General features: G+C 43.5%; 1 protein-coding gene across 2 annotated transcripts; it reads left to right on the top strand.

Moving 5' to 3' along the window:
- The first annotated feature begins 12,258 nt into the window (after positions 1 to 12,258).
- On the top strand, positions 12,259 to 27,320 carry ARL11 (ADP ribosylation factor like GTPase 11). 2 transcript variants are annotated; one of them, XM_040426027.1, is made up of 2 exons: positions 12,259 to 12,366; positions 25,261 to 27,320. In XM_040426027.1, exon 2 carries the CDS (start codon positions 25,270 to 25,272, stop codon positions 25,810 to 25,812), a length of 543 nt encoding a protein of 180 aa, XP_040281961.1. In that variant the 5' UTR covers positions 12,259 to 12,366; positions 25,261 to 25,269; the 3' UTR covers positions 25,813 to 27,320. The 2 variants fall into 2 exon arrangements, with proteins under 2 accessions (XP_040281961.1, XP_040281960.1); XM_040426026.1 differs by lacking the exon at positions 12,259 to 12,366 and adding an exon at positions 16,985 to 17,146.
- The last annotated feature ends 44,769 nt before the right edge of the window (positions 27,321 to 72,089 follow it).

Below are 72,089 nucleotides of genomic sequence, written 5' to 3' on the forward strand. Positions count from 1 at the left end.
TATAGAGCATTTGCTCCCAATTTTCAGACATGGATGCTGGAAATCCACATCAGTGGATGGGGTGAGGTAGCTGAAAGGCTAGCTGCCTCCCTGTGTAGGATCAGGCTTAGCAACTTCTGTCTACCACATTTTTTTGACATAATTTAGATAATTCCACAGTCATCTAATTTCTTAAAAGGCGTTATCATAGTTATGGTAATTATAAACCTCAATATTATCAGCATTACCTACGTGCGGAGGAGAATTTGTTTGAACCTATGAATAATGCCAACAGGTCTCAAGATGATGAGGTACAAAAATTTTGCCATCAGAGAATAAAGGGGATTTAAAGAGAAGAAACATTCGAAATAAAGTCACAGGTAGAAAAGACAAGAACCCCCCAGAAAATAAATCTTACAGAGGATGTAGAGGGGGGAATAAAAGAAAGGAACAGCCCAAGAAACAAGAAGGTAAAGGAGAACTAAAGGGGATTTATAATCTCAGTTTGTTTGTTTTGAGTGATTATGAAACTAAGGTTTTAATGAAGGGGTTAAAATATGCACCCACAAAACAACTTAACAAGTTTGAGACCTTTTTGGATATTCATAGGTTTATAAGAAAGCTCAATATAGCTAAATATGTTACCTCGAACCCTATAATGAAAAGTACAGATGCAGGTATTGGAGATATTATACATACCAACTTGCGAGATAAATAAAAAAAATTTACCCAGCCCAAAAATAGATTCTCAACCTGTTCATTATAATCTAACCCATGAAGAAAGGAAGGCGTTAAAATCGCTAGAGAAAAATGAACATATCGTGATCAAGCCGGCTTATAAGGGAGGGGGGTAGTGATCCTCGATAAAAAATAAATAGGAAGTCATGTATAAACTATTGCAGGATGAAACCACGTATAAGGGCTGTTTCACACGAGCGGATGCCGTGCGTGACATCCGCTCCGTGAATGACAGCCAAGACCCGATGCGAACTACAGAAGCACGGAGCATTAACATGACTGATAACGCTCCGTGCCTCTCTGTGATCTCTTTACTACGAAATCACAGTGACAACTTTATCTCACTGTGATTTCGTAGTAAAGAGATCACAGAGAGGCACGGAGCATTATCAGTCATGTTAATGCTCCATGCTTCTGCAGTCTGCATCGGGTCTTGGCTGTCATTCACGGAGCGGATGTCACGCACGGCATCCGCTCGTGTGAAACAGCCCTAAGAGATTGAGGAAGGATCCTACCCTGGAATATAAAAAACTATTGGATATATTATTGATGAAGGGTAAGGAAATGGGTATTTTGAATGTAAAAGAGTTTGAATTTCTTCAGATTAAATACCCAGTTATGCCAGTGATCTACTATCTGCCCAAAGTTCATAAAAATTTTATGGATTTCTCCCCTAGGCCTATTGTATCTGGGATCAATTCCCTGACTAGCCGGCTAACTGAATTTGTTGATTTTTTTCCTGCAAAAATATGTGAGCAAAATCCCTTCTTACCCTTCTTATATTAAAAATATAGGAGATGTGTTAAAACTTATAAAGGGTTTTGGCCAATATACAGACGATATTAAACTGGCCACTGTAGATGTTGCATCTCTGTATACTGTTATCCCCAAAGACAAGGGTATGAATGCTATTAAAGACTGTCTTGATAAAGATCAAGAAATTACAATTAAACAGGGGAGATTTATATTGGAATGTTTAGAATTTTGTTTATGTCACTTTTTTGGGGTTTGATGGTTGCTGGTACTTGCAGTGCACTGGGACGGCGATGGGGGCGAAATTCGCCCCCAGTTTCGCCAACCTGTTTATGGGTTCATGGGAAGAGGAATTTATAAAACCAAGGTTGGGTAAGAAAGATAGAAAAGGAGAATTTATTATGTGGAAAAGATATATTGACGATTGCCTGCTGATATGGAAAGGAAATTGTGAGGGATCAGAAGAATTTTTGTGTTATATCAATACAAATGAATGCAACTTGTGGTTTACAGGGAATGTGAGCCACAACTGTGTTGAGGACCTTTGTGGACCTTACCTTTTTTGTTGATGAAGGGAGATTAAAAACCAAAACATATTTTAAACCTCCAGATACAAATGCATATATTTCCACAACCAGTTGTCATTACAAACCCTGGATTAAGAATATCCCTAAGGGACAGTTTAAGAGAGTATATAGAAACTGCACTAATTTGCATGACTATGAGGAGCAGAGTAGCATGATAAAAAATAGTTTTTTGGAAAAAGGCTATAAGAAGGAAGAACTAGAGAGAGTTTCACAGATGGTGGTTGAGGAAAGTGTTAATTTGGAACAGGGTAAGATGCAGCAATTGAATAGAAGGAAGAAGGAAGAAAAAGACTTTCACTTGAGTTTTATTACATAATTCAACAGTAATGCATGGCAAATAAAGGAAGCTATGAGAAAGAATTGGTCTGTCCTTAAAAATGACCCCATATTAGGAGATATTCTCCCCAAAGATCCTACAGTTATTTTCAAAAAAGCACCCAATCTAAAGAATAAACTTGTACATAGTTTTATATTCACACAATCTGGTAACACTAATAAACATTGTTTTATATGGTGCAGTTTTTGCTTACGATTCATGTAAGAATCATCTGAAAGAAAATAAACAGTGCAAAAAAGAGACAGTGGTTTCTAGGAGCAACGGTACCACTCATAAAATAATGGGAGAACTCTCGGGTCAACATATGGGTGTTGTCTACATGCTGGAGTGTCCATGTGGCCTCCAGTAGGGAGGACGGACTACTAGGAAACTAAAATTCAGAATTCAAGAACATATACGAAATATAAAAAAGGATTAGATACACGCAGTGACTCTGCACATTTTTAAAAAGTACATAACAAAAACCCAGAAGGTTTGAGGTTTATTGGACTTGAACAGGTCCATAATAACTGGAGAGGGGGTGATCAATTGAATAGAATAAATAGAAAAGCTGTAAAATAGATCTATAAATTGGGGACTTTGTACCCTGATGGTTTGAATGTTGAATTTGACATAAAGGTCTGTATAATAGATAAAATATGGGTTTGCCATTGTTATGCAGCACATTCAAGAATTGTGAATCTGTGACTGTAAATATAAACCTTTGGCAACAATATGGGGAAGTTGGTGGGAAATGTTCTCACTTGCAAGACAGATATCATAATGTGGGTTATTTTATGTAATGAAAAAAGAAAATGGGGTTATGGGTACAGAAGGGGACAAGTGTAGCAAAATGTAAAAACTAAAGTCCATATTGACGCTGGTGTGGTGAACGATACGGGGAGTGTAGGAGAGAATAATGGAGTAGAAGATGAATGGGTGTAATCAACCATATGACTAAAAGAGGAGGAGACAGAGGTATTTTCATGGATTTTAAAGTTATGTCAGAGAAACAGTTTTTAAATGCAGTATTTGTTTTTTATGTATGTGAATATGATTGTATTGGAATTTTGTAACTGATGGGGAATCGGGAATTTTGCTATGTTATAATCATGTGAATCGAGGTTGTGGTAACGCCGGGTCGGGCGTTTGATGAGAGGACGTGCACATTTTATATCATTGTTGTTTTATGGATCTTGTGAGTAGAATAAATCCTTGTATTTAAACTCAGCTGGCAGTACTTCACTATGTCGGGGCATTTCTTCTGTTCTCTAGGAGATTAGCGCATCGACTTTTGTGATAATCCACGCAGGATAACGAGGAATAACATTGCATCCTTTTTTACTCCTAAATGTGAACTTATACCTATTCTGAGCAGCGCGGTTTTCTCTTTTTGTTTGGTTTTCAGTTAATTGTGAAAGGTGCCACCTCACAACAAAGACCGCAGCGCAAATAGTGAACATTGATTCAGGACTGCAATTTTGCTAGTTTGTCCTTTTGGTTTTTGTTTTGTATTTGTGTTTTTTTTATTTTTTATTCAGTCTTTCTTTTTGTTTATTTAGTTAGGATTGGGTATATTTGTTTATTTGTCACTGTATTTTAACACAGCATTATAAATCAGAACGGAGGATCTCGCTTACACACAAAGTGTGATTCCCGCAATGGACTCGCTTGTGTGAAACAGCCCTTAGGCTACTTTCACACCCGCGTTTTGTGTGGATCCGTTTACATAATACAACCATCTGCATCCGTTCAGAACGGATCCGTTTGTATTATCTTTACCATAACAAAGATGGATCCGTCTTGAACACCATTGAAAGTCAATAGGGGACGGATCCGTTTGTATGATCTGTAACATAGCCAAGACGGATCCGTTTTCTATTGTGCCACATTGTGTCAGTGATAACGGATCCGTCCCCATTGACTTACATTGTGTGCCAGGACGGATCCGTTTGGCTCAGTTTCATCAGACTGCAGGCAGTATTTTGGTGTCCGTCTCCAAAGCGGAATGGAGACTGAACTGATGCATTCTGAGCGGATCCTTTTCCATTCAGAATAAATTAGAATGCAAACTGATCCGTTTTGGACGCTTGTGAGAGCCCTGAACGGATCTCACAAACGGAAGGCCAAAACGCGAGTGTGAAAATAGACTTAGAGGGCAAAGCTTGTCTGTGCAGGTTGAGACATGTCTTGACATGTAACACACACAGTAACAATTCAGTCTAGGCTTAAAGACCTGGTTTGAGCATGGAAAAGTTGCAAACTTCGACACAAATAATCTTTGCACCACGATCTGCGACAGCTATACGCCAAAAAGTGGAGTATATCTTTTTGTAAATGACCCCCATAGTAAGGAATTTGGAGATTAGCTTAAATTCCTTACAAAGGAAGAAAAGAATCCTAAAGAAATCCATGAATGGATGATTGCTGTAAATGGTGATGATGCACCTTCCTACTGCCAAGTAAAATTTTGGGCCATGCAATTTAACCCCTTTCCCTACATCTTCTGTACATGTACGATGGATGCTGTGTCTTTAAAGCTGGCGCCTGTTCTGGAGCGGAGCGAGCACCAAAGCCGCCGGGTGCCTGCTGTTTCATACAGCAGCCAGCCACAGCTAATGTCCGAAGTTGGCGGTAATGCTGACCACAGACATTTAACCCCACAGTTGGCGTGTCAAATATGACCACAGCGTCCGAGAGTGCTAAAACATGGAAGCGCCTCCTTCGAAGGCAAGAACGCTTTTCCCTGGCGGAGATTGGGGAAAGCGTTGTATGCTGATAATGAGCGTGAGCCTGTACTAGGCATCTAGGCACATTACGTGTATATTACAGTTCAGGCCAGCAGGTGGCAATACTGAACTGTAATATACCTATTTCTATATGGAATAATGGAGCAAATTCCATTATGCTATACAAATTGCAATCTGATGATTGCAAGTTGGAGTCCACTTGGGGACATAAAAAAAGTTTAAAAAAAAACTTTTCAAAAATATAAGAATATAAAATTTCTAATCGCCCCCCCGCTGCGTGCGAAAACGTCCGTACTATTAAAATATAGTAAAAATAACGTATTCCATATGGTGAATAGTGTAACGGAAAAAGAAAAAAATGGCCGTTCTTTTATCACTTTACTTCCCAATTTTTTTTTATAAAAAGTGATAAAAAGCCATACACACCCCAAAATGGTATTAGCAAAAACTACAGATTGTCTCGCAAAAAATGAGCCCTACACATCTCCGTGGACATAACTATAAAAAATTTATGGGGATGGGGGTCAGAATACTGCGATAACAAGAAAAAAATATTTTCCAAACTTTTTACAGCATTAAAGCGCAAGAAAAATTATACAAATGTGTTATTGCCGTAATCGCACTGATCTGGAGAATGAAGAGCACAAGTCAGTTTTACGACATACTGAACGCTGTAATAACAAAACCCATGTGGCAGAATTGCATTATATTTTTTACTAATTCTACCCCATTTGAAATATTTTTCCAACTTCCCTCTACATTGTATGCCATGTAAGGCTACTTTCACACTAGCGGCACGGACCTCCGGCAGGCTGTTACGTCGGGTGAACAGCCTGTTGGATCCGTCCTGCCGCTAGTGACCGTGTGCCTCCGGACTGCCGCTCCGTCCCCATTGACTATAATGGGGGCGGGGGCGGAGTTCCGGTGAGGCACGGCAGCGCACGGTGAGAGGCTGCCGGAATAAAACTCTCGATGTGCCTCGCAGTAACTCCGCCCCCTCTCCATTATAGTCAATAGGGACAGAGCGGCAGTCCGGAGGCACACGGTCACTAGCGGCAGGACGGATCCGACAGGGTGTTCACCTGGCGGAACAGCCTGCCGGAGGTCCGTGCCACTAGTGTGAAAGTAGCCTAAATGGTGGCATTAGAAAGTGCAACTTGTCCCTCAAAAAACAAGCTTCATACGAATATGTCAATGAGAAAATAAAAAAGTTATGTCTTCAGGAAGGTAGGGAGCAAAAAACGAAAATGCAAAAATATATAAATTGCTGTCAGGAAGGGGTTTATATGGGGTAGGGAATCAGTTGAAGATGACCTCTGTTCAGGGTGATCTGTCGAAGCATCTTCAGAGGAAATGTGCCATAAAATGGAGGCCATGATTTTGGAAGATTCAGTTGGCACAGTTTCCAGTATCATTCATGATGCTTTGATGATGTCAAAGGTCAGTTCCCGGTGAGTGCCATGAATGTTAAAGGGATTCTGTCACCTGCTTTTACCATTTTAAGCTGGCACCATCGCTATGTTGACTAAAGTACCTTATTTCCAGCAGTCTTCTTTTTACTTTATTTCATTTTGTAGTTTTGATATAAAAGCGCTTTTTCTGTTTTGCTAATTAGGGTCCAAGGTGCCCAGAGGGGCGTTTTTTTCACTCTCCGGAGCCCAGTGACGCCCCCCTGCAGTGCCCAAGAACGCCTCCTGATCATCAAATAACCTCCCACACCCCGGCAAACGGTTCTGCCCCCTCCCCACGTCATAGTCTACCTTATAGAAATGCCCCGTCCTTCTTCCTGTCTGCGGCCAGAAAACTCGCGCAGGCGCAGTACTGCCAGCGGCCTGCGCCTGCGCGATCATCAACCTCCTGAGGGCAACAGCGCTCAGGTCACATCACTGGGCTCGGCGCATGCCCAGTGAGACTTTTGAGGCTGTTGCCCTCAGGACGTTGATGATCGCGCAGGCGCAGGCCGCTGGCAGTACTGCGCCTGCGCGAGTTTTCTGGCCGCAGACAGGAAGAAGGACGGGCATTTCTATAAGGTAGACTATGACGTGGGGAGGGGGCAGAACCGTTTGCCGGGGTGTGGGAGGTTATTTGATGATCAGGAGGCGTTCTTGGGCACTGCAGGGGGGCGTCACTGGGCTCCGGAGAGTGAAAAAAACGCCCCTCTGGGCACCTTGGACCCTAATTAGCAAAACAGAAAAAGCGCTTTTATATCAAAACTACAAAATGAAATAAAGTAAAAAGAAGACTGCTGGAAATAAGGTACTTTAGTCAACATAGCGATGGTGCCAGCTTAAAATGGTAAAAGCAGGTGACAGAATCCCTTTAACGCCTGAGCAAAAAACTTGTCGACAGCAATTTAGCCAAGAGAATTTAGACATGCTTAGAGAAAATCCAGGAGACTTCTATTCTCTGATTATTATGGGTGATTAAACATGGGTCCACCACCATGATCCTGAGACCAAACAAGAGTCCATGCAATGGAAGCAGAAGGGGTCAGCAACTTCAAATACATTTTGTGTGCAGCAGTCAGCGGGAAAGATCATAGCAAAAGGTTTTTGGGACACAGAAGGCATTTTATTACTAGGATTCATGCCACACAAGGCAACAATTACTGGAGACACCTGTGCTTCAACCAGAGGCGTATCTAGTGAAAATGGCGCCTATGGCAAGCACTGAAACTGCGCCCCTGTCAAAATATTTTAAACCCATCTTTCAGATAACCTTAACAAAAAAACAAAAACACGATAGCTCTTTTGTAGAACCCCCATAAAAACTTACAGTTACTTGACTTGGCCCTTGGGGATCTCGGACGCCACTTCAACACTTTGGTCGGGGGCTCGGCGGAGCTGATGTTGTGCTTTAACCTAATGAGAAAGATTTCATAATAAGGATTTGGAGAAAGGGCAGAGGGATAGCAGAGCAGGGAGAGGCTGGTGCTGCTACTAGGGGGTCATACCATGGGGGAGTAATAAAGCCCACCATAATGCCCCCCCAGTAGTAATAATTCTCCTTATAATATGCAAAACATTTGTAATGCCCCCAGTTGAGCTAATGTTCCCATAATGTGCCAATATAAAATACCCCTTCTCAGTGCCCCCGTAGATGACCCCCATAGTGCCCCCCCCCTTCCCCATAGTACCCACCATAATGTGTCCCAGTATAAAATGCCCCTATACAGAGCCCCCATATAAAATATCTTCTTTTTTAGCCTCAGTAGATGCCCCTATAGTGCCCCCCCAATAATCTGCAGTAAGATGTGCCCCCATAGATGCCCCCAATCATGTGCCAGTAATAAGAGCCCCCCCACCATCATGTGCCAGTAGCCAGAGCCCCCCCATATCATGTCAGTAGCCAGAGCCCCCCCATATCATGTGTCAGTAGCCAGAGCCCCCCATATCATGTGCCAGTAGCCAGAGTGCCCCCAATCATGTGCCAGAAATAAGAGCCCCCCCACCATCATGTGCCAGTAGCCAGAGCCCCCCATATCATATGCCAGTAGCCAGAGTGCCCCCAATCATGTGCCAGAAATAAGAGCCCCCCGACCATCATGTGCCAGTAGCCAGAGCCCCCCATATCATATGCCAGTAGCCAGAGCCCCCCCCATATCATGTGCCAGTAGCCCCCCTTATGTGCAGTAGCCCCCCTATGTGCCAGTAGCCCTCCTTATCATGTGCCAGTAGCCCCCCTTATCATGTGCCAGTAGCCCCCTTATCATGTGCCAGTAGCCCCCCTTATCATGTGCCAGTAGCCCCCCTTATCATGTGCCAGTAGCCCCCCATATCATGTGCCAGTAGCCAGAGCCCCCCCCCCATATCATGTGCCAGTAGCCAGAGCCCCCCCCCCCCCCACCATCATGTGCCAGTAGCCAGAGCCCCCCCATATCATGTGTCAGTAGCCAGAGCCCCCCATATCATGTGTCAGTAGCCAGAGTGCCCCCATATCATGTGCCAGTAGCCAGAGTGCCCCCATATCATGTGCCAGTAGCCCCCCATATCATGTGCCAGTAGCCCCCCTTATCATGTGCCAGCCCAGTAGTCCCCCCTTATCATGTGCCAGCCCAGTAGTCCCCCCTTATCATGTGCCAGCCCAGTAGTCCCCCCTTATCATGTGCCAGCCCAGTAGCCCCCCTTATCATGTGCCAGCCCAGTAGTCCCCCCTTATCATGTGCCAGCCCAGTAGTCCCCCCTTATCATGTGCCAGCCCAGTAGTCCCCCCTTATCATGTGCCAGCCCAGTAGCCCCCCTTATCATGTGCCAGCCCAGCCCAGTAGTCCCCCCTTATGTGCCAGCCCAGTAGCCCCCCTTATGTGCCAGCCCAGTAGCCCCCCTTATCATGTGCCAGCCCAGTATTGTACCTATATAAAAAAATAAAAAAAAATAATACACTTATACTTACCTCCAGCAATGCGATGCGATGCAGGCCACCTCTTCCGTCTGTGTGTCCCTCGCTATACGGCTCAGGCGACGCGATGACGTCATCGCGCCATCACCGGCCTCTGATAGGCTGCCAGCACTAAGCCGGCAGCCTATCAGAGGAACAGGAGGGGACACACCTCTCCCTCCTCTGCCGCAGCACAGACAGGCATCTGTATTGCCGTCCTGAGGACGGCAATACAGATGACTATGGAGATGAGCGCTTCCGCAATGGAGGCGCTCATCTCCTGCTCTGCCCTGCCGCCGGCCGCGGCCGCCCCCACTTGTCACCAGGGCCGCAGCACTGGGGTGCGGGGCCCGGGCACCCACTGCACCCCGTGTAGGATCGGCCCTGGTCCCCCCCCCCCCCGCTTGGCGCCTATGGCACTAGCCATGGCTGCCATAGCTTGGATACGCCACTGGCTTCAACAATGAAAGCATTACATGAGGCAATTAAAAATAAAAACTCCATGGGAAGTTGTCAGCAGGTAGGTTGCTGCTTCACAATGCACCTTCTCACAAGTCTTGCAAAAGCTGCTATCAGGGAATGCGGCTTAACCATCCACCTTAGGCCCCTTTCACACGGGCGAGTATTCCACGTGGATGCGATGCGTGAGGTGAACGCATTGTACCCGCACTGACCAATTCATTACTATGGGGCTGTGCACATGAGCGGTGATTTTCACGCATCACTTGTGCGTTGCGTGAAAATCGCAGCAAGCTCTATTTTGTGCGTTTTTCACACAACGCAGGCCCCATAGAAGTGAATGGGGCTGCGTGAAAATCGCAAGCATCCGCAAGCAAGTGCGGATGCGGTGCGATTTTCACGCACGGTTGCTAGGAGACGATCGGGATGGGGACCCGATCTTTATTATTTTCCCTTATAACATGGTTATAAGGGAAAATAATAGCATTCTTAATACAGAATGTATAGTACAATAGTGATGGAGGGGTTAAAAAAAAATATAATTAACTCACCAAGTTCACTTGATCGCGTAGTTGCGGATCTCTGTCTTCTTCTGTAATGTTGAGCTGCCGGCTAAGGACCTGTGGTGACGTCACATCACATGATCCAATCACATGGTCCCTCACCATGGTGATGAACCATGTGATTGGACCATGTGATGAGCACAGTGACGTCATCAAATGTCCTATTCCTGTGCACAGCAAAGAAGAAGACAGAAGAGAAGCCGGGCTGCGCGATCAAGTGGATTAAGGTGAGTTAAATTATTTTTTATTATTTTTAACCCCTCCAGCGCTATTGTACTATGCATTCTGTATTCAGAATTAAATTATTTTCCCTTATAACTATGTTATAAGGGAAAATAATACAATCTACAGAACACCGATCCCAAGCTTCTTCACAGAAGTTCGGGTTTGGGTACCAAACATGCCGATTTTTCTCACGCACGTGCAAAACGCATTACAATGTTTTGTACTCGCGCGGAAAAATCGTGCATGTTCCCGCAACGCACCCGCATCTTTTCCCGCAACGCCCGTGTGAAAGAGGCCTTACAGTCCAGATCTGGCTCCCAGTGATTACTTTCTTTTTTGGAACCTGAAGACATTTCTGTGTAGGCAACGATTTCCTGATGATAATGCAGTGAAAGACGCAGTAACAGGGTTCCTGCAGCAGCAAGAAGTCTCCTTCTATTCTGACGGCATCCGATCCCTGGAGGGCGAAGTGGAATAAGTGTATTGAATTCAAGGGGGATTACACTAAAAAGTAGTACGTTCAATTGTGTCCAAAAAAATTATTTTTATATTCAAGTAAATAACTTACTGAACACCCCTCTGAGTATCTCAAACTCGGGACCCACACCTATCAGCAGTTTGAGATGGCACTGCGGCTCGCAGTAGCGCCGCGGCCTTCTCCAGCTTTGCCTAGGCCATGTGACAACATATTCATTGGTCAGTTGGGCTAGGCGCAGCTCAGCCCCATTGAAGTCACCAAGCATAGCCGCTATACAATGCATGAAGCTGTGCTTTGTGAACAGAGAGAAGGCAGCAGCACTACTGTGAGCGCCGGTGCCTTCTCAAACAGCTGAGCGACGAGGGCGTCTCAGTTATCAGATCCACACCGATCAGATGCTGATGACCTATCCAGAGGATAGGTTATCAGTTAAAAAATCCTGGAAAACACCTTGCATCATGGGATAACCCCTTTTAAGATAACCCTTCAAAAGTAAAGCTTCTCTCTAAATATCTTAAAGTTAGAAAGCACAAAAAAAAGTACATATTATGTAAATGATATATTGATACATTTCATTTTGTAATTACTAGAACATTTCATGGTTAATGTGAATGGATAAATCATCCTCTTGGGAAACACATGATGAGCATGTGCTCAGTACTATGACAGGCTATAAAGATTGGCAGTTTCAGTGGAATGATAATGTAGACATGCTTCCGGTGTGATGGTGTCACGTGCAGAGAGGGAGTGATTCACAGGGTTGTTATTCTCCACACCTTTTTTTATAGAGGGATGTGGAAGGCCTTAACTTGTACCTACATTTTCCTTTCAGAAGACAGTAACAAGACAGTAAAACAGGAACTGCTAGCACGTGATATATCCATTAAATTACATCATGTAGATAAAGATCAAAGCTACAACTTACAGCAAGTGAAGCAACACATTTTTTCTAAAAAAAGAATGTCTTTATGTAAAATTCTCATTCACTGTACCTCCTGCCCATACCACCCACAGTGCCTCCCAGGCAGTGCCTGCTACAGTGCCCCAGGGCGGTAGCTAAAGTGGTTGGAGGCAACAGTCCCACCGTGCCCTGGAGCCTGAAATAGCCCAAAGACCCCTCTGCCACAAAACAGGGAACAAGGTAAGTGGAGGACGCTGTTACACATCAATCAAAATACTTACCTCCTCAATACTTATGCGCTGCTGTTCTCTACACTTACCTTCTCCATTGTGATCCTCGAGTCTACCGGCTACATATGAGTGGCAAATCAGCCAGAGATTGCCACAGGATAGCTCAGTACTGGTTGTGATGCCATGTAGAAGGATGTGCTAATCCTTAAATACATAGGCTGTATGCTGTATCACTACTGGCACTTTTGTGAGACATGAGTGCAACTTGATTGCAGTACAGGGAGCTTACTGGCAGGTGAAGCCTTTTGCACTCCTTAAAATATTTCTCTAAGTGATGGACGTTGCAGGGAATAGTACAAGATCTACATAAATAGTATAGACCTAAAACTTTATCTGGGACACAACAGGTATTTGTATTTTTAAACACCATCTGACACTACAGGACTTCTTTTTTTATCATTTTTTATATCGTTTTTATTCCAGTTTTCAGTTTGCAATGTTAACCACACAGGCCTTTAAATCTAAAAATACAAAACAGTATACAGACAATAGTTACTTTTCAAACGCTTGTGTAAAAGTACAATTAGATTTCTTCTTTAACACAATACTTAGTAATTGTAAACTATTTCAGTTTTTGAAAAAAGGTGGCTACATGTTTATTTTTGCATTTATTCTGTATTTAATCTATATACAGTGCCTTGCAAAAGTATTCACCCCCCCCCTTGACTTTTTTCATATTTTGTTACATTACAGCCTTAAGTTCAATGTTTTGTTAATCTGAATTTTATGGGATGGATCAGAACACAATAGTCTAAGTTTTGTGAAGTGCAATGAGAAAAATATATAAATAAAACTATTTTTTATAAATAGAAAACAGAAAATTGCCATGTGCGTATGTATTCACCCCCTTTGTTAGGAAACCCATAAAAGCTCTGGTGCAACCAATTACCTTCAGATGTCACATAGTTAGTGAAATGATGTCCACCTGTGTGGCAATCTAAGTGTCACATGACTGTCATTACATATACACACCTTTTTTGAAAGGCCCCAGAGGCTGCAACACCTAAGCAGGAGGCATCACTAACAAAACACTGCCATGAGACCAGGAACTCTCAAAAAAGTAAGGGACAATGTTGTTTGAGAAGTACAAGTCAGGGTTAGGTTATACAAAAATATCCAAATCTTTGATGATCCCCAGGAGCACATCAAATCTATCATAACCAAATGGGAAAAACATGGCACAACAGCAAACCTGCCAAGAGACGGCGCCAACCAAAACTCACGGACGGGCAAGGAAGGCATTAATCAGAGAGGCAGCACAGAGACCTAAGGTAACCCTGGAGGAGCTGCAGAGCTCCACAGCAGAGACTGGAGTATCTGTACATAGGACGACAATAAGCCGTACGCTCCATAGAGTTGGGCTTTATGGCAGAGTGGCCAGAAGAAAGCCATTACTTTCAGATAAAAACAAAAAGGCACGTTGTGAGTTTGTGAAAAGACATGTGGGAGACTCCTAAAATGTATGGAGGAAGGTGCTCTGTCTGATGAGACTAAAATGAACTTTTCGGCATCAAAAGAAAACGCTAGTCTGGAGCAAACCCAACACATCACATCACCCAAAGAACACTATCCCAACAGTGAAACATGGTGGTGACAGCATCGTGCTGGGGGGATGGGACTGGGAAACTGGTCAGAGTTGAGGGAAAGATGGATGGTGCTAAATACAGGGATATTCTTGAGCAAAACCTGTACCACTCTGTGCGTGATTTGAGGCTAGGACGGAGGTCCACCTTCCAGCAGGACAATGACCCCAAACACACGGCTAAAGCAACACTTGAGTGGTTTAAGGGGAAACATGTAAATGTGTGGGAATGGCCTAGTCAAAGCCCAGATCTCAATCCAATAGAAAATCTGTGGTCAGACTTAAAGATTGCTGTTCACAAGAGCAAACCATCCAACTTGAAGGAGCTGGAGCCGTTTTGCGAGGAGGAATGGGCAAAACTCCCAGTGGTAAGATGTGGCAAGCTCATAGAGACTTATCCAAAGCGACTTGGAGCTGTGATTGCTGCGAAAGGTGTCTCTACAATGTATTTACTTTAGGGGGGTGAATAGTTATGCACATTGACATTTTCTGTTATTTTCTCCTATTTGTTTTTTGCTTCACAATAAAAATAAAAAAACATCTTCAAAGTTGTGGGCATGTTCTGTAAATTAAATTATGTAAATCCTCAAACAATCCATGTTAATTCCAGGTTGTGATTATATAATCCAAAACAGAAAGGGGGCACATCAAAATTAGGGTAAGAGTGCCGGCACACGGTATGAAAGACACTATATAAATGCAAAAGAAAAAAAGAATACCGAGATAAAAGCCGCACATCTATAAAAATATCAAATTTATTAGAGACAACAGACACAACAAAAGATTCAATAAAAACATTGTATACAATGAATCTGGGCCATGTAGGTGAATCATATAACATGCCCTACCTGACTCACCACACTAAAATGAGCAAACCCCCACACATATGAATGAATAGAAGCATATATTACATGTAATCCATCAACAATAAAATGAGTGGAAAGCTAAATACTTATCATGAAAGATGACATGGTGTATACGTGGTGGTCAGGAAACAAGCCCAAAGCGTATCGCCAGGCTCTGCTGGCTTCCTCAGGGGTGCCGCTGAGGAAGCCAGCAGAGCCTGGCGATACGCGTTGGGCTTGTTTCCTGACCTGTTTTATTGAATCTTTTGTTGTGTCTGTTGTCTCTAATAAATTTGATATTTTTATAGATGTGCGGCTTTTATCTCAGTATTCTTTTTTTCTTTTGCATTTATATAATTCCAGGTTGTGAGGCACCAAAACTGTACATTAGTTTATGCCCGTCTCAGCTTTTCATGGCCAAGATGGGAATAACCACAGTAAGCTCCGGCTGGAGGATGGAGAAGTTATGGAAATGGACAAGTAGCTGACGTTATGACATTTCTGTAACTCCCATAGCTGTGAATAGGAGCTATGCAAACAACATAGCACAGAAAGCTGCACTGCTTCTGTAACTCCTGGTCATGAAAGAGTGAGATAGGAATAAGTTGATATCATACGATGTGGTGGAGATGATGTGTTAAAACTACTGTTTAAAGAACTTATCTGACATATTAGAATTCCCCCCAAAGCCCCTAAATGTGGTAAAATAATAAAATCTGTGTTACTCACCACTCAATCCCCTGTGGTTTCCAGATTTTAGAAGGTTAGCTGTTCTTGTGAGAGTTGGTAAATCTTACGAGAACAGGCTATGTATGTCAGTACAGCAAGTACTATACTCGCTTACATATCCTGTTCTTGTGAGATTTACTAAATCTCACGAAAAGAGCTCACCTTCTCTCTGGCTGTGACGTGCTCCACTGAGATTGGGACGGCGTCACAGCCAGGGAGAAGGAGACGCCCACTGAGGAAACCAGATGTGTCCTCCTCCCTGTACTGATGGTCCGAATAAGCATATAGCGTGCCACAAACAGTGGAGTGGGGGGGATACTGCGGCAGAGGGGTATTTTTGAAAATAAAATAAAAGTGTTTGCATCTAAAGGGGCTGCACTATCTGGTTAGCATACCAGTTTGTGATACAACAAACCCATAAAAGGTCCTCTTTAAATCACGCTTTTAAATGTAACATTTTAAATATTTGATGTTATTTTTTATTTTCCATGTCAAATATTTATTTAAAAAAAAAAACCATAAAATCATACAGTCTTTGCTATGGCCACTAAGCCTAAGAATTGGTGCCACTTCTTGATCACTTTAGAGCAGTTATCTGCGCATCTGACATTCTAATCCTGACTGTAATGATATCACCTCTGTGTACAGATAAGACATGATCCACCATTCACAATAGGTGATTGTCAGAGCTTATCTATTCTTTCCTTGTACAATGACCTCTGCACAGGTCACAGAACATGCCTAGAAGACTCTCCCATAGAAGTCCATGAGGTCCCGCCCCCCCCCCGACCATTGTGTCTATGGACCATGGGGCTGCCGGAAAGCAGTTTTCTTAATGCTTTCCAAATGCTGTTAAGAACAGATCAGGCAAGATGGCCGCCCCCATAATCATGTTCAGGAAACGAAACAGAATACCAAAAAATCTGCAATCAGGAAATAAAAATAGATTAGAAAAAAACATATGTGTCACTATCTGGTTTTAACTGGAAGATAACATTTTTGGTGACACATTTCTTTTAATGACTATGGATATAAGAAAATAAAACTGACATGCGAGTCCTCTAACTCTAGTCACAAACTAATTCTGCTTCTTTATGAAGGACAATATACTTGTTCTCAACTTTGAAAATACCTTTCATTAGTTGTCAAAAAATGTGTCGAAAAATACAATCATAACCAAACAAAAAGATAAATCAGCTTGACTACGGCTACTTAGCTACCATGACTGACAAGCCAAACAGGGACATACCTGTCACCTTCCACCTAGAGACTGTTTGATTTTCCAAGTCGTTGTTATTTCATTTGAAAAACCTGTTTGGAGAAGTCTGACACACGAGTCTCTAACTCTGTGACACAACATGCAAATGATATAGCCAGTGACACAATATCATATCACTGGATGAGGAGGAGACCGCAGTTCCGGAGTGAAGCTGAATTACCTTATCCTACAGTTAGAGAACTTCTGCTTTGTGAGGAAATGCCAATTCTCACATCTGAAGTCGGATTAAGTGAAATAATGAGAAGACGCAAGCAGTTCGTCCCTTATCAGTAAACAGTCAGGCCCTGGAATTAAGGTACGCCATCATCTACAGTATATTCTTGAGTTTCAGTGTTATTTATGTAGTCGTCATTGTGAGTTTAGATGCTGTTTAATGATTGTGAAACTTTAACCTTTGATGTCTGAAGTTCTAGGAACTTGCTTGTTAATTTATACGTACTGAATACAGGGACTGGCATTGTGTGCTTACAAGCCCCAACACCTGTAGTTATAATGATTTATGTAATTGATTTATAGTCAAATGTTTAGGAACAAAATACCCCTGGAGATGAATACTTTAGACTTCAAAAAACTTTTATGTCATTGGGACATAGCAAAAGTTATGATCGGTGGTCTGAGTGCTGAGACCCCCAATCCCCAGAACAAGGGGTGAGAGGCACACATATTGTGTGCTCTCTCTCCTTGCTACACAAGACAGGTTCTTCAGAAGTCTATAGACCCATCTTGATTCCATTTTCAGGAGCGAGAAGAGAGAACCACCATATGCACATGCTTCTCTCCCCTCATTCTAGGGATCGGTGGAGGGTCTCCGTTCTCAAACGACCACCAATCTAAACTTTTATATGTCTTTGTGGCATATAAAAAATAATTTGAAAAGTTAGTGACCCTTTTAAAATAAAAGACTATACTCATTCCTATAATCCAATTACGTGGTCACACAGGCCCCTACTGAAGGAGTTGTCCCATTGAAACAACTTATCTCCTATTATATAAAAAAGAGTCTGATTGTTGGAACGACTTCTGGGGCCCCGCCAATCATAAGAACAGGGTCCATGCTTCCCAGTTTGAATGGAGTGATGGTCACGCATTCGCACTGCCCTCCATTAAGCTCTATGCGGCTGCAGGATAGCCAAACGCTCATATTCGACTGTGTCTGACAGTCCCAGGACCCTGTATTCATTCATCATAAAATCCTCTCCCCGATCACTTTCATCACACCCTTCACTATGTTTCTTGTGCCTGAGGCTAATGGGATTATTTGAGGTTCTTTTTATTTCTTGGGTTTAGACAACACCTTTTGTCGGCTCCACAATAAGCTGATGACAGGTTGTACAGCAAGAGGGGCCTCCAGAGTTCAGCTGTTATCTATGGGAGAACCTGGCATGGAGGGGGCACAGAGGTCTTTATTACTATGGAGGGAACACAGAGGTCTTTATTACTATGGAGGGGGCACAGAGGTCTTTATTACTATGGAGGGAACACAGATGACTTTATTACTATGGAGGGGGCACAGAGGTCTTTATTACTATGGAGGGGGCACAGAGGTCTTTATTACTATGGAGGGGGGTAAGAGGGAATTTCTACTATGGAGGGGGCACAGAGGGCATTACTAATGTAAAGGGGGAACAATGGGCATTTCTACTATGAAGGGGGCACAGAGCCAGAGGGCATTACTACAATAAAGGGGGCACAGTGGGCATTATTACTGTGAAGGGGCACAGTGGGCATTATTACTGTGAAGGGGGCACAATGGGGATTTATACTATGAAGGGGGCACAATGGGGATTTCTACTATGAAGGGGGCACAATGGGGATTATTACTATGAAGGGGACACAATGAGGATTATTACTATGAAGGGGGCACAATGGGGATTATTACTGTAAAGGGGGCACAGATAGGGTATTACAACTGTGAAAGGGGCACAGAGAGGGCATAACTACTGTGAGAGGGCACAATGTGGGCATAACTACTGTGAGTGGGAACACCTATGTACAAAACTAGTGTGAAGGTTGTACAACGAGGGCAATACTACTGTGAGGGGGTACAATTTTTATTGGGGGGGTTCCAGAAAAAGGACCCGCCCCAGGTGCCAAGCACCATAGGCACGCCACTGAAGCAGGGAACTATTTGCTCCGCTCTCCACCATTGAGCTGCCAGCGCTCCACAGCAGCAGCAGCACAATGTCCTCACACATCTGCTGATCTGTGTAGGAGAAGGAGCGGGGCAGGCTGGGAATCAGCCTCTGCTCCTCCTACACAGCAGCGCCATGTGTCACAGTATCCTGCTACTGCTGATGGGGAGCGCAGATCATGGGAGGAGCCAGGTGATTGAGGCGAGGAGTAATTATTGTTTGTTTTTTCACTTCCTGTGAAGGGGGCAAATCTGGGCATAATCACTGAGAAGGGGGTACTGGGCACATATCTTGGCATATCCACCGTAAGAGGGCACATATCTTGGCATATTTACTGTGAAGGGGGCACACATCTTGGCATATCAACTGTGGGGGGCACATATTTTGGCATATCTACTGTGAGGGGGCACATATCTTGGCATATCAACTGTGGGGGGGCACAAGGGGGCCCACTGAGACTTTATCGCCCAAGGGCCCACATGAACCTGAAGCCGGCCCTGCTAGGGAACCATACCTATTTAGCAGATATTTCTTAATAGAGCATTTTAATATTGGATTTTTTAATCATTCAATGGTTTTAGTCTTGATAAATACCTACAGGGAGTGCAGAATTATTAGGCAAGTTGTATTTTTGAGGATTAATTTTATTATTGAACAACAACCATGTTCTCAATGAACCCAAAAAAATCATTAATATCAAAGCTGAATATTTTTGGAAGTAGTTTTTAGTTTGTTTTTAGTTTTAGCTATTTTAGCTATTGTGTGTGCAGGTGACTATTACTGTGCATAATTATTAGGCAACTTAACAAAAAACAAATATATACCCATTTCAATTATTTATTTTTACCAGTGAAACCAATATAACATCTCAACATTCACGAATATACATTTCTGACATTCAAAAACAAAACAAAAACAAATCAGTGACCAATATAGCCACCTTTCTTTGCAAGGACACTCAAAAGCCTGCCATCCATGGATTCTGTCAGTGTTTTGATCTGTTCACCATCAACATTGTGTGCAGCAGCAACCACAGCCTCCCAGACACTGTTCAGAGAGGTGTACTGTTTTCCCTCCTTGTAAATCTCACATTTGATGATGGACCACAGGTTCTCAATGGGGTTCAGATCAGGTGAACAAGGAGACCATGTCATTAGATTTTCTTCTTTTATACCCTTTCTTGCCAGCCACGCTGTGGAGTACTTGGACGCGTGTGATGGAGAATTGTCCTGCAGGAAAATCATGTTTTTCTTGAAGGATGCAGACTTCTTCCTGTACCACTGCTTGAAGAAGGTGTCTTCCAGAAACTGGCAGTAGGACTGGGAGTTGAGCTTGACTCCATCCTCAACCCGAAAAGGCCCCACAAGCTCATCTTTGATGATACCAGCCCAAACCAGTACTCCACCTCCACCTTGCTGGCGTCTGAGTCGGACTGGAGCTCTCTGCCCTTTACCAATCCCATCCATCTGGCCCATCAAGACTCACTCACATTTCATCAGTCCATAAAACCTTAGAAAAATCAGTCTTGAGATATTTCTTGGCCCAGTCTTGACGTTTCAGCTTGTGTGTCTTGTTCAGTGGTGGTCGTCTTTCAGCCTTTCTTACCTTGGCCATGTCTCTGAGTATTGCACACCTTGTGCTTTTGGGCACTCCAGTGATGTTGCAGCTCTGAAATATGGCCAAACTGGTGGCAAGTGGCATCTTGGCAGCTGCACACTTGACTTTTCTCAGTTCATGGGCAGTTATTTTGCGCCTTGGTTTTTCCACACGCTTCTTACGACCCTGTTTTAGTATTTTGAATGAAACGCTTGATTGTTCGATGATCACGCTTCAGAAGCTTTGCAATTTAAAGAGTGCTGCATCCCTCTGCAAGATATCTCACTATTTTTGACTTTTCTGAGCCTGTCAAGTCCTTCTTTTGACCCATTTTGCCAAAGGAAAGGAAGTTGCCTAATAATTATGCACACCTAATATAGGGTGTTGATGTCATTAGACCACACCCCTTCTCATTACAGAGATGCACATCACCTAATATGCTTAATTGGTAGTAGGCTTTCGAGCCTATACAGCTTGGAGTAAGACAACATGCATAAAGAGGATGATGTGGTCAAAATACTCATTTGCCTAATAATTCTGCACGCAGTGTATAATAATAATCTTTATTTATAGAGCGCCAACAGATTCCGCAGGGCTTTACAATCAGACCTACTTGTGATTGTCATTTCTAGTAGTAATATAGCTGATCAGATAGAAAGAGCATATGAGACCTATGGACAGATTTTATAGGTAATACGTTCTTTGAATCCTGATGGAACAAATAATTGATGCCTTAACACTAACACTTATCATAGATAAAACTAAAGTTGAATTGAGACAGCTGAAAGGCCGAATAATGGTCGGAATAGTGTTTTTAGTAACAATATTTGCCTCCATGCCCTCAGGAACAGAACAGCAATATGAAAGGGATGTTGACAGGGTGATGGCTGGAAGATAAAGGGACAAGTACTAAGTAAAGCAGACAGAAGGTTATAAGGACAGGTCAAATGAGCTGGAAAATGCTAAATTACAGACTGGATTTGGATAGGTCAGTGAGAAGAGGCTGATGAGTCAATGCCACAACATCAATCTTCAGTGCATTTGAAGACCTTACAAAGACCTAGACATTGCTGTGGGTTTGTTATAGCTGATCATGGATGAGACAAGTCAGAATAAAAATGCTATATATACAAAGTTGCCAACCGTCCAGAAATTTCTGGCCAGTCCGTAAAAATAGGCGACATTTTTTTCCCTGTGTTTGTGATTTTTTTTTTGAGGCTTGTGGTACTTGACTAGATTATTTTGGTGGTAATTATCATCATTTTACAGAACACTGTGAATGCTGGTAATGATCTCCTATCAGAGTATTGACTTTTAGATATGTATTACTTATAATCTATAATTTATTATGGTTTTCTAATTTGTCTGTTAAAAATGTTTGTGCCTGTCTGCAATTTTGGGACAATTTCTCCAGATTTTTTTTTAAATTCTGGTTGGCAACCCTTTATTTTATGCTTAAAACTGCCCATACCATGCCCCTTTTTTAGACCTTGCGTGAGTGGTGAAAAGTCGCAGATTGCAGCGCAAATAACCTTTGCGCCACAAACTGCGACAGATATACATTAAAAAAACTGGTGTATATCAGTTTGTAAATGACCCCCATAATGCCTGGATCATAGGTCTCGGTAAGAACAACCCTGCACCTGTTACAGGTGTACACGATACTCCTGCTGCTGCCATGAGTCATGTTATTGCTGTTTGATTATCAAAGCCTTGAAATAAAGTTCTAGGAAGTACAAGGCTATGCCTGAAAACATTCCCAACTGATAAAGAAAATTGTGATAGTCCCATTTTACCTACAAAGGATTGGCATACCAGACTCAGTCTTAAATAACCCTTAACGCTGTAACCTGATAGATTTTTGAATGATATCTCAACCTTTTCACCCATTTGTATTGAAATAAAATAAAAATGCATCCTTGAAAATAGCCTTCATAAAAAATTTAAAAAAATGTGTATACAGCTCCTTTGCAGAGCTATGTGTCCCCATTGTTACAGACTATAAACAAAACACTATGGCCCTGATTCATCAAAACTGGTGTAAAGGAAAACTGACTTTGTTGCCCATAGCAACCAATCAGAATCCACCTTTCGTTTTTCAGAGCTCCTTTGGAAAATGAAAGGTGGATTGGTTGCTATGGGCAACAAAGTCAGTTTTCCTTTACACCAGTTTTGATGAATCTCCCCCTGTGCGTATTCTGATTCTTACCAACCCACCATGTGCTGAAAGGCCACTGTTTTGGTATATGATGGGTACATAGGGCCTAAGAATATCTTTGGAGTGTGGCCAGAACCTTTTCTTGCACATACTCCGAACATGAAATAAAAACACTTGTTATATATTGAAGAGAGATATCCAGTGAGGAACAGAAGTATTTGAACACCCTGCGATTTTCTCCCACTGGGGTCTGAAATTCACATTGTAGGTGCATTCCCACTCTGAGAGAATTTAAAAAAGAAATTCAGGAAATCACATTGTATGATTTTTAAAGAATTTGTTTGTCTTGCTCTGCTGAACATAAGTATTTGAACACCTGAGAAAATCAGTGTTAATATTTGGTACAGAAGCCTTTGTTTGCAATTACAGAGGTCAAACGTTTCCTGTAGTTCTTGACCAGGTTTGCACACATTGCAACAGGGATTTTGGCACACTCCTCCACACAGATCTCCTCTAGATCTGTCAGGTTTCGGGGCTGTCGCTGAGCAACGAGGACTTTCAGCTCCCTCCAAAGATGTTCTATTGGATTTAGGTCTAGGTCACTCCAGAACCTTGATATGCTTCTTACGGAGCCACTCCTTGGTTATCCTGGCTGTGTGATTCGGGTCGGGTCATGTTGGAAGACCCAGCCACGACCCATCTTCAATGCTCTGACTGACGGAAGGAGGTTGTTGTTCAAAATCTCACAATAAATGGCCCCATTCATCCTCTCCTTAATACAATGCAGTCGTCCTTTCCCCTTTGCAGAAAATCACCCCCAAAGCATGATGTTACCACCCCCATTCTTTAGAGTAGGGATGTGTTCTTGGGATGCAACTTATCCTTCTTTTTCCTCCAAACACAACGAGTGAAGTTTATACCAAAAAGTTCTACTTTGGTCTCATCTGACTACATGACTTTCTCCCATGCCTCCTCTGGATCATCCAGATGGTCATTGGCAAACTTCAGACGGGCTTAGACATGTGATGACTTGAGCAGGGGAACCTTCTGTGCAATGCATGATTTGAAACCATGACGGCATAGTGTTCTACCGACAGTGACCTTTGAAACTGTGGTCCCAGCTCTCTTCATGTCATTGACCAGCTCCTCCCTTGTAGTTCTGGGCTGATTCCTCACCTTTCTTATCATCAGTGATACCACACGAGGTGAGATCTTGCATGGAACCCCAGTCCGAGGGAGACTGACAGTCGTCTTTAGCCTCTTCCATTTTCTAACAATTGCTCCAACAGATGATCTATTTTCACCAAGCTGCTTGGCAATCGCCCCATAGCCTTTTCCAGCCTTGTGGAGGTCCACAATTCTCTCTCTGGTGTCTTTTGGTCTTGCCCATGGTAGTAGTTGACTGTGGGGTGGACATGTATCTTTGAAGAGCTCAGACAGGTGCTACTAAGTTAGATTAATGAGTGGAGCAGAGGTGGACTTTTTAAAGGCACAGAAACAGGTCTTTGAGAGCCAGAACTCTTGCTGTTTCTCAGGTGTTCAAATACTTATGTTCAGCAGTGCAAGACAAATAAATTCTTAAGAAATCATACAATGTGATTTCCTGAATTTTTATTTATTTATTCTGTCTCTCAGAGTGGGAATGCACCTACAATTTCATACCCCTCCATGATCTCTAAGTGGGAGAACTTGCAAAATCGCTGGATGTTCAAATACTTCTGTTCCTCACTGTAAATTAATTCTGCTGCTGCGGTCACTGTGCTACTGACAAACACATTGTGAAAAAAATAGGATAAATATAAGAATAGCGTTACTAAAAAAAAGTCTCTCAAATTCAAATTTAACAAAATTAATCTTATCTAGAATAAAAAGTATTTTATAGTTTTATCATTTAGGGGACTTCCAACAGCGCTGTCCTTGAAAGTCCCAGTGGACAACCACTGGTCAATAATACAATATTACAGCAAGAATTATTTAAAAAATTACCATGTCTTAAATAAAGCTATTAAAATTGGTCCTCATTTGTAATAGATGACAATCCAATTTAGTATCAGAAAGTCAAAAGAAAAGACCAGCACTTCACTCCTTGTTCAGAATGAGGTTGCTTTATTCAAGCATGAGGAGACACAGCGCAGAAGCGACACGTGTTTCGGCTTGAATGCGAGCCTTTTTCAAGCATGCTTGAAAAAAGCAACATCATTCTTAACAAGGAGTGAAGTGCCGCTCTTTTCTTTTGATATTTGAAGCGGGTTTTTCTTACCCTGGACGCGAGCACCACGATTCCTGAAGAGGAGTGCCGACTGTTTGCATTTTCATGGTATCAGAAAGTCATCATCACTGAGGGAAGCTGTGACCTGTGCTATACATTTCCATCTAGCGGAAATACAGTATTATGAGCGAGCCATTCAATGTAATACATAGGCAACTCCCTTACCATTCATATAGTAACATCAGTTTGGCTTCTTTCATCAAATAGATTATTTTCATCTGTCTTATTTTATTAAATTTTTCTTATTATTTCAGAACTTCACTATGGGAGCACAGAATTCTAAACCCATCCACAAGAAGCAGTCTCGGGTGGTTATGTTGGGTCTTGACTTTTCTGGAAAATCAACAATTCTTTATAAACTTAAAATAAATCAAACAGTAGAGACTTTTCCAACAGTTGGATTTAATGTAGAATCTCTAGAAATAGCCAAGAATGTTTTTGTAACAGTGTGGGATGTGGGAGGCCAAGACAAACTGAGATCAAACTGGAAAGAGTACCTAGAAGATACGGATGTCCTCATCTTTGTGGTTGACAGTACTGATAAATCCAGGATACAAGATGCTACGGCAGAGCTGCTGACAATATTGAACAATGAAAATATGGCTGGCGTTCCATTCCTGATTTTAGCCAACAAACAGGATGTACCTGAGGCCCTGTGCACCAAGGAACTAGTCAATGCTCTAAAACTAGAAAACTACGACGATAGAGCATGGGAAATACAAGGATGCAGTGCATACACTGGGGAAGGATTGGCTGAGATGGTGAATGCAGTGTTGCGTCTACTGAGGAAGACACGAGACCCATAATTTAATGTTTTAGGTTTTTGGTCCTTAATCTAAATTCAAAATGAACTACAGTGAAACCTGTATAAAAGACCACTTCTCTAAGAAGACCTTCTTTATCTAAACCAGACTGCGTGTGACAGTTTCAGGTTACATTATATACTGGCTATCATTGTTCAGAGAACCACTCCTCTAGAAAATCATTTTTCAATATAATTATGGGTGGTTGTTTCAAAGATGTTTCTACTGTATATTGTTTACACGTCAACTTGTTTAATTTAATTATAACTATTGATGAGTGAAGCAATTATTCTCATCCACCAGGGTTCTACATCTGTGAGGGAGTGTCCCCTTGCTGCTTGATTGACAGGGCCGAACATCTTGGCAGGCCCTGATAATTTCACGCCTCAGCGCTGAGGCTCTGCTTCTTCAGCAGCCACTGTTCATGCGCCGCTACCCAGAAGTGTAGTAGCATATGCACAGTCGCTGCTCCAGCAACAGAAGCCGATACTCTGCGCTTGTGCCGCTACACAGAGCAGCGGTACCGGCGCGCGAGTATCAGTTCTGGCCAAAATGTTCTGCCCTATCAGTCAAGCAGCAAGGGTAGTGTCTTGAGTTTTGAGGACACCCCCTCACCTCTTACACTTAGTTGTTTCACACCATGAAATGCAGTGTAATTTGCAGGCAGGATGTCATAGAGCAGGAGGAGCTGAGCAGATTGATATATCGTTTTATGGGAAGAGATTCAGTAAAACCTGTAATTTATATATTTAAATCTCTGCTATTTCTGAGCTCTGTAGCCAAGTGGGCAATTTTATCAATGACTGACAGCTTTCTATTTATACATACACAGAGAATGCTATCAGTCACTGAGAAGACAGCCCCTGCATACAACGGACTCAGAAAGAGCAAGCGATAAAATGTATAAATTATGAGCAGAATTTTCACCCCACAATATATATAATATATATAGCTCAGCTCCTCCTGCTCTATAAAATGCTGCCTGCAGCTTGCACTGCATTTTCAGGTTAACAGGTTCCTTGTAACAACCACTGTATAGTGTTTTTATGCCGGCTGGTCAGGGCACTGATTGGGGGCCAATAAACATGGTATTCAAGGATGTGGCACTACAGCATTCCCATAGGGCACTTTGGAAGCACTTTCAGACCCCTGTTTTTGTGATCGTTGGGGGTCCCAGAGGTTTAGATCCCAGCGATCCAACGCTTATTCATGTGGAAAGGGAACAAGTTTCATTAGTGGCACAGGCCCCTTGACTTCTACCAATTAATATATCTTATATGTGTATAGTTCTTAACCCCCACCCAAGATCTTTAAACATTGGTACACAACTCTGTGTGCTCTACTACCCCTCACACTATTTATTGTACACACTATACAGTACAATTGAACAAGGGAGCCGGGGTTGTAGCAAACCAAGGATCGGTGGGAGCCAGGGACCACAGTGTAACAGGCCGAGGCTACATGCTGTCCCGCTGTCCGCCGGTTTGTCCACCACTGACATGAATTCACTAAGATTGAGACCCGAGTTAATAAAGTGTTGATACCATTGAGTAGAAGAGATTTTGTACATGAGTCTGCTTCACTATTATAACTTGTTTCATTCAGCTGGAATATCTGCTCTCTCATGTTCAACTTTACACAAGTTCTTTCTCTCCCCATTGGATAAAGAATGCTCGTAGGTGATGGACACTCACCATTCTACTCCAGCCTAATGCTCAGGATTCAGGATTACAACAGCTTGGTCATCTTTAGCTTCAGTTATCTAATGTGTATGGCCAATTTTCTTTTCTTCTATGCATGCAGATTATATGCTGAAACCTAAGAACAGTAAGGCACCTTAAAGGGGGTTGTCCAGCTGTTAATATTGATGACCTATTGCAAATATCATGTTGGTGGGTTCCAGCACCCCTGCTGATGACTGTTTGATGAGGAGGTGGCCTCCAAGTGAGCGCCGCTTCCTCGTCTTTACACTACGCCTTGTCTCCTGTGGAGCTGAGTAGTGAAATGACTAGCTGGCCATTGGAAGTTTTTGGGAATGTATTTTGTGCTGCTGGCAGTATTTTATGATGGGCTGTGGTATTTGATCTCTGTTAGGTGGTATAATGTGCCGCAATATGGTATTGCTGGCCATGCATTCCATCAATTTGGGGAACCAACTAAAAAACATGGCCACTTTTAGTTTTTTTATTCCAGGGCCACTTTCAGTTCCCAGTCCGCCCCTGCCTGGATGTATTTCTGGAGTGTAATAATATTACAGGCTATAGCTACTAGAGAGGGGTCGTTGATCCAGGGAGTTATTCTGATTGCCTGATTGGAGTCGGGAAGGAATTATTTTATCCTAAAGTGGGGAAAATTGGCTTCTACATCACATGTTTTTTTTTGCCTTCCTCTGGATCAACTTGCAGGATAACAGCTTACTGGATGGACAGATGTCTTTTTTCGGCCTTATAAACTATGTTACTATGTTACATGCAGCGATCTCCTCCGCAGCATGGGGAGGAGTGATCGCTATGCCATCACTTGTTCCCATGCTGTATAGTGGTTTGCCGGCAGCAGATCGTTATTAGACAGCACAATCTAATGCCTGAAAACGATAATTTTTTAACATTTCAAAAGATTTGGATTGCCCGATGAACACATGTTTGCTTGTTCATTGGGCAATCGGAGGCAGTATTACATTGCCAGATTATCTGCAGAAAAATTGGGCAAAGTAATACAGGCCTTAGCTAGGGCTACACGGCGACATGTGTCAAGTGACTATTTGTCACACAGTCAATGGTGTTGCACTGCGACATGCTGCGACTGCAACACGACAGTGGAAAAAAAACCATCCAAAATGGATTTTTGTGCAACTGTCGTGTTGCAGTTGCAGTATGTTGCATTGCGAAACCATAGACTAGCATTATAAAATATTTTGTGCGACATATGTTGCAGTCAGGGGTGTTGCTCAAGGCTCTGATGCAAGAGTTCAGCTTGGGGCCCTCCCTTTCTGCTGCCTGAGGTAAACATTGAAACGTCCCCCTCATGCCAAATTCTCAACCAAACCCATTCTCTCCAGTCCTACTGTTAATGGGGTTGTCCTCTTTTTACTACTGATGACCTATCCTCAGGGATAGGTCTTCAATATCAGAATGGCAGGGGGTCTGATCAGCTCTTTGAAGAGAAGGCAGCTCTCATATAAGAGCTGCTTTCTCTGCTCTGTTTACCTGCTTGCCACAGCAATTGCATTGGTGAGCGGGGTAAACAGAGGCGAGAAGGCAGCGCTCCACGAAAAAGTGGACAGCCCCTTTAAAGACATAACTTGGAAAACATTACATACAGAATTACAGAACAGGTAACAGCTCCACATACCTCTTACATCCAGTGATGTCTCATATGCAAAAGTAAGCTCCAGCTGACCTGTACCTTTTTTGTACCAGGAGGGAAGGGATGCAAATGAGCTCTTAACAAGCTCTGCCTCTAATGCCCACCAGATGTAAGGCAGCTATCCTATAAGTCAATGTTCAGCTCTTAAAATTAAGCCTTGAGACATGACTTGGATATTAAATAAGCCAGCACCTCATCTGCAGACAGCTGTTTTGGGGTGTTGCCCTTCATCAGTGCAGAGCAAGAGTATTGCTTAACTGGGTAGGAGGCCTGTGTCCAAGCAAGGGGGAACTAACTCTCCTTAGGGAGAGAGTCACCTTAATCAGTGTGAGGAGACTTATAGGCCATACATGCTCCTCTGGAATTCTGGAGGGAAGAAATGCAAAAGAAGCTCTTAACAACTTTGCCTCTAATGCCACCCGATGTAAGGCAGCTATCCTATAAGTCCAATGTTCAGCTCTTAAAATAAGCCGTGTTTCGGGGTGATTGCCCCTCATGCACGGTTGTAGCCTGACCTTTTGTAATCCACAAAGTAAAAACCAGAACTGTTCTTAAAAGCTGTGATGATCCTTTATTCTTGAGTACGGCAAGCACATACAATAATTGCAGCACCCCCAGGGTGCACCTAGCTTTCTGCTGCCTGAGACAAAAATTTAAAAAGAGCCCCCCCCCCCCCCAATACCTAATTCTCAACCTAACCCCTTCCCTCCTAACATTACATATATCACTACAGAACATACAGGGTAATACAGTGGTCCCATAGCTCTCACATCCAATGACGTCTCCTCTGATGTAGATGTTCTCTTTCCTCATCTTCTCCATTCAGTACAGACCGCCATGATGATTTCTTTCAGGCCATCTGTCATGTCTGCAGTTTGATAAAAAAACATCTTAGTTACTACTTTTCCATCATCCTCCCATCTTCTGGACAAATCATCCTACCACCCACAATACTGTGCCGCTGTGCTCCCCAATACTATACTGCAGAAACCGATAAACCCAGGGTGCCCCCATGGTAATAGTGCTTCAAAAGTCCCAACTAATTATTCTCTGCCAGAGCACACTTGTTAGTAATAGTGCCCCTACAGTGCCCCCAACATGTTCCCACTGTGTCCCAGAAGTAATAATGCTCCCATAGTGCCCATACTAGTAATTATGTTCCCCACAGTCTTCCAGTAGTAATAAAGCCCACCAAAATGGTCCCCCCAGTAGTAATAATTCTCCTTATAATGTGACAGTAGAAAAATGCCCCCTTAAAATGAGCACCAGTACAAAAAATGCCCCCTTATAATGTGTGCCAGTGTAAAAAATACCCCCTTTTAATGCCCCCAGTTGAGCTAATGTCCCATAGTGCCCCATGTGTTCCAGTATAAAATACCCTTATATAATGCCCCCAAGTCAGTGCCCCCATAGTGCTCCTCTCCCCCTTCCCCATAGTGCCCCATAATGTACCAGTATAAAATGCCCCTATATAGTGCTCCAGTAGATGCCTCAGTGTCCCCCATAATTTGCCAGTATAAAATACCCCTTCTTAGTGCCCCTAGTAGATGCCCTCATAGTGTTCCTCTTTCCCCATAGTACCCCCCCATAATGTGTAGCAGTATAAAATGCCCCTATACAAACCCCCCCATATAAAATACCCCTTCTTTGTGCCCTCAGTAATTCCCCCCAATATGTGGCAATAAGAAGTGCCCCTAGATTCCCCCATAATGTTCCTCTCCCCCTTCCCCATAGTGGCCACCATATAAAATACCACTTTTGTGCCCCCCAATAATGTGCCAGTAAGAAGTCCCCCCATAGTGCCCCCCCATATAAAATACCACTTTTGTGCCGACATAGTGCCCCCCAATAATTTGCCAGTAAGGAGTGCCCCTAGATGCCCCCATAGCACCCCCCCATATAAAATACCACTTTTGTGCCCACATAGTTTCCCCCCAATAATGTGCCAGTAAGGAGTGCTCCTAGATACCCCCATAAAAAATACCACTTTTGTGCCCCCCCCCATAGTGCCAGTAAGAAGTGCCCCTAGATGCCCCATAGTGGCCCACATATAAAATATAACTTTTGTGCCCACATAGTGCCCCTAGACGCCCCCATAGTGCTCCTCTCTGCATTGTGTGCCATATAAAAAAAAAATAAGCACTGATACATGAGGCTGGCAGCGATGCATGCAGGCCTCTTCTGGTCTGTGTCCCTCGCTGTACGTCTTAGGCGGCCTCTGATAGGCTTCAGGCACTAGGTCTGGAGCCTATCAAAGGAACGGGGAAGGGAGACGCCTCTTCCCTGGCCCTGCAGCACATTCAATCTGTATCGCTGTCCTGAGGACGGCGATACAGATGAATATAGAGATGAACGCTTCCACAATGGAAGCGCTCATCTCTCCTGATTATATCTTAGTTTCCTACTTTTCGATCAAACTCCCACCATCTGAATACCCCATTCTGCCACCCCCAATACTGTGTCCGCTGTTCTCCCCAATACTATACTGCAGAAACAGTGCCCCTGAAAATACTGGTACCAACAAAAATACCCCCTTTACCTTCAGATCAGACCCCCAAATCAGACCTCCATATCAAACCTCAGATGAAAACCCCCATCTAAGACCAAACTCCCTTTAGACCTTTATGTCAGACCCCATGTCAGACCCCAGTTTCAGACGCCCATTAGACCTCTCAGACCCCCATGTATTAGACCTCCATGTCAGACCCTCCAATATCAGACCCCCAATAGACCTCCATGTCAGACCCCCGAATATTAGACCCCCCAATAGACCTCCATGTCAGAATCCCCAATCAGACCTCAGATTGGACCCCTATTAGACTTGCATGTCAGACCCCCCCATATTAGACCTCAGACCAGACCCCATTAGACCTCTCAGACACCCATTAGACCTCTAGACTTCGCCCCCCCCATATCAGATCTCAGACCAGACTCCCATTAGACCTCTCAGACCCCCCAAATCATACCTCAGATCAGACTTTAAAATAAATTAATTAATTTACCTCTCCTGCTCTTCTGCCACTCTCCGGGTCCTGTGGGTCCCCCCAGGCTCTCTTCTCAGGGCCCACACTGCACAGTCACCCGACTGCCTGCAGCGCCAGGTCATAGAGCGCTCAGTACGTCGTGACGCTCTTAGGCATCCAGGACACAGCAGAGCGGGCCCCAAGAATAGGAAGCAGGGAGAGGTGATTACAGAGCTTCACTCCCCCACCTCCTGCATTCTAGTGAGCACTTCCGAAATGGAATCACACACTAGTATTCCCTTTATAAGATGCACTAGATCTTATGAAGGTAAAAATACTGTGTCACTGGCAAGGGGGGGCCCACAGGGAACTCCGACCTTTGCCGCCTGTATAGCTACGCCAGTGGTTGCAGTGTAGTTGTACCCTATATGTCGCCATGTAGCCCTAGCCTTAATCTACGCCCCTACACCGTGCCTATATTTGTTGTCTCTTACTAATCCTGCAAGCAGGGTATATATTAGTAATTATACTCAACATATGTTCTACTCATCTGGAAGTTGGCTCATAACTTTATAGTCTTGAAACATAAATGATGAAGGTGTTTTAAATAGTTCTTTATTTAACACAATTATGTAGATATAAAAGCCTAGGTGTGGGGATGACTGATCAGTTTTAACTTGTCTGAGGAAGAAATTAGCATGAGTAAAACGTTTAGGCTTCTGTGCGTGACATATACTAGTCAGCAGTCCGAAATATTAGTCACGACATCCTATTTATTGTACTCCTGATACTGTAGAGAATAGTTACAAGCTGGGATAGGGATATGGATGCTTTTTCCAATCCAGAAATGTTCCATCTTGTGTGATATAAAAGTGAATATAATACCGCATCTCATGTACAAATTATGGAATATGACACTATATCATTATAGGGGTTTTCCAGGACCAGAGTTCTATAGCCCATATGCATAAACATCCCCAGAACCACATTTTGTCAGTTTACATCTTCAATTAAATTGTACGGTTTTCTGGATCTGCATTCCACCCATGAGCCTTTCTTGCACTGAACTCTTCTCTTCTGGGCAGTGTAGAGAACGTCACAGCGGGGGTCACGGCAGGTGTGTGGGCTGACCCAACAGGAAAGCGTATTGAGCTCCATCGCATGCTCCTCTGTTTCTAGCTTAAAGGGGTTGTCCGAGTTATATTTATTGAGACCTATCCTCAGACGTTTACGTTCCGTTTTTGCGTTTCGTATATGGAACCATTCATTTCAATGGATCCTCAAAATAATGGAAGGTACTCCGTATGCCTTCCGTTTCCGTATTTCCGTTTTTTTGTTCCGTTCAAAGATAGAACATTATTGTCCGCATAAGGCCTCTTTCACACGACCATATGGCTTTTTCAGTGTTTTGCGGGCCGTTTTTTCTGGATACGTTTTTTCCGTTTTTTGTTTCCGTTGAGTTTCCGTTTTTCCGTATGGCATATACAGTAATTACATAGAAAAAATTGGGCTGGTCATAAAATTTTCAATAGATGGTTCCGCAAAAACAGAACGGATACGGAAGACATATGGATGCATTTCCGTATGTGTTCCGTTTTTTTTGCGGACCCGTTGACTTGAATGGAGCCACGGAACGGGATTTGCGGGCAATAATAGGACATATTCTATCTTTTAACGGAAGGGAAAAATGGAAATACAGAAACAGAATGCATACGGAACACATAAATTTTTTTTGTGGAACCATTGAAATGAATGGTTCCGTATACAGACCATATACGGAACGGAAAAAACGTACCGTAAATGAAAAAAAAAACGGTCATTTGAAAGAGGCCTAACGGACAAGGATAGTACTGTTCTATCAGGGGGCCAGCTGTTCCGTTCCGCAAAAAACGGAATGCATACGGACGTCATCCGTATTTTCTGCGGACAGCAAAATACCTGAAAAAGCCATATGGTTGTGTGCTAGAGGCCTTATGGTTATTTGGTGGGGAAAAAATTGTCATAATGTGGAGGTTGCTCCATTAGAAGCATTGGAGAGTTTATCATGAGTGGAATTTTTTAAGTCCATTTTGCTTTGAGTCTGCATCGGCGTAACGTGTGCTACATTCCTCAAACGTCGCATCTTTCAAATGCCATTTGTGTCTACAGCTGTCACTTTTATTTTGTATGCCAGCCCCCTGATGGAGTAACATTGCACCTTTTTTCCCCCCAACTTTTAAAAAAGTTGCAGTTGATAAATTGTGCACTTAATTAAGCTGACAATGCCCACTTTTCAAAAGTGGTGAGAGCAACGTAAAAACACAAAATGTTGCAAAGTTTTTGTGCAAATACGGTATTGCCAAAAATTGCAACTTTTTGACAAATGGAACGGCAAATTCCCCCCCATAATGTTTTAGGATAACCCCTGACATCCAATGTGTGGTGTGGTATAAATAAGGATCAAACACGTCAGAAAAACACTGCAAAATCTGGTATAAAGTTGTGCTTTCATGCAAAGTATATATTACATGTATTTGTGCTGATCAATGAGTTAATAAGCTGTAGTTACACCCACCACTAGATGAGGCTGTTGTCACCCGCTCTATATAGAGGGGATGGGTTACAGCAGATCAGTCCAGTGCCCAGACCTGTGTCAGTGTGCGAATCTAAGAGTAGACAGAGTGAGCGCACGTTAAATGAGGGAGCTGAGAGAAAATACAGCCCTGGATTAGGTACCAGACAGAGCCAAGCAAAGGAAAGACCAGAAAAAGCTCAGAAAGCATGTCAGATTTAAGAGAGGAGGTGTAAAGAGAAGTTCTTTGGAGACTTGCTGTCTGAAAAGGACCACAGACTTGAGGAGATTGGCTAGCTGCGTACGACAATGTCCACATCCTGCAGAGGACATTGTGACAGCATACATTGTAAGTACGGCAACGTGCAAAAAAAAAAAAAAAAAAGGTGCAAAGTCGGGGTGATCCCTGTAGTTGTGTTGCAGAGATTTTACACTCGATTTCTGAATGCTTGTGCAAGATTCAGCTAGAGAAGTGCAGTGTGAAGAGAATCACTTTAAAGAGACGTTTTGGCCTATTAACTACCTTTGCAGACATGTAACCTGTAGGATATGTAGAAAGTGCACTTGTGTAACATTTGCCAGAACTGTAACTAATGTGCTTGAAATTGAAGCTTCAGTGAAGCTGAAGAGCTGTTCTACTGCACAAATGGCTCCTCCGCTGCTGTGCGAGACCCTGCTTGTACCTTACCATCAGGGGCACCCTCAAACCACTTTCAGGCAGAAAAACCCGAAGACCAGGGTGTGTCCTGAATGGAAGAAAAGTGTGCCCTTCCCATCACTGCATGACCCAGGGGAGCGTCAGAATGAGTATCAACTACCACCACCATTCTTGCCACTATCACTCCTATCTTCTCCTCTGCTCACCCTCTCCTGGGCTTGCTGCATAATCTTTGGTTGTAATGTTTCCCTTCTCATCGTCCATGCATTATCTAACATGAATGCTTGGCTAAATAGAAAGTGCAAGTGTATGAAGAGATGGGGTAGTAACTGTCTTATGTCCAACATTAGTCAAGTTGAAACTGCAAAACAAAGTTCTGATTTGGAAATTACCATTTTATTTACTGTGTGTGCTTATCATTGATCGTAAGTAATCTGTAGGACACATTTTTCCAAGGCCTTCTCCACAAAGCATAGCCAACCAGGAGGCATCTATTTGTGAGGCACCAGAGACACAGAAGGAAAAAAAAAATTTGGACCCTTTTCCAATATTAGTTGCATACGATATAGGAGAATGCATAGCTGTTTCGAGGGTACTGTCATTAGTCTAATTACCTTTTTAACAATTCTCTATTGTAGGTGACAAAGATAGTAAATGAATAGATGTCATTACAGAAACTGTTTTGCCCACACTCGGGCAGTGTAGTTGCTTCAAGGGCAGCCATTTCTGGTTTGGAAGTTTTGTTTGTGCTCTATATGGGAACATGGCTGTCAATGTGCGATGGAGTGTGCAGAAGAGGGGAGGGCTTGACTAAGAAATATGAATAAAAAACAGGTGAGAAATTTTAAATGAATAGAATTTTATATTGCATCTGTACCATAACTGACCCTTTAAGGGTATGCTGTCACAACGGTAATGCAGATTTTGGTGCGTATTCAGTCAGGGGCGGACTGGGAACGTAAAAGTGGCCCCGTTTTGTAGTCGTGTTCAAATTGATAGAAGGCAGGGCCAACACACGTAGGGGGGGGCCAGCAATACCATATTGTGGCACATTATACCACCCCAACAGAGCCGAATACCACAGTCCATCATGAAATACTGCCGCCAACAGCACAAAATACATCCCCATAAATGTCCACGTGGCCGGCTGTGAGCAGGGCTCAGACAGCCCCCTTGTCATCGGCCAACCAGGAAATTTCCCTGTAAGGTCTATAGCCAATCCACCCCTGTATTCAGTGCTGAAATCTGAGGTGAAGTTTGGTAAAATCCACTAGGTGAACATCTTGGCTCTTTACTACTTTGCCTGTGTAAACTTGTGATCACAAGCAATTGTTCCCTTTTATCATTTATGTTCTATGCTCATATGAAGCAGAGAGGATACAATTCAGTGGGAGGATTGCTGGATCTGGAGCACCAGGCAAGATACCTATGGAAGGTAGCCTTGGTTCCTCCAGCTTAGGGTCTTTTCACACAGTGTACTGCCTGCGCCAAAAAAAACTCTCTGCACATAATTTAAATGGACCCATAGGCCCCTATTATACCTACCTATGGGTAAAATATGTCACTCAGAGGCATCTGTTTTGCAGTGTCCGTTTACTGTATGTGCCCAGAGAGCACAAACTGAAAAGGACACTGCAATGTGAAATGACCCATACATCTCTAGTTCTGAAGACCTCCAGAAATATGTGTATATTTGAGTGCAAATTATGGCATTCACAGCTTTGTATAAATTCCATGTATATTACCTGCTGACTATACATTTAGTGTCCTTGTATACTACCATTAGGTGTGGTCCATTATTTAACCAATGCGTGTCTTGGAAAGTTTTGCTTTCATTATGCAAAGAGTTGAAACTCCCTTGTGAATACTAGAATATAAATTGAGTTAGAGCAGAAACAGTCACCACAAAATGCAATCTGCAGGCAGCTGGTTATAGAACAGGAGGAGCTGAGCAGATTGATACACTGTTTTATGGGGGGGAAAAACATACAACTTGTAATTTATACATTTAGATCTCTGCTCTTTCTGACTTGAGTTGTACGCAGGACCGTCTTATCAGTGATTGACAGCATTCTCTCTGTAAATGTGTACACAGAAATAGTTGTCAGTCACTGATAATTGTGCACAAAGGTGGTCGTAAAGGGGTTGTGTTACTTCAGCAAATAGCATTTGGTAGAGGAAGTTATTACAAGGCACTTACTAATGTATTGTGATTCTCCATATTGCTTCCTTTGATGGCTGGATTCATTTTTCCATCACATTGTAAATGGCTCGTTCCATGGTTACGTTCACCCTGCAATCCATCAACGGTGGCCATGCTTGCAAACTATAGGAAAAGGCACTGGCTTATGTGAGTTCCCACAGTCCCAACCACCAGAGAGTCCGGTGCTTTTTCTTGTAGTTGCAAGCCCGACCACCGCTGATGGATTGCAGGGTGGTCGTAACCATGAAAATGAGCAGTGTATAATGCGATGGTAAAAATGAATCCAGCCTGCAAGGGAAGCATTATGGATAATAACAATACATTAGTAAGTGCCTTGTATTAACTTTCTCTACATAATAAATGCCACTTGCTGAAGTGAGACACCCCTTTAAAAGGGGTCCTCCAGGAATTAAAGAAAATGAAAATACGTAAATATTACTTTAATATAAATATATTCCCAAATACCTTTCACTAGTTATAATGCTTGTTTTGTCTATGGAGCAATCATCAGGAGAAAATAAATGGCCGCTTCCTATTAGTACACACAAAACCTTCCTAATCACACAGGGAGGACAAGTTACTTCAGAGCTGCCTCATCCTCCTATCCTGATTATGAACCAAAATACAGCTGATAAAATCTTCAGCTGAATATCTGTGGGGAATGGGAGTTCCTGAGAAAACCAAAAGCACAGAGAGGAGGTTGGGCATATGGCTGATGAGCCGCAGCACTTGTATGTAGTCTCCATTACCACAGCCAAACATTACCACTGGTCTGTCCTGTCCATCCTCTCTGTACTTTATGTCTCCTCATGAACTTCAATCCTACAGAGATTCACCGAAGATCTTATCAGCTGTATTCGCGGATCAAAATCCTGACAATCACGAGAGGAGGATGAGGCAGCTCTTTAGGCTCAGTGTTGTGAAATAACTTGTCTTCCTATGTGATTAGGACAGGATTTGTGTGTTCTAATAGGACAGCGCCATTTTATTTCTCCTAATGATTGCTCCCTAGACAAAACAAGCCATTATAACTGATGAAAGGTATTTGGGAATATATTTATAATAAAGTAATATTTAAGTATTTAAATGTACTTAATTCCCAGAGAACCCCTTTAAATTCAAAAGAGAGAGGCTTAAATTATAAAATTAAAATTTTACAGGATCTCTGCCACAAAACTATATATCAATCTGCTCAGCTCCTTCTGCTCTATATCACGATGACTGCAGTTTGCATTACATTTCGTGGTGACAGGTCCTCTTTAAGTTAAGTTCATAAAGTTAAGTTAATTAAAGTGTATCATTAGTACAGTAAAATACAGCACGACGGTAAGACCTTACAGACAGAATCTTTTGGGTATGTGTGACTCTCCACTCTAGAATGGCAGAAAAAAATCAGGAAGATGCTGTTTTAACTAAAAAGGTAAATTGTGCTGGCTCACTTGAGGAAAAAAGCTTATGGTTACAACAGTCTTTTGACAGGCAACAGGCTTAGTAGTTACAGTCTCGTAATGAGGGCACAGGCTTAGTTAGAGGCAGCAGGTTAATTAGGTACAACGGTATCTTTAAGTATCATCAAGCAAACTAACAGATCCCTTAGAGAGGCAACAACTCACTCTCCTTCTGACTTGGTTTGAAAGCAACTGCTTCTGCAACGACACTCTGGATTTGCTTTCATCACATAGAACATAGAATGTGTCGGCAGATAAGAACCATTTGGCCCATCTAGTCTGCCCAATATACTGAATACTATGAATAGCCCCTGGCCCTATCTTATATGAAGGATGGCCTTATGCTTATCCCATGCATGCTTAAACTTCTTCACTGTATTTGCAGCTACCACTTCTGCAGGAAGGCTATTCCATGCATCCACTACACTCTCAGTAAAGTAATACTTCCTGATATTACTTCTAAACCTTTGCCCCTCTAATTTAAAACGATGTCCTCTTGTAGCATTTTTCTTCTTTCAAATATTCTCTCCTCTTTTATCTGTTGATTCCCTTTATGTATTTAAAAGTTTCTATCATATCCCCTCTGTCTCGTCTTTCTTCCAAGCTATACATGTTAAGGTCCTTTAATCTTTCCTGGTAAGTTTTATCCTGCAATCATGTACTAGTTTTAGTAGCTCTTCCTGAACTCTCTCCAAAGTATCAATATCCTTCTGAAGATATGGTCTCCATACTGCGCACAATACTCCAAATAAGGTCTTACTAGTGCTCTGTAGAGCGGCATTAGCATCTCCTTCTTTCTACTGGTAATGCCTCTCCCTATACACCCAAGATGCTGCTAGCATTTCCTGCTGCCTATGACATTGTCTGCCTACCTTTAAGTCTTCTGAAATAATGACCCCTAAATCCCTTTCCTCAGATACTGATGTTAGGACTGTAGCACTGATTTAATATTCTGCTCTTGGGTTTTTACGCCCCAGGTGCATTATATTGCACTTATCAACATGAAATTTTAGTTGCCAGATTTTTGACCATTCCTCTAGTTTCCTATATCCTTTTCCATTTGGTGTATCCCTCCAGGAACATCAACCCTGTTACAAATCTTTGTGTCATCAGCAAAAAGACACACCTTACCATCGAGGCCTTCTGCAATTTCGCTGATAAAGATATTAAACAATATGGGTCCCAAACAGATCCCTTAGGTACCCTACTGGTAACGAGACCATGGTCTGAATAAACTCCATTGACTACAACCCTCTGTTGTCTGTCCCTCAGCCACTGCCTAATCAATTCAACAATATGGAGTCCAAGCTCAAAGATTGTAATTTATTGATAAGCCTTCTATGTGGGACAGTATCAAAAGCCTTACTAAAGTCTAGATAAGCGATGTCTACTGCACCTCCGCCATCTATTATTTAGACACCCAATCAAAAAAATCTATAAGATTATTTGACATGATCTCCTGAAGTAAACCCATGTTGGTTTTCATCTTTCAATCCATGGGATTTTAAATGTTCACAATCTCTCCTTAAGTATCGTTTGCATTAATTTCTCCCACTATTGATGTCAAGCTACTGGCCTATAGTTGCCCGATTCCTCCCTACTACCTTCTTGTGAATGGGCACAACATTTGGCTAATTCCAATCTTTTGGGACGACTCCTGTTACCAGTGTTAAATAAATCTGTTAATGGTTTTGCTAATACACCGCTAAGCTTGGGTGTATCCCATCAGGCCCCTGTGATTTATTTGTATTAATTTTAGACAGCTGACTTAGAACCTCTTCTCTGTAAAGACACATGCATCAAAAGATTCATTAGTCTTCCTTCCTAACTGAGGTCCTTTCCTTCATTTTCCTTTGTAAAAACTGAATAGAAGTATTCATTGAGGCAGTCAGCTAGTTCTTTATTTTCTTCCATATACCTTCCTTCTTTTGTTGGTAATTCCTTGTTTTAGTTTCCTTTTTTCATTATGTATCTGAAGAATGCTTATCGCTTTTTCACTGACTGAGCTAATTTTCTTCTGTCTGTGCTTTAGAAGCTCTTATAGCTCTCTCTGCCTAATCTTATAAATGTGCCTGTCATCCTGTTTTGTTTGGTTTTTATAATTACTTAAATGCTATCTTTTGTTTTAATGATTTTGGCCACTTCTGCTGAGTACCACAGTGGTCTCTTTCCTTTTTTTGCTTTAACTGACAAGATTAAATGCAATATCTGTTGCCTTCAATAGTGCCAACTTTTAACCACCTCAGCTCCCCTACCTTATACACCCTTAATGACCAGGCCACTTTTTACACTTCTGACCTACAGTACTTGTCACCGTTTATTATCTCGGTCATGCAACTTACCACCCAAATAAATTTTACCTCCTTTTCTTCTCACTAATAGAGCTTTCATTTGGTGGTATTTCATTGCTGCTGACATTTTTACATTTTTTGTTATTAATCGAAATTTAAAACGATTTTTTGCAAAAAATGTCATTTTCACTTCAGTTGTAAAATTTGCAAAAAAAACGACATCCATATATACATTTTTCTCAAAATTTATTGTTCTACATGTCTTTGATAAAAAAAAATGTTTGGGTAAAAAAAAAAAATGGTTTGGTAAAAGTTATAGCGTTTACAACTATGGTACTAAAATGTGAATTCCGCTTTTTGAAGCAGCGCTGACTTTCTGAGCACCTGTCATGTTCCTGAGGTTCTACAATGGCCAGACAGTACAAACAACCCCACAAATGAACCCATTTTCGGAAGTAGACATCCCTAAGGTATTCGCTGATGGCATAGTGGAGTTCATCGAACTTTTATTTTTTGTCACAAGTTAAGCGTAAAATGATGAATTTTTTTTTCTTACAAAGTCTCATATTCCACTAACTTGTGACAAAAAATAAAAACTTCCATGAACTCACTATGCCCATCAGCGAATACCTTTGTATAAAAAAAATGGAAAAAGTTGTCTTTTGCCAAGATATTTCTCTCACCCAGCATGGGGTATATGTAAAATGACACCCCAAAACACATTGCCCAACTTCTCCTGAGTACGGAGAAACCACTGTGAACACTTTTTTGCAGCCTGGGTGGGCAAAGGGGCCCACATTCCGAAGAGCACCTTTCGGATTTCAACCGGCCATTTTTTACAGATTTTGATTTTAAACTACTTACCACACATTCGGGCCGCCTAAAATGCCAGGGCAGTATAATCTACCCCACAAGTGACCCCATTTTGGAAAGAAGACACCCCCAGGTATTTCGTGATGGGCATAGTGAGTTCATGGAAGTTTTTATTTTTTGTCACAAGTTCGTGGAATATAAGACTTTGTAAAAAAAAAACAAACAAAAAAAAACCCATCATTTTCCGCTAACTTGTGACAAAAAATAAAAAATCTAGAACTCGCCTAGGGCCCCTCACGAATACCTTGGGGTGTCTTCTTTCCAAAATGGGGTCGCTTGTAGGGTAGTTATACAGCCCTGGCATTTTAGGAGCCCGAATGCGTGAGAAGAAGTCTGGAATCTAAATCTGTAAAAAATGGCCGTGAAATCCAAAAGGTGCCTCTTTGAATGTGGGCCCCTTTGCCCACCTAGGCTGCAAAAAAGTGTCACACATGTGGTATCTCCGTACTCAGGAGAAGTTGGGCAATGTGTTTTGGGGTGTCATTTACATATACCCATGCTGGGTTGAGAGAAATATCTTGGGCAAAAGACAACTTTCCCATTTTTTATACAAAGTTGGCATTTGACCAAGATATTTATCTCACCCAGCATGGTAGATGTAAAAAAGACACCCAAAACACATTCCCAACTTCTCCTGAGTACGGCGATACCACTGTGAGACACTTTTTTGCAGCCTAGATGCGCAAAGGGGCCCAAATTCCTTTTAGGAGGGCATTTTTAGACATTTGGATCCCAGACTTCTTCTCACGCTTTAGGGGCCCCTAAAATGCCAGGGCAGTATAAATACCCCACATGTGACCCCATTTGGGAAAGAAACACCCCAAGGTATTCAATGAGGGGCATGGCGAGTTCACAGAAATTAATTTTTTTTGCCACAAGTTAGCGTAAATTGATTTTTTTTTGTTTTTCTCACAAAGTCTCCCTTTCCGCTAACTTTGGACAAAGATTTTCAATCGTTCCATGGAATCAATATGCCGCCTCACGAATACCTTGGGGTTCTTCTTTCCGAAATGGGGGTCATTTGTGGGGTGTTTGTACTGCCCTGGCATTGAGGGTCCTCCGCAATCATGACATGTATGGCCAGCATTAGGAGTTTCTGCTATTCCTCCTTATATTGAGCATACGGGTAATGAGATTTTTTTTTTTTCGTTCAGCCTCTGGGCTGAAAGAAAAAATGAACGGCTACAGATTTCTTCATTCGCATCGATCAATGTGGATGAAAAAATCTCTGCCAAAAAAAAAAAAGGAGGGGAAAGGCGTCTGCCAGGACATAGGAGCTCCGCCCAACATCCATACCCACTTAGCTCGTATGCCCTGGCAAACCAGATTTCTCCATTCACATCAATCGATGTGGATGAATAAATCATTGCCGGGATTTTTTTTTATATATACAAATGTTTGCCAAAGTATATGAACACCGCCACCTTCCTCAGCTCATATGCCTCGGCAAACGTATCTTTTACTGTAGAGGAGAAATCTCGTCTTGCAGCGCCGCATACACCGACTTGTGTGTATTCTGACAGCAGCGCAATGCTTCCGTCAGAATGCACATCAGTGCTGCAGCTAGTCGATCGGTTGGTCCACCTGGAAGGTAAAAAAAACAAAACAAAAAAGAAAAAACCAGGCCGCAACGCAATAAATTTATTAACTTTATAATAAAATTTGAACGGAACTATAAACTTTCACTTTTTCAACTGAACGTTAACTTTTTTTACTTACCGCAAATTTTTTTTATTTTTTTTTTACCTTTATAGAACAAACCTCTCCTTCCCTATGGGACAATGTGCAAAGCGCAAATCGCCCAAAGATGTGGCGAAGTACATTATGCACTTTATCCCAGGTGAAAGGAGAGGTTTGCAGCAGCTGTGAGTAAAAGGCCCTAATAGCCCTGTGTGCCTGTCCTGTGAGATGCAATCCCTATGCTAAGTGTACCTGTGTGTGATACTTCCGGAAACACTCTCCTAAGCATAGGGCAGGGTGGTCAGGGCAGTCAGGACAGAAATAGCGGTGTCACGCCTTATTCCACTCCTGCTACAGACAAGACATCTTTTCGGGTGACGGTTGGGTTGAGGTACCAGCAACGACATTGGGAAATGTCGCTCGTGTAGACAGCTCACTACACTGGTGGATGGGGCCACGGAACCTTCTGATACAGGAGGTTCTCGATGATCTCTTCCTGAAATTTGAGGAAGGATCCTGTTCTCCCAGCCTTACTGTAGAGAACAAAACTATTGTACATCGCCAATTAAATCAAATATACAGACACCTTCTTATACCAGCATCTGGTGCGTCAGGAAACTAAATAAGGAGCCAACATCTGGTCATTGAAGTCCACCCCCCCCCATGAGTGCATTATAGTCGTGGACTGAGAGGGGCTTTTCAATGACACGGGTTGCCAGTTCTATTTGTATTGTCGTGTCTGCGTGAATGGAGGAGAGCATGTAAACGTCACGCTTGTCTCTCCATTTCACCGCGAGCAGTTTTTGGTTACACAAGGCAGCCCTCTCCCCCCTTGCAAGACGGGTGGTAACGAGCCGTTGGTGGAAGTCCCGGCGACTAGGTCGCACGGTGCCACAGCAGCCAATCTGTTCTAGGAACAAATGCCTGAAGAGGGGCACACTTGGTGTAAAAATTGTCCACATAAAGATGGTACCCCTTGCCAAATAAGGTGACACCAGTCCCAGACTGTCTTCCCACTGCTCCCCAGGTAGTCAGGGCAACCGACCGGCTCCAGGGTCTGATCTTTTCCCTCATAGATCCGAAATTTGGTGGGATAGCCTGTGGACCTTTCACAGAGCTTATACAATTTGACCCCATACCGGGCGGCGCTTGCTTGGGATGTATTGTTTGAAGCCAAGGCGCCCGGGAAAAATGTTATTAGGGACTCGTCTATGCAGATGTTTTGCTCAGGGGTATACAAATCTGCAAAATTTCTGGTTGAAGTGGTCTATGAGGGGCCGAATTTTGTGGAGGCCGGTCAAAAGCTGGGTGGCCTCTGGGACGAGAGGTGCTGTTGTCGCTAAAGTGCAGGAAACGCAGGATGGCTCAAAAACGTGTCCTGCACATAGCAGCAGAGAACATGGGCATGTGATGAATCGGGTTCGTTGACCATATGACCGCAATTCATGCTTTTTAGTTAGACCCATGTTGAGGAGAAGGCCCAGAAAAATTTAATTTCGGAAACTTGGACTGGTTTCCACCGAAAGGCTGGGCATAAAAGCTTCTCGGGTTGGCGGATATAAATTGAGTGGCATACCGATTTGTTTCTGCCACGACTAAGTCCAAGAGCTCCGCAGTCAAGAACAGCTCAAAAATCCCAGGGCCAAACCGATCTGAGCTGTCTCAACCCGAACTCCAGACTGGGCGGTGAAAGGGGGAACTACAGGTGCGGCTGAAGTTGGTGACTGCCAATCAGGGTTTGCCAGCACCTCAGGGACTCTAGGGGGCTCTACGGGCCTGTCTGTGCGGTGGCTGCGACGGGGTAACTACTGCACGTGCCACTGTACCAGCTTCAACTGCCCTTCTGGTGCTCGCCACTTCACCAGGTTTACGGCAGTGCTGTACTAGGTCCAGGATGGGCCTGCGCTGCTTGGTGTATGCCTCACCCACGTAATCCGACAGCGGCCAGCCCCACTCTGCTGCCCTTGAAGCGGATCCTGCGCAACCTGTGGTCCTAGCGACACGGGGCCGGGTACGCCTGGTGCTATCAGGGACCTCAACCTCCCTCGTCCGAACTTTGGGTCAGACTGCCACTGCTTTCTACAGGTTCATATTCTGACCCACTAGATTCATCAGATGAGGGTTCCCATTCCTCATCCGACTGGGTCAGAATCCTGTAGGCCTCTTCAGAAGAATACCCACTGTTTGCCATTTGGACTACTAAATTTAGGGGTATTCCCTGAGACTACCCAAGAAAAAAAGCAAGCCTGTCTTACAAAGGGGAGGCTAGCGAAGTACCGGAGGCCGCTGCGATTGATAAAAAATATCAAAACTGATTTTTTTATCGCCGCAGAGCTTGGAAAGTGATTGTGGCAGTGATCAAAAAATATATATTTTTTGTCACTGCGGTGGGGCGGGCGTGGGTGAAACGCACGTGGTGGGCGACCGATCAGGCCTGATCGGGCAAACACTGCGTTTTGGTGGAGGGCGAGCTAAGGTGACACTAATACAATTATAGATCAGACTGTGATCAGTTTTGATCACTTACAGATACTATAAAAGTACAAATGCTGATTAGCGATACGCTATCAGCGAATCAGTGACTGCGGTGCGGTGGGCTGGGCGCTAACTGACGCTAACTACCTAACCAAGGACCTAAACTAACCTAAACCTAACAGTCAATACTAGTGAAAAAAAACAAAGTGACAGTTTACACTGATCACTTTTTTTCCCTTTCACTAGGTGATTGACAGGGGCGATCAGGGGTTAATTTGGATGATGGGGGTTGATGGAGGGTGATCTGGGCTAAGTGCAGTGTTGGGTGGGTACTCAGTGATGTCTGCTCCTCTGCTGGAACCAACCGACGAAAAGGACCAGCAGAGGAGCAGACAAGCCATTTAACACATCATATTTACTAATATGATCTGTTATCTGGCTTTTCATTCGTTTTTTTTGAAAATCGCCAGCCTGCCAGCAACGATCATTGGCTGGCAGGCTGGTGACGAACTTGTCCTTTAACTTCTGCCGGCCCGCGATGCGCATGCGCGGGCCGGCTGTGACCGAAATCTCGCGTCTCGCGAGATGACGCACGTATGCGTCCAGGAGGAATGAATCAACCACCTTCCGGACGCATCCGTGCGTTAGGCGGTCGGGAGGTGGTTAAGTAGTCCCATTTCTCCTGGACTCCATTGAAACTGTTCCAATCTGATAGAGTCTCGTATACCTCTAATCTAATTTACAAAAGTCAGTTTTTCTAAAATCTAAAACTTTTGTTTTTGTGTGGTGTGACTCAGTCACTGTACTTATAGTAAACCACACTGACTGGTGATCACTAGATCCCAAGCTTCCCCTACAGTAATATCAGATACCAAATTCCCATTTGTGAATACTAAATCTAAAATGGCCTCCTTCCGGGTTGGCTCCTCCACTACTTGCTGTAGAGATAATCCCAGTAGGGAATTTAGAATATCTGGTACTCCTGGCAGAACTAGCTATTTTGGTTTTCCCAGTTTACATCAGGATATTAAAGTCTCCCATAATGATAACTTCCCCTTCAATGTCATTTTAGCTATTTCCTCAACTAGTAGATCATCAACATTGAGTCTGCAAAGTCTCCAACAGGTGCTCTGGTATCTCTGTCGTCACTGCACACACTCTCCTCAGATCGTTGTATGCCCTTCCTTGCAAAAAACAGTATTTTACACAGCTTCTCACACGGGTTACTTGCAGCTGACTGTTTTTGTCACAGGGCCTATTATACAGGTCTTGGCAGTAATCAGGATACACTGGCTAGGCAGCTTCGTTCTACCACTCAGCTCCAGCCGCAACTCCCCTTTTGTGCTCAGCATGAATTTTTGCCCTCTCTGGGTCCTTAGATGTTGCACCTTTATGCAGCATCCCAGGGGGTCAGTAGTGCAGAATTTAGGTATGCGGGGGTCGTAGTGCAGGGCAACCCACTAACCTGGGATTCACTGTCGTCTTCAATCAGGGCGATACTGGAACAGGCTAGTTGATAAATGTCGTGACGCCAGTGTCAATTGAACGGTGACACACCGTGTAATGATAGGTAGAATAATGGAGCAATCCGGATATTTATATAACAGGTTAACTTTACTGAACGAGTTTGTAGTAGGAGAACAGCCAGTGAATACAGTTCCAGAGTTATTCCACACTTTACCATACAGTTAACAGCAGTAGTTTCAGGCTTTTACTTACGGTCACAAACAGACTAACTTCAAGGCAGGGCCTCCTAGGATCAGGGATTCCCTCTTATGCTACTTGCAGCAATACCCTCAAGGTCCAGACACCTAAATCCTGGTGATAACCCTTGAGCAAGGACTTGGTAGAGGTCTTCTTTCCTCCTGATGGCAGGCTCTATCTTTGGAGTACCTCCAGTATAATTAACCTGGAGAACTGGGTGGGAATGACCTTCCACACCAGTAGTGCAATCTCTGCACTCTTGACGGAGCCCTGAATCGCTCAGAACTGACTCTAGAAGCTTCTAACAAACTTCCTAGGCTAGGCCCTAGCCTATTTATACTGAACTGGGGGCTCCCTCTGCCTGGCTGAATAAGGATTGCCTGCAACAGGCCTAACTCTCTTGAAGGGAGATAACGTTATGATATAGCAGTGTCGGGTAACCTACCCGTATGCTGCACACCCCAGACTTTAACGTGAGTAAGGCCTCGTACTCACACACACCTTCCTGAACCGTCATAAAATGGTACATAATTTAAGCATTACATTATAAATAAGATAAATAATATTTCACACAGAAGATATAACATTTGTAACTTAATGAACAAATGACACAAGGGAAAGGGGCGTCTTCGTACTTCTTAGACACGGCCGCTGACCTGCACAGCGGACTTAAGGTGAACCAGGTTAGTCCATTTTTTCTTGGTTGCAGGATAATAACAGAACTACCCAGGGGTTTCCTGCGGGTTTATAACAGGCAAGGGCTCACGTGGAGAGTTCCATTCTTGCGCACAAACGTCAAGCTAGCTATTTCCAGTAGCAACTGCTCGGGAGGAGACACCACCAGCATAGTCAAAGTCCCCTAAACGGACTGGCGGACGTCCCCTGTTCATCCGGGTGGACTTCTCAACACAGGGGTCTCTCTTCCCTTAGCAATCGAGGTAGAAGAGAGAGGAGCAACAGGAGGGTCTCCATCAGTGAGGACCCTGGTCAGGCACAACAGGAACAACAGGAACAACAGGAACAACAAGATCCCCTAGAAGGGGACTGGATTCCGGGGCATCTGAACCGGCTCTTCTGGAGATGAAGATACAGTAGGGGCCGGAGCGGGCACCAACAAATTCAAACATGGTGTCAGGAGCCAATGCATGGGATCAGTGGTCATACCTTAGATTACTGACAGCCTGCATAGGATCCTCGGGCTGTATCTGATGGCTTCTGACACAGGTGATTCAGATCCAGAACTCTCAGCACTGGGTTCTTGCGTCAGGCAGAGTTTTAAACCGGTTTCTGTGCACAATTTTGGGATCCCCTGACTTCCCGGGTGATCTCATAAGTGTGGGTCCCAACATTTGCAGTGACAACATAGGGATTTTTGCTCCCATTTTACTGTCCAGTTTACTTGTACGGCGGTTATTTTTCAACCACACCACAGCCCCTATTGTCAAGGGTTCCTGCATGGGCTGCTTGATCATAGTCTCTCTGCTGTCGGTCTCAAGCATAATCCATACGTTCCTGAACAATGGCTTTGGCTGCATTCAGTCGCCTTTGATGCTCAGCACCCAGTCGGTGTTAGGTAATGGGTTAATGCAATCAGGTATGTGTATGTCCAATTAGTGATCAGCAGGCAATGTCCCTTGGCGCCCAAACATCAAATAAAAAGGGGTATACCCGAGGAACAATGGATGGTATGGTTGTACGTGTACATGAGCTGTGGCAACAGACTGGCCAATCTCCTCTGGTTTCAGGAGGCACGGCCCTCAGCATCTCTATCAAGGTCTGATTCATTTTTTCACACAATCCATTACCTTGAGGATGGTAGGCCGTTGTCCGGATCTTCTTACAGTTGTGTAAGCGGCACAGTTCATGGAACAGATGGGACTCAAAAGCAGGTCCTTGATCGGTGAGGATCTTTTCTGGACATCCGTAGGGCAGGAGGAAGTGGTTTCCAGAACAGTTCGGCTGTATCTTGGCTGTCTGGTCTCTCACAGGCACCGCTACAACAAACTTAGTGAAGTGGTCAATAATAGTCATGGCATAAGCATACCCGGAGCGACTAGGCTCCAGCTTCACATGGTCCGATGGCGACAAGTTCAAGAGGACGGGTACTTACAATGGGTCGCAGTGGTGCCCTTGGTCGTGGTGCTCACTTCGTTTTAAGGCACAGGCTGTAAACTCCCGACACCACCTCTCAATGTCTTCTCTCATGCCCACCCAATAAAACAGCTGGCGGATATTAGCCTCAGTCTTTTGGACCCCAAAATGACCGATTGATTGAGGTACATCTCCAACACCATACCTGCATCTCGCCGGGGTATGAGAATCTGGTGCACTCTTTCGTTGGATACTGGTCTAGGCTTCTCCGTAGCAATAGGCCTTTTTGTATGAAGAGCTGATGGCGCTGTCTCCACAGTTTGATGAGGCTCTGGATCTGCACTCTTACGCCTAATCCTCTCAGGGGGCTCTGCCACTAGTAATAAAGTCCATCAACTCACCCAGCACTCTACTTTCAGACTGTAGTTTCCACCCACCTTTCCTCTTTGGGCTCAGGCCTACTGGAGGGTGAAGGGGCTGCGGCTCTGTCAAGGGTAGCTCGAGCCTGATCCTGTTTGAGCAAATTTGTTATAGAAGGCCGGCATCTCTACATCTTCCCAAGCATCTCGCCCATCATCAGGAGCTGTCTCTGTGGGAAGCCTGGATAAAGCATCAGCATTATCATTAGTACGTCCAGCACGATATTTTACAGAGAAATCATAGTTGGCGAGGCGAGAGGCCCATCTCTGCTCCAAGGCCCCCAATTTAGCTGTATTTAGATGCGCCAGAGGGTTATTGTCAGTGAATGCAATGAACGGGGTGGCGGCTAGATAATGCCAGGAACTCTAGTTTGAAGGAGCTATAATTCTGGTCATTTTTCTCAGCTCCTTTCAGGGAGCGGCTTGCATAAGCTATCACTCTTTCTTTTCCCTCTTGGATCTGGGCTAACACAGCTCCCAGGCCTCGTTTGCTAGCATCGGTATACAGATGAAAGGGCTTGCTGTAGTCTGGATAACCTAACACAGGAGGCTCGGTCAGTTTCTTTTTTAACAATTGGAACGCTATCTCTCTTTCTTCATTCCACTCAATGGGCACAGGAGTTCTAGGACTTTTCTTGGGTTGCCCCCTCAAGAGTTCCTGGATAGGGATCAGCTATTTGAGCAAAATGGGGGATAAAACGTCTATAGTAGCCGTGCAAAACCAAGGAAACTCCTCACCTCTTTGACGGTAGTAGGGACCGGCCAATTACGGACAGCCTGCTAGCTTATCAGGGTCAGGCTGCACGCCCTCTGCGCTTACCACATGCCCCAGGTATTTTACTGCAGGTTTGAGCAAGTGACACTTTGGATGGCTTTACTTTCAAGCCATATTTGATAAGGATTTCAAATACTTCTGCTAAATGTTTCAGATGGTCCTCATATGTTTTTGAGTACACAATGACATCATCTAGATACAGCAGCACTGTTTCGAAGTTTTTTGTGACCCAAACACCGCTCCATTAGTCTCTGGAAAGTCCCTGGGGCATTACATAGCCCGAACGGCATACAATTGAATTCGAACAGGCCCATGGGAGTGGTGAAAGCAGTCTTTTCCCTATCCGCAGGGGCCATAGGTACTTGCCAGTAGCCGCTGGTCAAGTCCAATGTGGAGAAATAAGCGGAGGAGCCCAAAGCCGTTAGTGACTCCTCAATGCGGGGCAGTGGGTATGCATCTTTGTGGTTATTTGATTAATTTTCCTATATCCACACAGAAACGGATACCACCATCCTTCTTCTTACAAGGACCAGGGGTGCAGCCCACGGCTACGGCTGTCCCGATTACATTAGAGTCTTTCATCTCTTGGATCATTTCTTTTACAGTCTGATAAGAAGTAGGCGGTAAGGGTCTGTATCTCTCCTTGATAGAGGATGAGAGCCAGTAGGTATGGTGTGTTGTATGGCACTAACCTCTCCATAATCAGTAGCATGTTTACTGAAGGCCTGGTGGTGCTCTTTGACAAGCTGTAGGATTCCCTTCTTGTTGATGTTGGGGGGTAGTCTCGTCCCCGACATGGAGCACTTCCCACCAGGGCACTTGTGCTGGGTCACCGGCGGACGTCCGCTGCCTGCAGCTGGCGGCTTTTTCGTCACTGGAAGACGAATGATGTCTTGAAGGACACCTGAGAAAGCTGGGCAACACGCAATGCTTAGTAAGCGCAACAGGATGATCACTCAGGTTAATCAGACGGACAGGTACTTTACCTTGGGAGACGTTCACCAGGCACTTGGCAGCTCTCACATAAGGGTAGTTTTCCATCTGGATTGGTTCCACCAGTGCTGGATATCTTGGCCTTGAACTCCAGGATAGCACGACACCATAAAAGAGTTTGAGAATTAAGAGGTAAAGTCACAGGCTTAATATCACGGATCCTGGCAGTACAAATTTCTCCTTTCCCATTAGCAAACCTCTGCTGAGCACTTAACACAGTAATAGTCTTCTGAATCACACCCTCTTGGATGCAGAGGAAGCAGTGTGCAAAAGTCTGGTGTAATACGGCAAAGTATTCAGAATAACAGTTTTTGAAGTCATTGGTGCCTAGAATGACAGGATGTCCTCCTCTGTCGCCGGCCTGTACTACTATCACCCCCTGTTGAGGCCAGGTTACTCTTCCCACCTGCAGGGTGGGTTCCCAGTATCCATGAATCTTTACTGGTTTGCCATTGCTGGCGATAATCTCTACCCAGGATTCAGTGCGGCTGAATACTTTTTGTATCTCTGGTATATTTGGATCCAATTTAAATTGTTAAAATTGTTTTATGCTACATTTAAGAAGTTCTGGTGATAAACACATCTTATGAGAAAAAAACGCATGAAAACTGCATGTGCGTTTTTATGTTTTTCAAACAGCATTTGTTCATATTATCTTGTTTTTAGATATGCAAGTTGAAGATTATGGTTATTTGGTTGATATGTCACAGAATATTGAACATTTCAAGATAATCCACTCCTGATTTTACTTTTAAGATAATCCACTCCTGATTTTACTTCGAACCTGAATCCTGGTTTTCTAAAAGCCTTTCAAGAGGTATGAAATGGGATGTTAGTTGCCCAGCAGGTTTACCAGAAGGGGTATAGTGGAAAACCCGAAACGCGTTTGGTCAGGACCTGCGTATATTTACGGATGAGCAACTGTATATATGCCTTTATCCACCGTCTTCTTTTGAAGAACTGCAGATTGAAAGATATCCCTCTGGAATCCCACCGACTCCCTGGTGTTGCCAGACACTGGCTGTACTATACACCTTGAGATTTCTGCGAACATCTGAACTATTATTCATCACAAACTTGGTCAATTGAGGACCATATGAACGGGCCCGTTCACAAAGGACACTTACAGCAATAGAAGCCGTCCAGGTAAAAGGCATTTTAGGCAGCGCGGTACAGTGGGGACGCCCAAATACACCGCAAATCCTTCTGCCATATCGCTTTATTTTATGACGCTTCACGTTTTAACTAATCTGTCCTGGAACAGTGTGGGTATTTCCCTGCAGGTGGACAAACACACCTGTTGATTAATTAATTTAATGACACTGGCAAACTGAACTTGAGGTGTATACACACTCACCATTTAAACTTGAGGTGGATACATACCAAACCTTACTGATTCTACTACTTCACATATTTTAACCCCTTCATGTGAGAGATCAACTTATATTACATGTGCAATATATCGCCACATTTAATTGGATCCATTTAATGCAGAGTTATTTTAGGACGTATATGTCCGTATTTCTTTATATGTCAGTTTTATATTGCTTTTTATTGTGTATGCCTTGCAGAGAATAATTATTATTAATTTATTACCTTATATATGCAGTATTCCAGTAATTTGAGTGCTCAGCCCAATCTTTAACTTTCTTTATGATTATGGGAGGTTGCCATCTTACCTGAGCTGTTCTTAACAGGCATTTACAAAACATAAAAAAAAAATGCATTATGCAGCGCCAAGAGCCATAGACACATTGTACAGGAGCTGACCCTATTGACTTACATGGGAGAGTTTTCTGGGCGTGCTCGGTGACCTGTGCAGAGGTCATTGTACAAGGAAAGAATAGATAAGCTGTGACAATCATCTATTGTGAAATGGGTGGTACCTATCTTATCTATACACAGAGGTGATATGAATATAGACAGGATTAGAATGAGTTAAAGAGGACCTTTCATCGGTCCAAACATTGTAAGATAACTAACTATCAGGCTGTGTAGAGCGGCGCCCCAGGATCTCACTGCACTTACTATTATTCCGGGGAGCCGTTCCGTTCTCTCGCTGTGGCCCCCGGTATTTTCGCTGACTTGGTAACACTGGGAGGAGCCTGCCCTTTTTCTCCTGGGCGTTCCTTCTCCCAGTCTGTAGCGCTGTCCAATCACAGCGCAGAGCTCACAGCCTGGGAAGGAACACCCAGGGAGAAACAGTACAAACCAAGAAGTGGCGTCAATTATTAGACATAGTGGCCAGTGCGAAAACTGCAGGAATTCTTGTTTTGGTTTAACCACCTCCGGACCGCTGTACGCACAGACGCGTCCTGGAGGTGGTTGATTCATTCCGAGTGGACGCGCCGGCGCGTCCTCTCGCGATGGCCGAGATTTCCTGTGAACGCGCGCACACAGGCGCGCGCGCTCACAGGAACGGAAGGTAAGAAAGTGGATCTCCAGCCTGCCAGCGGCGATCGTTCGCTGGCAGGCTGGAGATGTGATTTTTTTAACCCCTAACAGGTATATTAGACGCTGTTATGATAACAGCGTCTAATATACCTGCTACCTGGTCCTCTGGTGGTCCCCTTTGTTTGGATCGACCACCAGAGGACACAGGTAGCTCAGTAATATGTTGCACCAAGCACCACACTACACTACACCCCCCCCCGTCACTTATTAACCCCTTATTCACCCTTGATCACCCCTGATCACCCCATATAGACTCCCTGATCACCCGCCTGTCATTGATTACCCCCCTGTCATTGATCACACCCCTGTAAAGCTCCATTCAGATGTCCGCATGATTTTTACGGATCCACTGATAGATGGATCGGATCCGCAAAACGCACACGGACGTCTGAATGGAGCCTTACAGGGGCATGATCAATGACTGTGGTGATCACCCCATATAGACTCCCTGATTACCCCCCTGTCATTGATTACCCCCCTGTCATTGATCACCCCCCTGTAAAGCTCCATTCAGACGTCCGCATGATTTTTACGGATCCACTGATAGATGGATCGGATCCGCAAAACGCACACGGACGTCTGAATGGAGCCTTACAGGGGCATGATCAATGACTGTGGTGATCACCCCATATAGACTCCCTGATCACCCCCCTGTCATTGATTACCCCCCTGTCATTGATCACCCCACTGTAAAGCTCCATTCAGATGTCCGCATGATTTTTACGGATCCACTGATAGATGGATCAGATCCGCAAAACGAATACGGACGTCTGAATGGAACCTTACAGGGGAGTGATCAATGACTGTGGTGATCACCCCATATACAGGGAGTGCAGAATTATTAGGCAAGTTGTATTTTTGAGGATTAATTTTATTATTGAACAACAACCATGTTCTCAATGAACCAAAAAAACTCATTAATATCAAAGCTGAATATTTTTGGAAGTAGTTTTTAGTTTGTTTTTAGTTTATAGCTATTTTAGGGAATATCTGTGTTGCAGGTGACGATTACTGTGCATAATTATTAGGCAAATTAACAAAAAACAAATATATACCCATTTCAATTATTTATTTTTACCAGTGAAACCAATATAACATCTCAACATTCACAAATAAACATTTCTGACATTCAAAAACAAAACAAAAACAAATCAGTGACCAATATAGCCACCTTTCTTTGCAAGGACACTCAAAAGCCTGCCATCCATGGATTCTGTCAGTGTTTTGATCTGTTCACCATCAACATTGCGTGCAGCAGCAACCACAGCCTCCCAGACACTGTTCAGAGAGGTGTACTGCTTTCCCTCCTGTAAATCTCACATTTGATGATGGACCACAGGTTCTCAATGGGGTTCAGATCAGGTGAACAAGGAGGCCATGTCATTAGATTTTCTTCTTTTATACCCTTTCTTGCCAGCCACGCTGTGGAGTACTTGGACGCGTGTGATGGAGCATTGTCCTGCATGAAAATAATGTTTTTCTTGAAGGATGCAGACTTCTTCCTGTACCACTGCTTGAAGAAGGTGTCTTCCAGAAACTGGCAGTAGGACTGGGAGTTGAGCTTGACTCCATCCTCAACCCGAAAAGGCCCCACAAGCTCATCTTTGATGATACCAGCCCAAACCAGTACTCCACCTCCACCTTGCTGGCGTCTGAGTCGGACTGGAGCTCTCTGCCCTTTACCAATCCAGCCACGGGCCCATCCATCTGGCCCATCAAGACTCACTCTTATTTCATCAGTCCATAAAACCTTAGAAAAATCAGTCTTGAGATATTTCTTGGCCCAGTCTTGACGTTTCAGCTTGTGTGTCTTGTTCAGTGGTGGTCGTCTTTCAGCCTTTCTTACCTTGGCCATGTCTCTGAGTATTGCACACCTTGTGCTTTTGGGCACTCCAGTGATGTTGCAGCTCTGAAATATGGCCAAACTGGTGGCAAGTGGCATCTTGGCAGCTGCACGCTTGACTTTTCTCAGTTCATGGGCAGTTATTTTGCGCCTTGGTTTTTCCACACGCTTCTTGCGACCCTGTTGACTATTTTAAATGAAACGCTTGATTGTTCGATGATCACACTTCAGAAGCTTTGCAATTTTAAGAGTGCTGCATCCCTCTGCAGGATATCTCACTATTTTTGACTTTTCTGAGCCTGTCAAGTCCTTCTTTTGACCCATTTTGCCAAAGGAAAGGAAGTTGCCTAATAATTATGCACACGTAATATAGGGTGTTGATGTCATTAGACCACACCCCTTCTCATTACAGAGATGCACATCACCTAATATGCTTAATTGGTAGTAGGCTTTCGAGCCTATACAGCTTGGAGTAAGACAACATGCATAAAGAGGATGATGTGGTCAAAATACTCATTTGCCTAATAATTCTGCACGCAGTGTAGACTCCCTGATCACCCCCCTGTCATTGATTACCCCCCTGTCATTGATCAACCCCCTGTAAAGCTCCATTCAGATGTCCGCATGATTTTTACGGATCCACTGATAGATGGATCGGATCCGCAAAACGCACACGGACGGTCTGAATGTAGCCATACAGGGGCGTGATCAATGACTGTGGTGATCACCCGCATATAGACTCCTTGATCACACCCCTGTCATTGATCACTCCCCCTGTCATTGATCACCCCCCCCCCCCCCCTGTCATTGATCACCCTCTGTAAGGCTCCATTCAGACATTTTTTTGGCCCAAGTTAGCGGAAATTTTTTTTTTTTTCTTACAAATCTCATATTCCACTAACTTGTGTCAAAAAATTAAATCTCACATGAACTCACCATACCCCTACGGAATCCAAATGCGTAAATTTTTTTAGACATTTATATTCCAGACTTCTTCTCACGCTTTAGGGCCCCTAGAAATGCCAGGGCAGTATAAATACCCCACATGTGACCCCATTTCGGAAGAAGAGACACCCCCCAGGTATTCCGTGAGGGGCATATTGAGTCCATGAAAGATTGAAATTTTTGTCCCAAGTTAGCGGAAAGGGAGACTTTGTGAGAGAAAAAAATAAATAAAATCAATTTCCGCTAACTTGTGCCAAAAAAAAAAAAAATTCGATGAACTCGCCATGCCCCTCATTAAATACCTTGGGTGTCTTCTTTCCCAAAATGGGTACATGTGGGGTATTTATACTGCCCTGGCATTCTAGGGGCCCCAAAGCGTGAGAAGAAGTCTGGGATCCAAATGTCTAAAAATGCCCTCATAAAAGGAATGTGGGCCCCTTTGCGCATTTAGGCTGCAAAAAAGTGTCACACATCTGGTATCACCGTACTCAGGAGAAGTTGGGGAATGTGTTTTGGGGTGTCATTTTACATATACCCATGCTGGGTGAGAGAAATATCTTGGCAAAAGACAACTTTTCCAATTTTTTTTATACAAAGTTGGCATTTGACCAAGATATTTATCTCACCCAGCATGGGTATATGTAAAATGACACCCCAAAACCCCATTCCCCAACTTCTCCCGAGTACGGAGATACCACATGTGTGACGCTTTGTTGCAGCCTAGGTGGGCAAAGGGGCCCACATTCCAAAGAGCACCTTTCGGATTTCACAGGTCATTTACCTACTTACCACACATTAGGGGCCCCTGGAAAATGCCAGGGCAGTATAACTACCCCACAAGTGACCCCATTTTGGAAAGAAGACCACCCCAAGGTATTCCGTAAGGGGCATGGCGAGTTCCTAGAATTTTTTATTTTTTGACACAAGTTAGTGGAAAATGATGTTTTTTTTTTTATTTTTTTTTTTCTTACAAAGTCTCATATTCCACTAACTTGTGTCAAAAAATAAAATCTCATATGAACTCGCCATGCCCCTCATTGAATACCTTGGGGTGTCTTCTTTCCAAAATGGGGTCACATGTGGGGTATTTATACTGCCCTGGCATTCTAGGGGCCCCAAAGCGTGAGAAGAAGTCTAGTATCCAAATGTCTAAAAATACCCTCATAAAAGGAATGTGGGCCCCTTTGCGCATTTAGGCTGCAAAAAAGTGTCACACATCTGTATCGCCGTACTCAGGAGAAGTTGGGGAATGTGTTTTGGGTGTCATTTTACATATACCCATGCTGGGTGAGAGAAATATCTTGGCAAAAGACAACTTTTCCCATTTTTTTATACAAAGTTGGCATTTGACCAAGATATTTATCTCACCCAGCATGGGTATATGTAAAATGACACCCCAAAACACATTCCCCAACTTCTCCCGAGTACGGAGATACCACATGTGTGACACTTTTTTGCAGCCTAGGTGGGCAAAGGGGCCCACCTTCCAAAGAGCACCTTTCGGATTTCACAGGTCATTTACCTACTTACCACACATTAGGGCCCCTGGAAAATGCCAGGGCAGTATAACTACCCCACAAGTGACCCCATTTTGGAAAGAAGACACCCCAAGGTATTCCGTAAGGGGCATGGCGAGTTCCTAGAATTTTTTATTTTTTGTCACAAGTTAGTGGAAAATGATGTTTTTTATTTTATTTTATTTTTTCTTACAAAGTCTCATATTCCACTAACTTGTGACAAAAAATAGAAACTTCCATGAACTCACTATGCCCATCAGTGAATACCTTGGGGTGTCTTCTTTCCAAAATGGGGTCACATGTGGGGTATTTATACTGCCCTGGCATTCTAGGGGCCCCAAAGCGTGAGAAGAAGTCTGGGATCCAAATGTCTAAAAATACCCTCATAAAAGGAATGTGGGCCCCTTTGCGCATTTAGGCTGCAAAAAAGTGTCACACATCTGGTATCGCCGTACTCAGGAGAAGTTGGTGAATGTGTTTTGGGGTGTCATTTTACATATACCCATGCTGGGTGAGAGAAATATCTTGGCAAAAGACAACTTTCCCATTTTTTTTATACAAAGTTGGCATTTGACCAAGATATTTATCTCACCCAGCATGGGTATATGTAAAATGACACCCCCAAAACACATTCCCCAACTTCTCCCGAGTACGGAGATACCACATGTGTGACACTTTTTTGCAGCCTAGGTGGGCAAAGGGGCCCACATTCCAAAGAGCACCTTTCGGATTTCACAGGTCATTTACCTACTTACCACACATTAGGGCCCCTGGAAAATGCCAGGGCAGTATAACTACCCCACAAGTGACCCCATTTTGGAAAGAAGACACCCCAAGGTATTCCGTGAGGGGCATGGCGAGTTCTAGAATTTTTTATTTTTTGTCACAAGTTAGTGGAAAATGATGATTTTTTATTTATTTATTTTTTTCTTACAAAGTCTCATATTCCACTAACTTGTGACAAAAATAGAAAACTTCCATGAACTTACTATGCCCATCAGTGAATACCTTGGGGTGTCTTCTTTCCAAAATGGGGTCACTTGTGGGGTAGTTATACTGCCCTGGCATTCTAGGGGCCCCAATGTGTGGTAAGGAGTTTGAAATCAAATTCTGTAAAAAATGACCAGTGAATCCGAAAGGTGCTCTTTGGAATATGGGCCCCTTTGCCCACCTAGGCTGCAAAAAAGTGTCACACATCTGGTATCTCTGTATTCAGGAGAAGTTGAGGAAATGTGTTTGGGGTGTCTTTTTACATATACCCATGCTGGGTGAGATAAATATCTTGGTCAAATGCCAACTTTGTATAAAAAATTGGGAAAAGTTGTCTTTTGCCAAGATATTTCTCTCACCCAGCATGGGTATATGTAAAATGACACCCCAAAACACATTCCCCAACTTCTCCGAGTACGGAGATACCAGATGTGTGACACTTTTTTGCAGCCTAGGTGGGCAAAGGGGCCCACATTCCAAAGAGCACCTTTCGGATTTCACAGGTCATTTACCTACTTACCACACATTAGGGCCCCTGAAAATGCCAGGGCAGTATAACTACCCCACAAGTGACCCCATTTTGGAAAGAAGACACCCCAAGGTATTCCGTGAGGGGCATGGCGAGTTCCTAGAATTTTTTATTTTTTGTCACAAGTTAGTGGAAAATGATGATTTTTTATTTATTTATTTTTTTCTTACAAAGTCTCATATTCCACTAACTTGTGACAAAAAATAGAAACTTCCATGAACTTACTATGCCCATCAGTGAATACCTTGGGGTGTCTTCTTTCCAAAATGGGGTCACTTGTGGGGTAGTTATACTGCCCTGGCATTCTAGGGGCCCAAATGTGTGGTAAGGAGTTTGAAATCAAATTCTGTAAAAAATGACCAGTGAAATCCGAAAGGTGCTCTTTGGAATATGGGCCCCTTTGCCCACCTAGGCTGCAAAAAAGTGTCACACATCTGGTATCTCTGTATTCAGGAGAAGTTGAGGAATGTGTTTTGGGGTGTCTTTTTACATATACCCATGCTGGGTGAGATAAATATCTTGGTCAAATGCCAACTTTGTATAAAAAAATGGGAAAAGTTGTCTTTTGCCAAGATATTTCTCTCACCCAGCATGGGTATATGTAAAATGACACCCCAAAACACATTCCCCAACTTCTCCCGAGTACGGAGATACCAGATGTGTGACACTTTTTTGCAGCCTAGGTGGGCAAAGGGGCCCACATTCAAAGAGCACCTTTCGGATTTCACAGGTCATTTACCTACTTACCACACATTAGGGCCCCTGGAAAATGCCAGGGCAGTATAACTACCCCACAAGTGACCCCATTTTGGAAAGAAGACACCCCAAGGTATTCCGTGAGGGGCATGGCGAGTTCCTAGAATTTTTTATTTTTTGTCACAAGTTAGTGGAAAATGATGATTTTATTATTTATTTATTTTTTTCTTACAAAGTCTCATATTCCACTAACTTGTGACAAAAAATAGAAACTTCCATGAACTTACTATGCCCATCAGTGAATACCTTGGGGTGTCTTCTTTCCAAAATGGGGTCACTTGTGGGGTAGTTGTACTGCCCTGGCATTCTAGGGGCCCAAATGTGTGGTAAGGAGTTTGAAATCAAATTCTGTAAAAAATGACCAGTGAAATCCGAAAGGTGCTCTTTGGAATATGGGCCCCTTTGCCCACCTAGGCTGCAAAAAAGTGTCACACATCTGGTATCTCTGTATTCAGGAGAAGTTGAGGAATGTGTTTTGGGGTGTCTTTTTACATATACCCATGCTGGGTGAGATAAATATCTTGGTCAAATGCCAACTTTGTATAAAAAAATGGGAAAAGTTGTCTTTTGCCAAGATATTTCTCTCACCCAGCATGGGTATATGTAAAATGACACCCCAAAACACATTCCCCAACTTCTCCCTAGTACGGAGATACCAGATGTGTGACACTTTTTTGCAGCCTAGGTGGGCAAAGGGGCCCACATTCCAAAGAGCACCTTTCGGATTTCACAGGTCATTTACCTACTTACCACACATTAGGGCCCCTGGAAAATGCTAGGGCAGTATAACTACCCCACAAGTGACCCCATTTTGGAAAGAAGACACCCCAAGGTATTCCGTGAGGGGCATGGCGAGTTCCTAGAATTTTTTATTTTTTGTCACAAGTTAGTGGAAAATTATGATTTTTTAAAAAAAAAAAATTTTCTAACAAAGTCTCATATTCCACTAACTTGTGACAAAAAATAAAAACTTCCATGAACTCACTATGCCCATCAGCGAATACATTGGGGTGTCTTCTTTCCAAAATGGGGTCACTTGTGGGGTAGTTATACTGCCCTGGCATTCTAGGGGCCCAAATGTGTGGTAAGGAGTTTGAAATCAAATTCTGTAAAAAATGACCAGTGAAATCCGAAAGGTGCTCATGAGGAAACATCAGCTGGGGTACCACAAAATAATGTATTGCACTAGGGAGGATAAAAAGCCCAGTGTGCATAGGCCCTAGTGCACAGTGTGTTGGCATATCACAACTCTGGGGAGTCATATACCTTTGGCAGGATGTGATCGACATTACAGGTGAGAGGCACTGGGAATGGTGGAAAATTGCTATTTTAGATTCATAATTGCATTTTGATTTTATACTGCCATTTGGTGTGTTCATGTCAGCACATAAGAGTGCATATTTGTATGTATGATCGGCCAAAATCTGGCATAATTTTATAGGTTGGGATTAAATTTGATGTAATTGACTTCTTGCGAGCTGGTCATCATTTTGTATATTTATTGTCTAGGTATTGGATGGTAGCAGGCCGTGCTCTATTTTGGTGAGCTTCCCATAATTATTTTTTTGTACACAAGAAATAGTTGTGCTTCAAGACAAATCCCAACAGGCAGAGGATAAATTGGTTGTGATTTCTAAAATGTGTCCCTCTCGTACTGAGATAATACTGGATTGCTATTAATCCCTTTTCGTGGGGAATGCTACTGTATAAGGACTCAACCTCTATACTCGCAAGCAGTACAGATGGTTCGACAATTAGGGACTCTACTTTGTTTAAAAAGTCCATTGTATCTCTTGTGTATGATGCCAGTGAGAGATCAAATTCTCTCATCACTTGATTTATATATACTCCACTGTTTTGGGTGAGGGAATTGATACCAGAGACTATCGGGGGGCCCCGAAGGAGATTTGTCCCCTTATGAACCTTTGGGAGGCTGTAGAAAGTAGCTATTTGTGGAGCTGTGGGTAGCAAAAATTCATATTCGGCCCTGCCAATGGTCTTATTGCCCAGGCCGAATTGAAGAATTGTCTTTAGCTTTTCCCTAAACGCATCAGTCGGGTCTCCCGACAGGATCCGGTGACCTCCTCCATCTTTCAGAAGGTCCAAACACATCCCAGAATAGGATCACCAAGTTACCACCCTTGTCGGACTGCTTGATGACCATGGATCTATCTGACTCCAAGGTAATCATCTCTGTTGTGGCATTGTACACTGTGTAAGTCTGTATTGTTTGTATGTCATAAGTGTTGCGGATGCTATAAGAGTAGCCGGCTGGAGGCTTGCACTCTCTGTATGACATCAAGCCACCAATAAGGGGCATTTATTTTAAAGATAAATAATAAAAATTATATTTTAAAAGGGTCCGGAAATTGACTTTAAAGAGAATAATATTAATGAGAGGACCTACAGTATCTCAAAACATAATAATAAAACGTGTTAATAAATGTAAATTAGAATATGGCCAGTTTTCCAAGTGGAACTGTCTTTACAGAAGCTCTGATTAAGGAGGCGTTGGACATATTCTCTGATAGGGAGATCCCAGGCATTTCTTCCTTGGCAAAATGTAAGGCGGCATTCAATGACCTATATACAGGGTTCAAAGATAATATAAAATCTTGGTGGGAGATTAGATCCCTGGAGAGCTATATACAACACAATATAGTTCCCAGGGGCCTACGTATCCCAATAGTCCCTGCAGACAGAATCTCTCTGGCCTCTTCTGGGTTGTTAGAAAAGTGGGAAGTGGAACTGACTAAAAGTCTACTCAACTTGATGAGAATCCTCTTAGAGGAAGAAAAGGCCCTTTTTGAAAAAACCTCTGAAAAATTGTGTATCTTAAAACAGGGAGCCCTGAGGTTTGAAAAAGATCCAGATTTTAAAAGATGAGAAGCCTCACTGCAAACGTCAGTGGAGCAATTCCAAGGCCTCCTAAAAGAACGAAAACACCGGCAATTTGTGAAAGATCCAAGTGACTTCACAGAAAAGAGGGCCTACCAAACGAGCAAAAAGGGCAGTAACCCCTCAACATCTGAGATCTCTTCGTCAGATATTGACTTCTCAGACTGCGAAGGAACATATAACCCAGGAAGGAACCAGATTAAAAAGGGACAGGGATCTTTTAAAAAACAGGGCAATAGAAGGAGAAGATGGGGAAATCAACAAGGTGGGAATTATCAGGACGTACCCCAAACGACTCCACATTCCACCAACGTCTGTCCAACCCCAGGGATGGCTTCCCAACAAGCTGCAGCCCCATCCTCATCGACACCATTACCTACTGCCTCATCCTCCTCTTTTTTAGGCCAGGGTCAACCCCCTTATCAACTGAGAGGCAGGAACAAATGAGTGATGCTCTACAAATATTTAATTTATCCCCACGGTCACTAACCGAGGCTGAGACCTTAGTTCTGCGGAAGGGCCTATCCTTTGTCCCCACGACAAACTTTAAGGCGTTTACCTGGGTAAAGGATTTGGACCTGTTCTGCAGAAAACTAAGATGGAGAAAATTCTTTGAGGGCTCCAATAGGCAGTCATACGAGAAATTAGGAATACAGGACAGTGATTGAGCCGACTTGGAACTACTCATAGAATTATGGGAAAACGGCTTGAGGAGACCTGGAGAGGGTCTCTTTACTAAGCTCAGCCCAAAAAGCACCAAGTCACCACCATCACTCTCAAATTATGAACTTATCGACATATTCCAACAGCTTGTGACCAATGAACTAGAAAATCTCAATGTCCCCCATTGTGGGCATGGAAATTTGTCACAATCAGAAACGGAGGCACTGAATACCTTGGAGTCGGATAGATCCATGGTCATCAAGCAGTCCAACAAGGGTGGTAACTTGGTGATTATGGATCACGACTCCTATTCTGGGATGTGTTTGGACCTCCTGAAAGATGGAGGAGGTTACCGGATCCTGTCGGGAGACCCGACTGATGAGTTTAGGGAAAAGCTAAAGACAATTCTTCAATTCGGCCTGGGCAATAAGACCATTGGCAGGGCCGAATATGAATTTTTGCTACCCACAGCTCCACAAATAGCTACTTTCTACAGCCTCCCAAAGGTTCATAAGGGGACAAATCCCCTTAGGGGCCGCCCGATAGTCTCCGGTATCAATTCCCTCACCCAAAACAGTGGGGTATATATAGATCAAGTGATGAGAGAATTTGTTCTCTCACTGGCATCATACACAAGAGATACAATGGACTTTTTAAACAAAGTAGAGTCCCTAATTGTCGAACCATCAGTACTGCTTGCGAGTATAGAGGTTGAGTCCTTATACAGTAGCATTCCCCACGAAAAGGGATTAATAGCAATCCAGTATTATCTCAGTACGAGAGGGACAGATTTTAGAAATCACAACCAATTTATCCTCTGCCTGTTGGAATTTGTCTTGAAGCACAACTATTTCTTGTTCAGGGGGCGATTTTACCACCAGCTCAGGGGGGCGGCGATGGGGTGCTCATGTGCCCCCACGTACGCCAACCTATTCCTGGGCTGGTGGGAGGATAACTCTGTCTTCCCTGGCCACACAACAGGGTGGCAGGATAAAATCGCCTTCTGGACAAGATACATCAATGATGTTTTTGTGCTGTGGAATGGAACAAGAGATGAGTTCATGAGATTTGTTGATGCCCCTAACATCTATGAGATCGTTCTTAGATTCACTTTTGAGATCCAGACTAAATGTATTAGTTTCTTGGATGTAAAAGTCTACAAGCATGGGGAAAGGTTAACAGGCAATGTATTTAGGACATCCACAGCAACAAATGCTATCTTACGATGGGAAAGCCACCACCCGCCCCCACTAAAGAGGGGCATCCCGAGAGGACAGTATCTGCGCTTGCGCAGAAATTGTTCATCTCTGGAGGATTTCCATCTAAAATCAAAAAACCTATACTATCGACTACGAGATAGGGGTTACCCTAAGGCAACTCTTAGGAAGGCTTTTCAGCACGCTTTGGGCACAAATAGAGAGGCCTTGCTTACCCCTAAAAAACAAGATAAGAATGAAAAAGCACAAACCCGACATATCTATTTATGACACTGCAAATAAATGGGTAAAAGAAATACTAGAAAAGTACTGGCCAATCCTTAAAATGGATCCCGAAGTGAGTAATAACATCATGCCCTATCCAAGTATTACATACCGTAAAGGCAGAAGCTTGAGAGATAGGCTAGTGCGTAGTTACTATGTACCTTTGGCGCCGTTAGGAACTTGGCTAGTCCGTAGACCCATGGGTGTGGTTAGATGTGGAGCATGCAAGGCGTGCACTTCCATTTCCACATGTAAGACAGTTACATGCTTGGCGACTGGCAGGATTTTCACTATAATAATTTTCATCAATTGTAGGACAAAAGGGGTAATCTATATCTGCCAATGCCCCTGACCTAAAGATTATATAGGGAAGACATATAGGGAACTCTTGAACATCTGTGAACACCTGAATGATGTAGTGAAGAAGAATGTCACGCCAGTCGCCGATCATGTGAATGAATTCCATGGAGGAAGCGCTAAAGCTCTAAAATTTTCTGCTTTGGAATGTGTACCCATGTCCCCTAGAAAGGGAGACTGGAATAAAAAAATCCTCCAAAGAGAAGCAGAATGGATTTTTAGATGCAAGTCCCAAGCACCCCTAGGCTTGAACGAGAGACTATCCTTCTCATGCTTTATTGAATAGTGTAGGTTTGATCTGTACACCAACCCCACAGCTGAATAAGAGAAAATGGTCCGACTGTGGGATTGGATTACATTCTAGATGGATGTTATGGATCTGGATAGCATAAATAGACAAGAATAGGAATGGTTTAAAATTTTCTGACAAAAAAAGATTACCCTGTGAAGAGAAATAAGCCCCTAAAGCTTTTGTTTAATTTATTAGTGACAGTTCAAAAAATGTTCATGAGTGCGGGAAGCACTCAAATGAATACAAGGTGACGCTACCAGGGTCATGATTGTGATCAGTTATGAATCTGTATCTGTATCTGAAGATTCCAGACTCCCTCATGTCCTAATCATTGGAAGGACAAATAGAATTATAGCATCAGTAGTCACTGGGGGACCCCTCCCCCCGTGCAGTAGGGGTATCAGGGGTTAAACTGTTCGGCCCATAGCCTTCAAGGAGCGCCAGCATCTCCACTTATTCCTAGCAATCGCTAGAGGCCAGCGTCCTAGCGATTCGCAGAACCGGAAGTGACGTCTGCGTTCCACCAGACCGGAAGGGCCTGAGGAGCGCCGATTTTTAAAGCACAGAATTTCCCATGTACACCACTGCCATATCGAGTCTGGGAGGAGGCAGTCAGGATAGGAGCTGGGAGCTTAACCGTAAGTGTACCTGAATGTCCTTGGATGTTGAAGCAAAGAGTATGACCTTGATTAAGGGCCTCTCTCTATATATCTCTTCTTGCATCCAGTACTTGTTTTTTTATTTTTATTATATATGTTGGATTACAGGCAGCAGCCCCTACTATTAAAACAGGAGCTAGCGCGATACCAAGCCCGCATCTGATAAGGTCTGTTGTACCATTGTTGATTATGACATCTGCAATATTCATTTTAGATGACAAATGGAATAATGTATATACGGTGATCATATCATCTACCTAGACACTGCAGTAAGTGGTATCACTAGATAGACACTGTAACAGTGTTACTATATTATCTGTATTACTGGAACCGAGGCCCCCTGAGGAGCCCTTGAGTGGGCGAAACGCGTTGGGTCATTGCATTGTACAACAATCATCTCTGTTGTGGCAGTATCTTATATTTGTAAATTGTTTAAACTACATTATCACTGTTAGAGTGTTACAGGGAAAGGAGAGAAGGTATGCGGACAGGGAACCCCACCATCAGGGGAGACCTCTGGGCAAAGGTTAGAAGAAGTGTGTACTAGGGAAAGAATTCCCTTACTAACCATTGACCTTCTAATCCACATTGTACACTGTGTAAGTATGTATTGTTTGTATGTCATAAATGTGGCGGAGGCTATAAGAGTAGCTGACTGGAGGCTTGCACTCTCTGTATGACATCAAGCCACCAATAAGGGGCATTTATTTTGAAGATAAAAAAATTAAAATTATATTTTAAAAGGGTCCAGAAATTTACTTTAAAGAGAATAACAAGGGAGGTTGTAGCCTGTTTCTTTGTAGGAAAAACAGATGGCTTTTACTAACATTTATTTTAGACACCAGTTACTGAGCCATAGTGGATCAGGTTGTCTAATACCCGTTTTAAAGGGAGTCTGTCACCACATTTCAGCATATTAGACCGATCAAATAGGGTTATATGATCCACCCAGAACTTAAAAACGGTACCTTTGTTGTAGAAAACGGACTTTTCTTTTAGCCGAAAATGAACTTATAAGGTTATGTTAATGAGCCCTCTCAAGTGCCCAGGGCAGTCTCTCAATCCTCGGAGCCCCAGGCAGCACCTCCTAAACGGCTCATAACCCCTCCCTCCGTGCGCCTCTGCCCGCCCGTTTACTCCCCTCCCCTGTCCTTTTCCACTGCGGCTGTGCGGTCCAAATCGTAGCGGGCGCATGCGCAATGCGATGCCCGCTCCTGGCAGGGCATCGAGATACCTACTGCGCATGCGCCCGCTACGATTTGGACCGCACAGCCGCAGTGGAAAAGGACAGGGGAGGGGAGTAAACGGGCGGGCAGAGGCGCACGGAGGGCGGGGTTATGAGCCGTTTAGGAGCTGCTGCCTGGGGCTCCGAGGATTGAGAGAACGCCCTGGGCACTTGAGAGGGCTCATTAACATAACCTTATAAGTTCATTTTCGGCTAAAAGAAAAGTCAGTTTTCTACAACAAAGGTACCGTTTTTAAGTTCTGGGTGGATCATATAACCCTATTTGATCGGTCTAATATGCTGAAATGTGGTGACAGACTCCCTTTAAGTGGAGATCTGGATTCTTCAAAAACATAAGAAGCTCATTGGCAAAACATGTGAGTTTTATTTCTTTCCTGCCCACCCCTATCCCTTCATATACATTAGTTTGTAGCATAAGTTGGGCTAAAGGTTCGATGGCTATATTGAACAAAAGGGGGGGGGGGATAAAGGGCACCCCTGTCTCGTTCCCTTTTTCAGTTCTATTGTATTTGACAAGGAACCTGGTAAGTTGACTCTTGCTTTGGGGTTTTCATATAAATCTGCCAGATAGGTTCGGAAAGATCCCACTATTCCCATTCCCAAGACTGCTCACCGCCAATTCCAGCTGACATTATCGAACGCCTTTTCGGCATCTATCGCCAGGAGTGCCGGGTTGTATTTCTTATCTGCCCTCTTTTGCCCATCTAGTGCTGTCAGGACTTTCCTTATATTAGTTACTGCAGAACGTCCCTTTACAAAGCCCACCTGATGGCCTCTGTTAACATCAGGCAGATAAAGGTTCATCTGTTTGCCAGGATTTTGGACAGTAGCTTTAGATCTTGATTTATATTATAAGCGATATTGGTCTATATGATCCAGGATGAGTTAGATCTTTTCCTTGTTTCGGGAGTACTTTGATGTACGCTACCTTTTCTGAAGCAAAACGGTCGTCGGGCCGCTGCCCAGCCAGGTTGGTCATTTAATTGTTATGTACTTAGTATGCCAGTATTGCTGCTTGTGGGTTCACCGGGATCTAACTGTCCTTTGTATATTACATGCTCTTTGGTCCCCTCAGTTGCCCAGGGTGGTAATTCTAACCTGGGATGAGGTTGTACCTCCACTGAGGTGACTGATATTGGAGCACACTGATGATCACATCGTGTCTGAGATGGTTCCCGTTTTACCACACTGGCAGTGGCAACCTGTTACAACAATAACGTACTGATACACATACTAGCTTTGGGGGGAATTTTCTTCAACATTTTTCTGCATTCTCCTACTGGGTTTTAATTATGTATCATTAATTTATTGTGTTTGTATGCATATACAGCCGTGGCCAAAAGTTTTGAGAATTACATAAATATTGGAAATTGGAAAAGTTGCTACTTAAGTTTTTATAATAGCAATTTGCATATACTCCAGAATGTTATGAAGAGTGATCAGATGAATTGCATAGTCCTTCTTTGCCATGAAAATTAACTTAATCCCAAAAAAAACTTTCCATTGCATTTCATTGCTGTCATTAAAGGACCTGCTGAGATCATTTCAGTAATCGTCTTGTTAACTAAGGTGAGAATGTTGACGAGCACAAGGCTGGAGATCATTATGTCAGGCTGATTGGGTTAAAATGGCAGACTTGACATGTTAAAAGGAGGGTGATGCTTGAAATCATTGTTCTTCCATTGTTAACCATGGTGACCTGCAAAGAAACGCGTGCAGCCATCATTGCGTTGCATAAAAATGGCTTCACAGGCAAGGATATTGTGGCTACTAAGATTGCACCTCAATCAACAATTTATAGGATCATCAAGAACTTCAAGGAAAGAGGTTCAATTCTTGTTAAGAAGGCTTCAGGGCGTCCAAGAAAGTCCAGCAAGCGCCAGGATCGTCTCCTAAAGAGGATTCAGCTGCGGGATCGGAGTGCCACCAGTGCAGAGCTTGCTCAGGAATGGCAGCAGGCAGGTGTGAGCGCATCTGCACGCACAGTGAGGTGAAGACTTTTGGAAGATGGCCTGGTGTCAAGAAGGGCAGCAAAGAAGCCACTTCTCTCCAAAAAAACCCATCAGGGACAGATTGATCTTCTGCAGAAAGTATGGTGAATGGACTGCTGAGGACTGGGGCAAAGTCATATTCTCCGATAATGCCTCTTTCCGATTGTTTGGGGCATCTAGAAAAAGGCTTGTGCGGAGAAGAAAAGGTGAGCGCTACTTTGGCAAAACCAACCTCGCCACTGGGTTTTGGAGAGGCCTGTTTACCAGCCTCTTGCCTCAGGATTATGGCCCATACTAACTTTAAAGGAGAAGACAGACCGGCCGCACAGCTTAAATCTGTCTTTGGAATTGTATTTTATGTTATGTGAGGGTAACCAGATAGCTAATTTTATTGTATTCGTGTATTCTGAGTGCCATTCACCTAATGATATGCACTCAGACTTGAGCTATCTGGGAATATGTTAAATGTCTGTGTTTGCTGTGGGGGTGTGACATTGTGTGTTTGGGTGGTGATTTCTGTCCTGTTGTCTCCACATGTGTATTGGCGATTTCCCTTTGTCCTGAGAGATAATTGAATTGCTCCTCGGGTGTCTCCAGGGCAGAGAGGAGGAAACCATGATGCATTGTGGGGATGTGTTGTGTCTGTGTATGCTTAGTTGCTACGTATCTGTCCTGTGTCACAGTCTTCCTTCTGGTCCCCTAGGGGCGTGTCCACCAGATGGGGACCTGCATAAATACGGGCGGGTAGCCCTCAATAAAGTGTGCCTGTTTTATCCTTCATCATGTTGAGGCTGGTGTTTGGGTAACTGATCAACACTGGGGGATTGCTATACGCTGGGAGATTTGCTATACTCCCCTGGCTATAACTACTAGCTCTTTTAAGAGCTGTTCCTGCTCTCTGGTTTTAGGAGAGGTTCACCCACTGGAGCCTGGAGCCTTGTCGTAGGTCCAGGGTGGGTAGGAGACGGTGAGACCTCAACCAAGCTTCGGCGGTTCGTGGGGTCTGCAGTGCGTACGGTGTCAAGTGGAGTGCTTGGAGTCCTCGGAAAGCACTAGGAGCATCTATCAACGGAGGTACCCGGTCGGGGTGCCAGGAGATCCGTTACATTTGGTGGCAAGCAGTGGGATGGCGTCCTAGTGAGAGCAGAAGCAGCTCGGAGACACCGTTC

Source organism: Bufo bufo, chromosome 3 (assembly GCF_905171765.1).
Source record: "Bufo bufo chromosome 3, aBufBuf1.1, whole genome shotgun sequence".
Taxonomy (NCBI): Eukaryota; Metazoa; Chordata; class Amphibia; order Anura; family Bufonidae; genus Bufo; species Bufo bufo.

Coding starts and splice junctions, on each gene's coding strand:
- ARL11 (XM_040426027.1), top strand. CDS start 25,270: ATGGGAGCACAGAATTCTAAACCCATCCACAAGAAGCAGTCTCGGGTG.